The sequence below is a fragment of the Stegostoma tigrinum genome, unplaced genomic scaffold (genome assembly GCF_030684315.1).
Source record: "Stegostoma tigrinum isolate sSteTig4 unplaced genomic scaffold, sSteTig4.hap1 scaffold_157, whole genome shotgun sequence".
NCBI classification, from domain to species: Eukaryota; Metazoa; Chordata; class Chondrichthyes; order Orectolobiformes; family Stegostomatidae; genus Stegostoma; species Stegostoma tigrinum.
In genome coordinates this window covers 107,161-179,249 of record NW_026728098.1, presented here as the reverse complement: position 1 = coordinate 179,249, position 72,089 = coordinate 107,161, and the positions used below count along the sequence as shown (strand labels likewise).

At 46.0% G+C, this 72,089-nt stretch overlaps 1 long non-coding RNA gene across 2 annotated transcripts; it reads right to left on the bottom strand.

The window, feature by feature from the left end:
• Positions 1-28,398: 28,398 nt before the first annotated feature.
• Positions 28,399-59,759, bottom strand: LOC132207786 (uncharacterized). 2 transcript variants are annotated; one of them, XR_009443818.1, is made up of 5 exons: positions 58,867-59,759; positions 47,799-47,998; positions 47,154-47,300; positions 40,930-41,071; positions 28,399-28,479 (listed from the first exon to the last, which is right to left on the bottom strand). It is a non-coding gene; the product is annotated as an uncharacterized LOC132207786 (long non-coding RNA). The 2 variants fall into 2 exon arrangements; XR_009443817.1 differs by lacking the exon at positions 28,399-28,479 and adding an exon at positions 39,725-40,370.
• Between the last annotated feature and the right edge of the window lie 12,330 nt (positions 59,760-72,089).

Sequence of the window (72,089 nt, the reverse complement as noted above, 5' to 3'; positions counted from 1 at the left end):
TACTTCCCCTTTACCAAACTTGACTCCATTTAGATAGTAATCTGCCTTCCTGCTCTTTCCACCAAAGTGGATAACCACACATTTATCCACATTAAACTGCATCTGCCAGGCATCCGTCCACTCACCTAGCCTGTCCAAGTCACCCTATATTCTCATAACATCCTCCTCACATTTCACACTGCCGCCCAGCTTTGTGTCATTGGCAAATTTGCTAATATTACTTTTCGAGCCTTCATCTATATCATTAATGTATATTGTAAACAGCTGCAGTCCCAGCACTGAACCTTGTGGTACCCTATTGGTCACCGCCTGCCATTCCAAAAGGGACCCGTTTATCACTACTCTTTGCTTCCTGTCAGCCAGCCATTTTTCAGTCCAAGCCAGTATTTTGCCCCCAATACCATGTGCCCTAATTTTGCTCACTGATCTCATATGTGGGACTTTATCAAAGGCTTTCTGAAAGTCCTGGTCCACTCCATCCACTGGTTCTCCCTTGTCCAACTTCATAGTTACATCCTCAAAAAATTCCAGAAGATACGTCCAGCACAATTTCCACTTTGTAAATCTTTGCTGACTCTGACCTATCCTGTTACGGCTATCCAAATGAGTTGGAATTTCATCTTTTATAATTCACTCCAGCATCGTTCCCACCATTGACGTCCGGCTAACCAGTCTGTAATTTCCTCTTTTCTCTCTCCCTCCTTTCTTGAAAAGTAGGACAACATTAGCCACCCTCCAATCCGCAGGAACTGATCCTGAATCTAGAGAACATTGGAAAATGATTACCAATGTGTTCACGATTTCTAGAGCCACCTCCTTAAGTACCCTGGGATGCAGACCATCAGGTCCCGAGGACTTATCAGCCTTCAGACCTAACAGTCTATCCAACACCATTACCTGCCGAATATAAATACCCTTCAGTTCATCCATTACCCTACGTCCTTCAGCCATTATTACATCTGGGAGATTGCTTGTGTCTTCCCGAGTGAAGACAGATCCAAAGTACCTATTCAACTCTTCTGCCATTTCCTTGTTCCCCATAATAAATTCACTCGTTTGTCTTCAAGGGCCCAATTCTAGTCTTAACCATTTTTTTTCCCCCATACCTTTTACTATCCTCCTTGATAATGGGAACTGCAGATGCTGGAGAATCCAAGATAACAAAGTGTGGAGCTGGATGAACACAGCAGGCCAAGCAGCATCTCAGGAGCACAAAAGCTGACGTTTCGGGCCAAGACCCTACACCCAGGCCCGAAACGTCAGCTTTTGTGCTCCTGAGATGCTGCTTGGCCTGCTGTGTTCATCCAGCTCCACACTTTGTTATCCTTACTATCCTCCTTAATATTTTTGGTCAGTTTTCGTTCGTACCTCATTTTTTTCTCTGCGTATTGCCTTTTTAGTGATCTTCTGTTGCTCTTTAAAAGCTTCCCAGTCCTCCGGCTTCCCGCTCATCTTTGCTCTGTTATACTTCTTCTCTTTTATCTTTATACAGTCCTTAACTTCCCTCGTCAGCCACGGCCGCCCCTGCCTCCCCTTAGGATCTTTCTTACTCTTTGGAATGGACTGATCCTGCACCTTTTGCATTATATCCAGAAATACCTGCCATTGTTGTTCCACTGCCATCCCTGCTACGGTATTGAACCATTGAACTTTGGCCAGCTCCACCCTCATAGCTCCATAGTTCATACAATACTGACACTTCCGATTCTCCCTTCTCCGTCTCAAATTGCTGATTAAAAATTATTATATTATCGTCACTACTTCCTAATGGCTTCTTTACTTCAAGGTCTCTGATCAAATCCGGTTCTTTGCACAACACCAGATCCAGAATTGCCTCCTCCCTGGTGGGCTCCATACTGACCCTGCATCTCCTGATTCTATGTCTCCACTCACAAGGGGCTGAAGATTTTATATTTCTTTATATTCATAATTTCATATTTTACTATTTGTTATTTCTTTATTATGTCATATTTCTTTGCTTCTGACTATTTTAAATACGACATGTTTTCTTATGCTACATCAGTGACGACATTTTAAAAGCACTTCAGCTGCGTATAAAGTACATTTTATGCCCGAGTCCATAAAATGTGCTACATAAATGCAGTTCTTTCTTTTATTAACTTCTGTCGTTGTGTGTTTCTTTGCCAATGGAGGATTGGCTACAATTTCGCAGAGTAACATAAGTGAAATACATTTCCTATGACAAAATTCCAAACCAAAGTTACGAAATTAGAATAATAAAATATTGGCTGTTTGCAACTGAACACTGTAGATGAGCAAAGGTCACTTAGTCAGTAAAGTACCAATTAAGTATGTTCCCGACATGGAGAATACAAATGAAAACTATGGTAATGTTCATAGGAAATTGGACAATGTTCTCTGTTATGATCATAGCAATGCCATATCATCAACACATGTTTTAATAGATAATAAGGCACTCTGGGATATTTATTCATTTGCTTGATATTCTCAAGATCATCTTCACAAATCCTGTGAACAGGGCCCACTGAACAGCTTACTTAAGCTTTTTTTACACCTATAATTTCCATGTTTTATCCCTCTACCATCGATGTTCGTTTGCAGCAAGATGAGTTTACAGGGGGCTTACAGCTTTAATTTGTACAGCTATGTGTCCAATGTTTATAAATATCTGTCTGTAGCTAGAATCTATGCAGTTGTCATAAATAGGCATTCTTGTTAAGAACAGAAATCTGGACTGTGGTCTCCATCAGTTTGGATCTAAAAGACAGGTAAATTAGGGAAATTTACATCCTTTTCAAAATCTTCCACATTGGGATTACTCTGCAAACAGCAGGCTAGAATTGCAGCATGGTACCCTTCTGAACGTAACACCTGAAATCACTAAAGTAATAAAAAATGAAAATGGACTCAATGTGTTAAGGTTACACAAATCCACGAGCTACAACATGGGGAAAAATACAATGGATGCTATTTTTAATGAACAGTGTGTCAACATCAACTATTCTGTCCCAGAGTGAAATCTGAGAAATGAAAAGTGAAAACTGCCGGGTTAGAAAGTTCCAGCTACGTGCTTACCTGATGGAAATGCATTGATTGTGATATTAATATATATATGATTGTTAAATGAGAATACTGATGAATTTTGCTTATTGTTTCTGTGATGATCTAAACAATCCATTTGTCAACACAATAAAGTAGATATTCTTATTGTAAAACACCCCTGAAAATCCAAAGAAAATTTCAAGAGGGGCCAAATAAGTAGCGTTGGGAAACAAAGAAATGCCAGAGGAACTGAACAAATATTTTGCATCAGTCTTCAGGTTGGAAGGCACCAGTAGTAGAACTTTAAGGGAGTCTGAAGCAGAAGTGAGTGTGGTGGCCATCACAAAGCAGAAGGTACAGGGGAAGCTAAAGGGTCTGTGTGAAATTTGTACATTCTCCCCGTGTCTGCACACGTCTCGGACAGGTGTTCTGATTTCCTTCCACAGTCCAAATATGTGCAGGCAAGGTGGATCAGCCATGGCAAATGCGAGCTTGCGGGGAAACAGTACAGGGCTGGGTCTTGGTGGGATTTTCTTTGCGGAGATGGTACAGACCCAATGGCCTCTTTCCGCACTGTCGGAATTCTATAATTCCGAGAAGACGGTAAATTACATGGACCAGATGGACTGCCCCCCAGAGTTCTGAAGGAGTTCAGTGAGAAGACCACGCAGGTATTGATGATCTTTCAGGAACTACTGGAGTCAGGGTGGGTCCCAAAGGAGTACAAAATGGCAAATATAACACCCCTGTTTAAAATGGAGGGAGGCAAAAGGTGAGAAATTATAGACTTGTTAGCCTAGCACTGGTCATTAGGTCAGATTTTAGAATCCATTATTAAGGATGAGACCGGAAAGTACTTGGAAGGACATGGTAATACTTGGAAATACATGCTAAATTGGGCTGAGAAAACACAACTTTGTCAAGGGAAGGTCTCTGTTAGATTCTTTGAGAAGGTAACCAGTGAGTGAAAAACAAAAGAGAGCCATTGAACTTTATCTGTTTGGATTTCCAGAAAGCCTTTGACAAGGTGCCACACAGGAGGCTTCAAAATAAAAAAAAAAATGAGCTTATGGTGTTAGGGAGTGGGCACTGGCATGGATACAGGATCGGCTAACTGGCAGAATGCAGAGAGTGGCAATAAAAGGGTCTTTTTCAGGATGGCAGCCAGCAACTACAGGAGTTCCGCAGTCATCAGAGTTCAGACCACAGCCACTCACGTTATACATTAGCAATCTTGACAATGGAACTGATGGTATTGTTCTCCACAGGGGGTTGTTGCGAAGTTTGCAGATGACATTTCGATAGGTGGAGTAGCAAGTAGTGTTGAGGAAGTGGGGAGGTCACAGAGAGTCTGTAGAGAAGTGGCAGTACAGGCATAGGCTATTTTCTAAATGGGGAAAGGCTTCAGAAATCTGAAGCACAAAGATCACCCAGTTCAGGATTCTTTTAACATGCAGGTTCAGTTGGCAGTTGGGAAGGCAAATGCAATGTCAGCATTCATTTCAAGACGGCAAAAATACAAGAGCAGAGATGTATTGCTGAGGCTGTGTAAGGCTCTGGTCCCATTGCATTTGTAATATTAAGAGCAGTTTTTGGCCATCTATCTAAGGAAGATGTGCTGGCCTTTGTCAGGGTCGAGAGGAGGTTCTCAAACATAATCCTGGCGATGAAGGCACTGTCATGTGAGGAGTGGCTGAGAACTCTGGGTCTGTACTCGATGGAGTTTAGAAGGACGAAGGGGATCACACTGAAGGTAATTTAGGCCTGGATAGAGTGGACATGGAGATGAGGTTTCCACGAGTAGGAGAGGCCAGGACCTGAGGGCACAGCCTCAGAGTCAAAGGGACCACCCTTCAGGATGGAGATGAGGAGGAATTTATTCAGTCAGAAAGTTGTGAATCTGTGGAACTCGTTGATGCAGAAACCTGTGGTGGCCAAGTCAGAGTTGATTTCAGGCATAGATAGATATGTTCTTGCTTAGTATGGACAAAGGAGAATGGGATTGAGAATGATAGATCCCACTCAATGGGCTGAATGGTCTAATTCTGTTCTTCAATCTTCAGATCTAAAACACTGGAATGAATCAGTTCAGTGTCATTTTTATTGCACTGCAAGGACAGTATCTCTCCAAAACACCTAACAAATTTTCTCACTCTGTTGTGGCAAACCTATTCAATAACTAGCAACAATGCTCCTGTTGTGCCTCTCTCAGCCGACGCTAGTTAGTTCTCCCACTCATCGTAACTGGACCATCCCGGTATTACTGTCACTGGTGCCACGTTTAATGGATATTGTGAACCAGTAAAATGCTCAGAATCCAGAACTGCCTTAGACAAATGCTATGAACTGTATGAGACAGGGCAGGAAAGGGGAAATTAGCAACTTATTTTACAGCTAGGGACCTGGAGGTCCTGGTGGATGGATTGGTGCAGTGGAGGACTGTCCTCTTTCCCAAGGACAAGCACAGGAGACCACGACACAAGACTCGGCCAGACTGATCTGAGGCTGTCCAGTGTCAATGCAGTCTCAACCACCGAAAGAACCATCCAGCAGTGCTGCAAGATCAATGACCTCTGCTCCAACAGAGGAAGAGCCTCATTGTTCTGTGCTACCTCTGCAGTTCCTACTATCTCTGAAGAGATTTTCTTTCTCTTCTCCCACAGCAGTCTTGGAAACAACTGGGGATTTGTTCACTTTTAAACCAGCCAATAATTTCAATTTCACACTGCATCTTCCTGCTTTATACAATTCAATGCTCCTCCTTGAAGGGAGGACAGATGGGAGGCACTTGTCTACTGTATCAATGCCCTTCAGTTCCAAACACAGATTGCCCCATCACCCCTCGTACACCACGGTTTCTAATTGGCCCTACTCTTTCCCTGGTTATTCTCCTGCTTGATATGCCTGTAGAATATCTTGATATTCTTTCCAATCTTGGCCACCACCGTTTCTTCACGCTTCATTTTTATACGTCACTAGTCATCCATTCATTTGCTCCCTTTGCACTTGTCATAAACATGTCCTGAACATTCCTCAAGATCCAGGGTTCTCCAGGCTTGTTGATCATAAATTTCACCCAAAACGGAATATAACTGGCCTTTACTCTCCCAGTTCCTTTTCTGGACGTATCCAACTATACAGCTGTAGATTCGCCCGCAAGTCACTTCCCAAAATATTTTACCCAGATCCTGCCTGGTTTCAATAAAATATGCCTTACCCTAAGCCAAAAACATTTTTTTTAAACAGATCTCCTCTCCCATGTTGAAAAGTCTGTTGTCATGGTCACAGGGACTTATGCACTTCGCCACTGTCACCCTGAACACTGGCTTTGTGTCCCAGAAATAGGTCCAGCATTGCACTGTCCCTTACAAGCTCGTCTACATGTTGATGTTAAATCATCTCTCAAATGTATTTAAAGAATTATTTCCCAAGTCAAACTTTTATGTTATCTCAATTAATGTTGTGAAGTTCAAATCCCCTAATATAATCTTTATTTTATTAGTTTCTCACCCCTCAGTGAATTACCTGCTCTTCCATTGCCCACTGCTTGCAGGCCTCTCGCTTAAATTCCTCACCACATTAGCAAACCCTCGTGCAAGGATTTTGGTTCCTTTCTGGTTCAGCTGCAGACTAGCCCACTTGTAGAGGATATACCATCCCCACAAATTGTCCTTCAGATCCAAGTGTCTAAATCCCCCCCCAAACACAAACACTTGAGCCAAGCATTCATCTGTTTTCTTCCCCTTTTTCTTGCCTTCTCAGCATGTGGCACCAGGAATAATCCAGAGATTACAACTTTACAGGTCCTGCTATTTAACCCACTGCCTAGCTCTCGGAACGCTTGATGCAAGACCTCATCACTCATCTTACCAATGTGTACATTGAGCTGTGTCTTACGGTCCTCCTCCTTCAGGATACGCTAAATGACATGGTTGACCTGGTTAACACGCCATAATGGAGTCACATCAATGACTGTGAAAAATCTGGTCCACCCAGATTGTCGCAATGGGCAAAAAAGCACACCAATGTGTCTACTTCCCAGGAGGCTAAGGCAATTCAAATATAAAGGGCAACTTTCATTGATGTACCAGAGAAAGCATCCTGTCTGGATGCATATCACAGCATGGTATGGCAGCTGCTCTTCCTAAGAAAACAACAAACTCCAGAGTCATGAAAATAACATAGTCCACCATGCAAATCAGCCTTCCATTCATTGAATCCACCTATACTTACCGCTGCCTCAGGAAAGCAACTGACATAATCAAAGGCCTTTCTCACCCCCCAATTACACTCTCTTCTACCCTTTTCTGAAGGGAAGATGTCAAAAAGTTAGTATTCACGTGTGAACAGATCCCAGAACAGCTTCTTCACCGCTGTTCCTGCACATCTGAGTAGAACACTTAAAATTTTAAATCTAATTTTGATCTCGCTCTCTGTAGCTGTCACTATGTTCCATTTCACTAATGCACCTTGTATGGTATGATCTGTCTATACTGCGTGCATAATAAAACTTTTCTCTGTACCTAGGCACATGTGATAATGATGACTCAAATCAAATTGACTGTGTGCAAGAGAGAGGTGAGCATATGATTGTGTTCAAGAGTGCAAAGACAGTGCATGAAAGTGTGAGCGTGCGCACGACAGAATGTGTGCGCCAGTGACTGTGCTCGAGAGTGTGTAAACGAGAGTCAGCACAAAAGGGAGTGTTGCAGCATGCATGAGGGAGTGAGTGTGTCTGTGAGAGCGAGTGAGCTTGAGAGGAAGTGAACTTGTAAGCCGAAGTTTGTGAGGGAGAGTTTTGTGGGAGTGTGCGTGTGTCTGTGTGTTGATAGTATGAACATTGGCAAAAGATCCTACGACAGGGCATGCAAGTGTGCCACGGAATGTGTGCAAGACCATGCATGATTATGTGACAGTATGGACTATGAATGAGTGAGAATGTGACTGTGTGCCTGTGCGTGCGTGTGTGCCTCTGTGTGTGTGTGTCTGTGTCTGTGTGTGGATAGTACGTTTGTGCATGAGGGATAGGATATGCATGTGCAACATAGTGTGACCGTGAACTTCTGTTTGTGCCTGAGTCAAGTGTTGGGGGAGAATAGGGAGAGGAGAGATACAGACAGAGAGCGAGAGAGACAGTGTGTGAGAGAGAGATGAGATGAGGAATAAGAAATGACGAGCAGTCAATACCTGGAGCTAAAAAAGAACAGTATGTGAGCGTTAAGAGAAGCCGCTGGATGTGATATGGAGGCTATTGTTTTACTGATTGTACTAAGTGAAAAGCAAGTGTCACCTCCTGGTGTTAGGGGACAAGAGATGCGCATTAGAGAAGGAGATATAGTCAGCCTTGTTATAGACAGCAGACACGTTGCAAAAACATAGAAACTGAAATTAAAGCTTTACTGTCCATGTGTGAAGAGGTGAGACAAATATGACCAGCCAATATTGTACCTTTGCGCTCAGTAAGATCATAGAATCATGAATCAGAGAATCCTTACAGCGTGGAAACACGTCCGTCAGCCCAACATGTCCACACTGCCCCTCACAGCATCCCACCCAGACCCATCCACCTATAACTCATCTAACATACACATCACTGAACACCTTGGGAAATTTAGCATGACCAATCCACCTATGTTGCACATCTTTTGACTGTGGGAGGAAACTGGAGCACCCGGAGAAAACCCATGCAGACACATGGAGAACGTGCAAACTCCACACACACCAAAGGGTGGAAGTGAACCCAAGTTGCTGGTGCCGTGAGGCAGCAGTGTTAACCAGAGCCACTGTGGTCTTTATTATGCCAATTAAACTGCAAGCATTTTTTTTTCAACAAAGGAAACTTACCATCGTCACAGGATGTGAGGGCTTTCAATTTTCTATCAGCTTTGAGAACTTTATCCATGTCTGTCTTCACAAGGGCAAGGTGATGGCAATGGTGAGAGACTGGTTAATATTCAGCAGCTCGCCGTGCAAAAAATTAGCGGCACTTTCATTGCTTTTTCCCTCGGGGCATAACAGAAAGACAAGTAGAAGGAAAATATTCTGCCTGGAAGTCAGTGGTGAGTGGGGTTCCACAGGGCTCTGTCCTTGGGCCTCTACTGTTTGTAATTTTTATTCATGACTTGGATGAGGGGATTGAAGGATGGGTCAGCAAGTTTGCAGACGACACAAAGGTCGGAGGTGTCGTTGACAGTGTAGAGGGCTGTTGTAGGCTGCAGCGGGACATTGACAGGATGCAGAGATGGGCTGAGAGGTGGCAGATGGAGTTCAACCTGGATAAATGCAAGGTGATGCATTTTGGAAGATCGAATTTGAAAGATGAGTACAGGATTAGGGATAGGATTCTTGGCAGTGTGGAGGAACAGAGGGATCTTGATGTGCAGATACAGAGATCCCTTAAAATGGCCACCCAAGTGGACAGGGTTGTTAAGAAAGCATATGGTGTTTTGGCTTTCATTAACAGGGGGATTGAGTTTAAGAGTCGTGAGATCTTGTTGCAGCTCTATAAAACTTTGGTTAGACCGCACTTCGAATGCTGCGTCCAGTTATGGTCGCCCTATTATAGGAAAGATGTGGATGCTTTGGAGAGGGTTCAGAAGAGGTTTACCAGGATGCTGCCTGGACTGGAGGGCTAATCTTATGAAGAGAGGTTGACTGAGCTCGGTCTCTTTTCATTGGAGAAAAGGAGGAGGAGAGGGGACCTAATTGAGGTATACAAGATAATGAGAGGCATAGATAGCGTTGATAGCCAGAGACTATTTTCCAGGGCAGAAAAGGTTAACACGAGGGGCCATAGTTTTAAGCTGGTTGGAGGAAAGTAGAGAGGGGATGTCAGAGGTGGGTTCTTTACACAGAGTTGTGAGGACATGGAATGCGTTGCCAGCAGCAGTTGTGGAAGCAAGGTCATTGGGGTCATTTAAGAGACTGCTGGACATGCATATGGTCACAGAAATTTGAGGGTGCATACATGAGGATCAATGGTCGGCACAACATCGTGGGCTGAAGGGCCTGTTCTGTGCTGTACTGTTCTATTTTCTGTGTTCTATGTTCTATGATAGGTGGAGAGGCAAGTAGTGTTGAGGAAGTGGGGAGGTCACAGAGAGTCTGTGGAGAAGTGGAAGTACAGGCATAGACTATGTTCTAAATTGGGAAAGTCTTCAGAAATCTGAAGCACAAAGATGACCCAATTCAGGATTCTTTTAACATGCAGTTTCAGTTGGCAGTTGGGAAGGCAAATGCAATGTCAGCATTCATTTCAAGACGGCAAAAATACAAGAGCAGAGATGTATTGCTGAGGCTGTGTAAGGCTCTGGTCATATTGCATTTGGAATATTAAGAGCAGTTTTTGGCCATCTATCTAAGGAAGGATGTGCTGGCCTTTGTCAGGGTCTAGATGAGGTTCTCAAACATTATCCTGGGGATGAAGTGAGGAGTGGCTGAGAACTCTGGGCCTGTACTTGATGGAGTTCAGAAGGATGAAGGGGGTCACACTGAAGGTAATTCAGGCCTGGATAGAGTGGACATGGAGATGATGTTTCCACAAGTAGGAGAGACCAGGACCTGAGGGCACAGCCTCAGAGTCAAAGGGACCACCCTTCAGGATGGAGTTGAGGAAGAATTTCTTCAGTCAGAAAGTTGTGAATCTGTGGAACTCATTGATGCAGAAAGCTGTGGAAGCCAAGTCAGAGTTGATTTCAGGCATAGATAGACATGTTCTTGCTTAGTAAGGACACAGGAGGTTGAGAATGATAGATCCCACTCAATGGGCTGAATGGTCTAATTCTGTTCTGAAATCTGAAGGTCCAAAACACTGGAGTGAATCAGTTCAGTGTTATTTTTATTGCACTGCAAGGACAGTATCTCTCCAAAACACCTAACAAATTTTCTCACTCTGTTGTTGCAAACCTTTTCAATAACCAGCAACAATGCTCCTGTTGTGCCTCTCTCAGCTGAGGCTCGTTAGTTTTCCACTCATCATAACTGCAAGTGTTTGCCACCACTGAAACATCCCGGTATTACTGGCACTAGTGCCATGTTTAAAGGCTATTGTGAACCAGTTAAATGCCCAGAATCCAGAACTGCCTTATACAGTTCATAGCATTTGTCCCAGACAGGGCAGGAAAGGGGAAATTAGCACCTTACTTTACAGTTGGAGACCTGGAAATCCTGGTGGATGGATTGGTGCAGTGGAGGACTGTCCTCTTTCCCAAAGACAAGCACAGGAGGCCACGACACAAGACTCGGCCAGACTCATCTGAGTCTGTCCAGTGTCAATGCAGTCTCAACCACCAAAAGAGCCATACAGCAGTGCTGCAAGATCAGTGACCTCTGCTCCAACAGAAGAGGAGCCTCATTGGAGGTAATGGGAACTGCAGATGCTGGAGAATTCCAAGATAATAAAATGTGAGGCTGGATGAACACAGCAGGCCAAGCAGCATCTCAGGAGCACAAAAGCTGACATTTTGGGCCTAGACCCTTCATCGGAGAGGGGTATGGGGAGAGGGAACTGGAATAAAAAGGGAGGGAGGGGGAGGCGGACCGAAGATGGAGAGTAAAGAAGGTAGGTGGAGAGAGTATAGGTGGGGAGGTAGGGAGGGGATAGGTCAGTCCAGGGAAGACGGACAGGTCAAGGAGGTGGGATGAGATTAGTAGGTAGATGGGGGTGCGGCTTGGGGTGGGAGGAAGGGATGGGTGAGAGGAAGAACTGGTCAGGGAGGCAGAGACAGGTTGGACTGGTTTTGGGATGCAGTGGGTGGGGGGCAAGAGCTGGGCTGGTTGTGTGGTGCAGTGGGGGGAGGGGACGAACTGGGCTGGTTTAGGGATGCAGTAGGGGAAGGGGAGATTTTGAAACTGGTGAAGTCCACATTGATACCATTAGGCTGCAGGGTTGCCAGGCAGAATATGAGTTGCTGTTCCTGCAACCTTCGGGTGGCATCATTGTGGCAGTGCAGGAGGCCCATGATGGACATGTCATCTAGAGAATGGGAGGGGGAGTGGAAATGGTTTGCGACTGGGAGGTGCAGTTGTTTGTTCCGAACTGAGCGGAGGTGTTCTGCAAAGCGGTCTCCAAGCCTCCGCTTGGTTTCCCCAATGTAGAGGAAGCCGCACCGGGTACAGTGGATGCAGTATATCACATTGGCAGATGTGCAGGTGAACCTCTGCTTGATGTGGAATGTCATCTTGGGGCCTGGGATAGGGGTGAGGGAGGAGGTGTGGGGGCAAGTGTAGCATTTCCTGCGGTTGCAGGGGAAGGGGCCGGGTGTGGTGGGGTTGGAGGGCAGTGTGGAGCGAACAAGGGAGTCACGGAGAGAGTGGTCTCTCCGGAAAGCAGACAGGGGTGGGGATGGAAAAATGTCTTGGGTGGTGCGGTCGGATTGTAAATGGCGAAAGTGTCGGAGGATGATGCGTTGTATCCGGAGGTTGGGAGGGTGGTGTGTGAGAACGAGGGGGATCCTCTTAGGGCGGTTGTGGCGGGGGCGGGGTGTGAGGGATGTGCTGCGGGAAATACGGGAGACGCGGTCAAGGGCGTTCTCGATCACTGTGGGGGGAAAGTTGCTGTCCTAGAAGAACTTGGACATCTGGGATGTGCGGGAGTGGAATGTCTTATCGTGGGAGCAGATGCGGCGGAGGCGGAGGAATTGAGAATAGGGAATGGAATTTTTGCAGGAGGGTGGGTGGGAGGAGGTGTATTCTAGGTAGCTGTGGGAGTCGGTGGGCTTGAAACGGACATCAGTTACAAGCTGGTTGCCTGAGATGGAGACAGAGGTCCAGGAAGGTGAGGGATGTGCTGGAGATGGCCCAGGTGAACTGAAGGTTGCGGTGGAAGGTGTTGGTGAAGTGGATGAACTGTTCGAGCTCCTCTGGGGAGCAAGAGGCGGCGCCGATACAGTCATCAATGTACCGGAGGAAGAGGTGCGGTTTGGGGCCTGTGTATGTACGGAAGAGGGACTGTTCCACGTAACCTACAAAGAGGCAGGCATAGCTGGGGCCCATGCGGGTGCCCATGGCCACCCCCTTAGTCTGTAGGAAGTGGGAGGAGTCAAAAGAGAAGTTGTTGAGGGTGAGGACGAGTTCAGCTAGGCGGATGAGAGCGTCGGTGGAGGGGGACTGGTCGGGCCTGCGGGACAGGAAGAAGCAGAGGGCTTTGATGCCATCTGCATGCGGAATGCAGGTGTACAGGGACTGGACGTCCATGGTGAATATGAGGTGTTGGGGGCCAGGGAATTGGAAGTCCTGGAGGAGGTGGAGGGCGTGGGTGGTGTCACGGACGTAGGTGGGGAGTTCCTGGACCAAAGGGGAGAAAATGGAGTCCAGATAGGTGGAGATGAGTTCGGTGGGGCAGGAACATGCTGAGACGATGGGTCGACCAGGGCAGGCAGGTTTGTGGATTTTGGGAAGGAGATAGAAACGGGCCGTGCGGGGTTGGGGAACAATGAGGTTGGAGGATGTGGGTGGGAGGTCCCCTGAGGTGATGAGGTCGTGAATGGTGTTGGAGATGATGGTTTGGTCATGTGGGTGTGGGGTCATGATCGAGGGGGCGGTAGGAGGTGGTGTCGGAGAGTTGGCGTCTGGCCTCGGCGATGTAGAGGTCAGTGCGCCATACTACCACTGCGCCACCCTTGTCTGCGGGTTTGATGGTGAGGTTGGGGTTGGAGCGGAGGGAGCGGAGGGCTGCCCGTTCTGCGGGGGAGAGGTTGGAGTGGGTGAGAGGGGTGGAGAGGTTGAGGCAGTTAACGTCTCGATGGCAGTTGGAGATGAAGAGGTCGAGGGAGGGTAGGAGGCCTGGGGGTGGTGTCCAGGAGGAGGACTTGTGTTGGAAGCGGGTGAAGGGGTCAGTGGAAGGAGGGTTAGGTTCCCGGTTGAAGAAGTAGGCATGGAGGCGAAGACGGCGGAAAAACTGCTCTACGTCCAACCGTGACTGGTATCATTGGTCTGTGCTACCTCACGTTCACACTCTCTCTAATTCTGCACCACCCTTCAGCACAGCTCATGTAATACCATTCTCACCAAAGCATTCAATGTCTGTCTTCACTTGCTCTCGCCTACTTGAGGGCCCAAGGCTATTAATCCTCTATGTTCTCTGTGCCTCTTGCTCTCACCCAGGAGACCTCACCTCCCTTCCCAAACATACATGAGCACTAACAAATGCACCAGCTCATTTCATCTCACTCAATCACTCCCTTTGTTTCATTCCAGGAAAAACAGCCCACCGTAGGGCAGAAAGAGCCAACACAGGTAGTGAGGTGTCTAACGTTTGACTTCTCACAACCTATGAGGGCAGTGTCCTGACCATGATCATCCTGAGCAGCCAACTGATTGCATCCAAGCCCCTCGAGTGATATCAGACAATGCCCTGGAGTTACCTCGATCTGCTGCCTGGAACTGCCTCCCTTGACTACAGACCATTCCCCTCAGAACATGAAGAACGACCATGTGGTTGGAGACAATGCAACGCGTTCTGTGCTTCTGCAGCTGGCACATGCTGCAGGTGTGAGATCAACATATCACGGTGCTGAACGGCAACACACCCACTCCTTTGATTGATGACTGTTGACAAACATGACAAGCTGTCTGGCTTTGTCTCGATGCCAAAAGGTTAATCAACATACTAGTGTTATGAGTCTGAGAGATGTGGCGGAGGGGGCAACCCATAAAAAGACAAAGCAAATGAAGACAAGGCAGAGGAGCTGTTAGCATTCATGCAGGGACAAAATGAGAGTGGAGAGCTCAAGCAAGGTGTCCTGATGTGTAACGTGACCCAATACACGAATGGGTGCCTGTCCCTGCATATAAAAGTGCCCTGGCAGTAGCACTGCAATGAGGGGGGCTGCTGCAATCCAAAATGCAGCAATGAAGTACAGAAGAGTACTGAAAGCAGATCTGAGATGTGCCATGATGTGCTGAGGCTGGAACATGCCACATGTCAAAACTGTGGACATGGGGTGCTACTGATGGGTGTGGCTGCAGATGCTGGTGACTACTGCCCAAGCTGGAGGTCCAGAGGAGCATTGAGCAATGTGCAAGCATCACACACCCACTCAGAATTTCATTTCGCTAATTCTGAGCGTCTAGTTTCTGTCTGGCAGGTACAAAAATGGAATAAGTATTAATGAGGGCGGTACTCAGAAATAATGCATGCCGTTCAGTGCTCCCTCGCGAGAATTTCAGCTCAATGTCTACAATTTCACTGGAAAATGCAACATTTTGGTTTTGACACCCTGAAGCACCTTGAGCCGCTATCAATATGAAGGGTACGTACCTAATGAAGAATGTCAAAATTTACAGTCGCAATAACGATTTAATATTGGAACACACCTCATGCAAACAAAGCTCAATTTTATATAAATGGAAAATTGGAGGTGATTTGGGGTGGATAGAAGGACACCGGAGGTTTAACCCTGGACGTTCATCTCCAAATCCTAGAATTATATCCAGCTTGGACTGAAAGAAAATAAAAATCTCTCCGCTTGCAAGGATTCCCCAATATACTGTCACAGTCTTAATACATTTCCAAGTGAAGTGCATCACATTATTCCGAAATGGAGTTGACTAAACAATCTGACTGAGATAAGCTGAACGACAATTAGTCTGGAAAATACCACAATGGCAAAGTTAATGCTCTTCAAGATACTGGCTAGATTAAAAAGTCTCAGTTACGAGATAGACTGGTATGCTGGATTTGTGTTTCTTGTAGCAGAGGAAGCTGAGGTGGGGGTTGGGATCTGATTGAGGCAGAAAAAATTATGACAGGCCCTGGCAGAATACATTGTGAGAATCCTTTCCCCATGGCACATGTGTCTAAGACCAGATGGCACAAGTTTAAGGTGAGGATTAAATGCTTTGGAGGAAGTCTGAGGAAAAGCTTTTTCATCAGCAAAGTGGACATATGGAGCACGCTGCCTGAGAGGGTAGTTGAGGCAGGTATTCTCAACATTTAAAAAGCATCTGGGATGAGCATTTAAAATGCTAGGTCAAAGTAGGCTATGGACCAAGTGTAGATAAATGAGATTAGTGTAGTTTGGTGTTTGTTGGGAGGCATAGACATGGTGTTTCTATGCTGTATGACTCTACGAGATTGAGGGTCACATAAAAACTTATTCTGCATCTGGCTGTTTACTCCTTGACATTAACTGGATGATGTTCATATTGTGTACTTTATACACGTCTTTCTCCAGCACTAACATTTGTCACCGTGAAGAGCATTACAATCAGAGTGTCAAGATGTCTCCATGATCCTGTACAGATCTGACCAAATGGAATCAAAAGTATATGGTCGGCACAACATCGTGGGCTGAAGGGCCTGTTCTGTGCTGTACTGTTCTACGTTCTATGTTCTATATCAGTTTCAATTTTATGATTTAAAACAAAAGTCGCTAAAACTTTCAACTACTTTATCACTTGCACTGAAATGAAATTAGAACATACTGAAACCTTATGTCAACAATACTAGGAGTGATTTTAATCAGTTGACAATCTTCACATTTACTTAACTGATCAAAATCCAAAATGTAGGATGCAGTTTAATGCACCTTAGGACAATCTAAACATACTACATTCAAGTGTAAATCATACATACGTATCAAAGACGTTCAGCAGCCAGTTCAGACACATGTTGACACAGAGTGACACATGGACCTAGTCTTTGTGATTTTGTTCCAAACCATCATAAATGGACGTTAAACAGTTGATTACTTCAGTTACATTTAGAAGTTGCTCGTTTTGTGTCAATTTGTGTCGATCAAAGACGTGTTGTGCTGTGTGCAACTCCAACAGATCCACTACAAAGGAGGAAGAAAACTAACTTCGATTACAGTTTCAACTTATTGAGCTATCAAATAAAATTAATTCCTTTATTGGGCCAACAAATAAATACAATGATGAAGAAAAGTGCTCTGGAATGATGGAAACAGGCCATTTCCTTCTCAAATGCAATATGTCAAATCTAACTAGGGAACCGTCAGTGATAATGTATGGTTTAGAAGGGGTGGACGCTAGGAAGTTGTTTCCGTTAGGCGGGGAGACTAGGACCCGTGGGCACAGCCTTAAAATTAGAGGGGGTAAATTTAAAACTGAAATGAGATGACACGTCTTCATCCAGAGAGTGGTGGGCTTGTGAATACATTGCCGCAGAGTGCAGTGGAGGCCGGGACGTTGGATGCCTTCCAGGCAGAGATCAACAAATTCTTGATCTCCAAAGGAGTCAAGGGCTACAGGGAGAGTTGAGGGAAGTGGTGTTGAAATGCCCATCAGCCATGATTTAAATGGCGGAGTGGACTTGATTGGCCGAATGGCCTTACTTCTACTCCTATCTTATGATGCTGGTCATACTCTGTCGTTTGATTCAGTAATTTCTGCAGAACAATGGTGGAGGAACAGCAGCTTTATAAGTTATGAAGCCCTCCTTTATATTTATGAAGCAGGACTCAGAACAGTTTAAACTAAAACATCAGTCTCTTTCAACCGACGTGCATTCTCATTGCACCCAAATCCAAAGTACAATCGAATTGGCTCTTTAATCGTTTCAAATAGTGGATCTTACAACCCCTATTTAACTTCTGGTAATCAGCATTCTTTTAAATCACACTCGGTCGCAGCTATTAAGTGTGTTAATCACATATTCTTGTTAATTTTAAAAAGGTCTCTGTCTGCCTGACTGTCTCTGCCTGTCTGCCTCTGTCTGCATCTGCCTCTGCCTGCATCTGTCTCTGCCTGCATCTGTCTCTGCCTGCATCTGTCTCTGCCTGCATCTGTCTCTGCCTGTCTGTCTCTGTCTGCATCTGTCTCTAGCTGCATCTGTCTCTAGCTGCATCTGTCTCTAGCTGCATCTGTCTCTGCCTGATTCTGCCTCTGCCTCCATCTGCCTCTGCCTCCATCTGCCTCTGCCTCCATCTGCCTCTGCCTCCATCTGCCTCTGCCTCCATCTGCCTCTGCCTCCATCTGCCTCTGCCTCCATCTGCCTCTGCCTCCATCTGTCTCTGCCTGCATCTGTCTCTGCCTGCATCTGTCTCTGTCTTCCTGTCTCTGTCTATCTGCCTGTCTCTGTCTATCTGCCTGTCTCTGTCTATCTGCCTGTCTCTGTCTATCTGCCTGTCTCTGTGTGTCTGTCTGCCTGCCTCCGTCTGCTTCTGTCTGCCTGCCTGTCTCTGTCTGACTGTCTCTGCCGGTTTGTCTGTCTCTGCCTGCCTGACTGTCTCTGTCTGTTTGTCTGCCTGCTTGTGTCTGACTGTCTCTGCTGGCCTCTGTCTGTCTCCACCTGCTTGCCTCCGTCTGTTTCTGTCTGCCTGCCTGTCTCTGCCTACCTTTGCCGGTCTGCCTGTCTCTGCCTGCCTGTCTGCCTGTCTGCCTGTCTCTGCCTGTCTGTCTGTCTGCCTGCCTGTGCCTGACTGTCTCTGCCCGTCTGACTGACTGTCCGCCTGCTTGTGCCTGACTGTCTCTGCCAGCCTCTGTCTGTCTCTGCCTGCCAGTCTCCCTGTCTCTGCCTGCCTGTGGGAGGGTGCGAGAGAGCGGGAGGGTGCGAGAGAGGGGGAGGGTGCGAGAGAGGGGGAGGGTGCGAGAGAGGGGGAGGGTGCGAGAGAGGGGGAGGGTGCGAGAGAGGGGGAGGGTGCGAGAGAGGGGGAGGGTGCGAGAGAGGGGGAGGGTGCGAGAGAGGGGGAGGGTGCGAGAGAGCGGGAGGGTGCGAGAGAGCGGGAGGGTGCGAGAGAGCGGGAGGGTGCGAGAGAGCGGGAGGGTGCGAGAGAGCGGGAGGGTGCGAGAGAGCGGGAGGGTGCGAGAGAGCGGGAGGGTGCGAGAGAGCGGGAGGGTGCGAGAGAGCGGGAGGGTGCGAGAGAGCGGGAGGGTGCGAGAGAGCGGGAGGGTGCGAGAGAGCGGGAGGGTGCGAGAGAGCGGGAGGGTGCGAGAGAGGGGGAGGGTGCGAGAGAGGGGGAGGGTGCGAGAGAGGGGGAGGGTGCGAGAGAGGAGGAGGAGGGTGGCGGGGGAAAGAAGGAGGACGGGGCTGGGGGGGAATGGAGGAGGGGGTGGGGGGGAAAGGGGGTGGGGGGAAAGGGGGCGGGGGGAAAGAGGGCGGGGGGAAAGAGGGCGGGGGGAAAGAGGGCGGGGGGAAAGAGGGCGGGGGGAAAGAGGGCGGGGGGAAAGGGGGCGGGGGGAAAGGGGGCGGGGGGAAAGGGGGCGGGGGGAAAGGGGGCGGGGGGAAAGGGGGCGGGGGGAAAGGGGGCGGGGGGAAAGGGGGCGGGGGGAAAGGGGCGGGGGCGAAAGGGGCGGGGGCGAAAGGGGCGGGGGGAAGGGGCGGGGGGGAACGGGCGGGGGGAACGGGCGGGGGGGAACGGGCGGGGGGGAACGGGCGGGGGGGAACGGGCGGGGGGGAACGGGGGGGGGAACGGGGGGGGGAACGGGGGGGGAACGGGGGGGGGAACGGGGGGGGGAAGGGGCGGGGGGAAGGGGCGGGGGGAAGGGGCGGGGGGGGAGGGGCGGGGGGGAGGGGCGGGGGGGAGGGGCGGGGGGGAGGGGCGAGGGGGGGAGGGGCGAGGGGGGAGGGGCGAGGGGGGAGGGGCGAGGGGGGAGGGGGGAGGGGCGAGGGGGGAGGGGGGAGGGGCGAGGGGGGAGGGGCGGGGGGAGGGGCGGGGGGGAAAGGGGCGGGGGGGAAAGGGGCGGGGGGGAAAGGGGCGGGGGGAAAGGGGCGGGGGGAAAGGGGCGGGGGGGAAGGGGCGGGGGGGAAAGGGGCGGGGGGGAAAGGGGCGGGGGAGCAAAGGAGCAGGGGGTCGGGGAGGAAAGGAGCAGGGGGTGGGGGTGGAAAGGAGCAGGGGGTGGGGGAGGAAAGGAGCAGGGGGTGGGGGAGGAAAGGAGCAGGGGGTGGGGGAGGAAAGGAGCAGGGGGTGGGGGGTAAAGAAGGAGGAGGGTGGGAGAAGAGGAGGAGGAGGGTGGGGGAGGAGGAGGAGGGTGGAGGGAAAAGGAGGAGGCGGGAGGTGGGAGGAGGAGGAGGAGGGTGGAGGGGGTGTACTTTTAAACTCCAATTTTCCTTCGGTATTATTGGAGAGGTGAGCCTTTTTGCAAGCACGGAAAGTCTCCACCAGTTTATGCTAAAACTTGAGGAACTCTAAGTTTCACAAATATGTTCCTATTAAACACTCATTCCTATTGAAGCAGTATTAAGCTAAATTTGTTCAACTAGACAGCAGAAATGGTCAATATTTTAAAAGCAAGTAAGTACTTTGAAGAGGAGTCACTCTTCGAACTAAATTCCATCTTGGTGTGTGAGAGTCCATAGGTTCCTCACGCTCACCGAACCATTCAAACTGTCATGCAATTACTGAAACACACAGACAAAAAACATGAATGTTCACAGTCACCAAGATTTTGACAGTGATTTGGAATTTGTATTCAATACCTGCTGGGGGAAATCTGTTCCAATCTGGATCGTACTCACTTATCGCCATCCCACCTACCTTCCCCAGCACCTCCTCCCTCTCCACGCTATTTGTTTCTGAGCTCCCTTCCACCCTCCATTTTGGAGGAAGGGTCCTAACCCAAACCCTCAACTTTCTTGAGCTTCTGATGCTGCCTGCCCTGTTGTGTTCCTCCAGCTCTACAATGTGTTATCTCAGACACGAACATTGGCAGTTCTGACTATCTGAATAGCTCATTCTCACCTTGTAACAAGTGATTTATATTCATTTTCTTTTCAGATTACACATGTACATGTATATACATAAATATACATGTGACACTTTTATGCCTGAACCACTAACCTAGAGGATATTTTAAAATATTCTCTTCAAATCTGCATGCAAGAGTAATCATCAAGGTCATAATTTTCATTTTAGGAATCACTTCAACATTCAAAGTACTCAGTCAGTGTCCCATTTCCTTGACCAGTCAATTTGTTGCGAATATTTCTTGCAAGAGGAAACTCTAACAGCAATTATATTTTATCATCAAGTTCTTCATTGCATCACCAATATTTCCTTGTCTGTTTGAAACGTAAGATAATGAAATAATCATGGACAGATTGGCCAACAATGTAATTTCACGTGTGTTATGGCAACTGAAAATCACCACCATTGAAGAGTGTTCTTTCAAATGTTGTTATCATACAAGAGCACTTTTGGAGATGCAGTGATGAATTTAATATATGCTTAATTAATTCCAAAGTATAACTTTACAATTAAAAAGAAGCGAAGAATCTCTTTACATCGTCATGCTTGTCAGATTGCTACCAGTCAATGGAAATCGTTCAGAACAATTATTTATTTCCAGATCAAAAGGAAGGGTGCACATTTCATTTTTACATCTCATCCAAGAGAGAAAAAAAAACACCTTTACCAATGCATTGTCAAACAACAAGACTCACTAAAAATGTCATTTGGCACATTGAATTTCCTCCACCATTCGGTGAAATCATGGTTGGTCTCATTGCATTTATTATTATACAACATTTCCACCAAAGCCTCCTTATACCTCATACATTCCAATCCAAGTAACATCCTGGTAAATCTCTGTTTCTGTGTCATGCCTTGTCTTTCTAATATTTTTGAGTCATCTACTAATTTAGCCACAGCACATTCACCTCTTTCCTCCAAGTCATTAATAAACAAGCTCAAGAGCTGTGGTTCCTTCAGCGCTACCTCATTTCTTACTGACAAGCCAACCCTGACATCTCTGTCCATTCGCCTGTTCTTTCTAGAGGGCATGTATCATTGGATATTTAGTTGCCAAAACGTATCCCCTAACAACCACCTCTCTGTGACACCCAGAACAATGTATCTGTCAATTTCAATCGGCACCACAAACTCATTCACTTTGTTTCATACACTCCCTGCAATTAAATACAAGACCTTCAGTCTGGCATTTCCAGGGTGGACACTCTTCTTGTTTGCTGCACCTGAAAGGAGACTCCTGACCATTTCCATACTTTTTGTCCTATTACTTGCTCTGGAAACTTTGCTGAGCACTTACCAGCTTCTAACTTTTTCCATAATTTTCCATGCAACCGAACTCACCCACTCCACACTTTTTACTTTAATGCCCTACCCCGAGACCTAGCTATGTCTTTTGCCAGGACACTTGTCCCAAAATGATTCTGGTCGAGTCTGTACCACCGGAACAACTTCCTCCTTGCCCAAAGCGATGCCAATGTCCCATGAATTCAAACACATTTCTGCCATGCCACCATTTGAACAATGCATTTACATCTTTAGTTTTGTTCACACCGTGCCAAATTGCTCAGATAAGAATCCAGAGATTATAACCTTTCGGGTTCTGCTTTCTCACCTCAGTGCTCATAATCCCTCAGCAGAACCTCTTTCCTCTTTCTTCCATATCAATGGTACATGTGTGTACCACGATAGCTGGATTTCTACTCCTCCCACTTCAAGTTCCTTTGTTGCTGAGATGGAATACCCTGAACCTGGGCACCAGGCAGGCAACACTACTTTCGAGACTCTCGATCCTAGTCACAACGAACAGTGTTCATTCCCCTAACTATACTGCCTCTGATTATAACTACATAGAACATAGAAAAGCACAGCATAGTGCAGGCCCTTCAGCCCACGATGTTGTGCCGTGGAATATTCCTAATCCAAAAATAAAATAACCGAACCTACATTCCCCTCAATTCACTGCTGTCCACGTGCATGTCCAGGAGTTGCTTAAATGTCACTACCGACTCCGCTTCCACGACTACCACTGGTAAACTATTCCATGCGCTCACAACTCTCTGGGTGAAGAACCTCCCTCTGACGTCTCCTCTATACCTTCCTCCGACCACCTTCAAACTATGACCCCTCGAGGCAGGCAAACCTGGCCTGGGGAAAAGTCTCTGCCTATCGACTCTATCCATGCCTCTCATTATCTTGTGATCAGGTCACCTCTCTTCCTCCTTCTCTCCAGAGAGCAAAGTCCAAGCTCAGTCAACCTCTCCTCGTAAGACAAGCCCTCCAGTCCAGGCAGCTCCTGGAAAGCCTCCTTTGCATCCTCTCCAAAGCCTCCACATCTTTCCTATAACAGGACGACCAGAACTGGACACAATAATCCAAGTGTGGTCTCACCAGGGTTTTGTACAGCTGCAGCATAACCTCGCGGCTCTTAAACTCGATCCCCCTGTTAATGAAAGCCAAAACACCATATGCCTTCTTAACAACCTGATCCACTTGTGTGGCAACTTTGAGGGAGCTATGCACTTGAACACCAAGATCCCACTGTTTCTCCACAGCGCCGAGAATCCTGCCTTTAATCCTATATTCAGCATTTAAGTTCAACCTTCCAAAATGCATCACTTCGCATTTATCCAGGTTGAACTCCATCTGCCATTTGTCAGCCCACCTCTGCATACTGTCAATGTCTCGCTGAAGCCTGCAATCGCCCTCAATACTATCAACGGCACCTCCAACCTTTGTGTCATCAGCAAACATACTAACCCACCCCTCAACCTCCTCGTCCAAGTCATTCATACAAACTACAATCAGCAGAGGCCCAAGAACAGAGCCTTGCGGGACACCACTCAGCACTGACCTCCAGGCAGAATACTTACCATCTACAACCACTCTCTGCCTCCTGTCAGCCAACCAATTCTGAATCCAGACAGCCAAATCACCCTGTATCCCATACCTCCTGGCTTTATTAATGAGCCTGCCATGGGGAACCTGATCAAATACCTCGCTGAAGTCCATGTACACCACATCCACTGCTCGACCCTCGTCAACCTGTCTCGTGACTTCCTCAAAGAATGCAATAAGATTTGTAAGGCATGACCTGCCCCTCACAAAGCCATGCTGACTCCCTTTAATCGTGCTAGGCTTTTCCAAATAGTCATCAATCCTATCCCTCAGAAATCTCTCCAAAATCTTGTTGACCACAGACCTAAGACTGACGACTGACTGGTCTGTAATTTTCAGGGATTTCCCTATTCCCTTTCTTGCAAAAAGGAACAACATTTGCCTCCTTCCAATCTTCCGATACGACTCCCATGGAGAATGAGCAAGCAAAGATCTTCGCCAGCGGCTTAGCAACCTCCTTTCTCGCTTCCCGGAGCAACCTAGGATAAATCTGATCTGGTCCTGGGGACTTATCAATCTTAATGTCGGCCAAAATTCCAGCACATCAACTTCCTCAATCTTGATCTGTTCAAGCCTGTTTTCCTGCTCCTCAAAGTTCTCATTCACAACTTTCCTTCGTGAAAACCAAGGCAAAAAACTCATTTAGGGCTTCCACTATCTGCTCAGACTCCACGCACAAGTTCCCTACGCTATCCCTGATCGGCCCTACCTTCTCCCTGATCATTCTCTTATTCCTCACCTATGAGTAAAATGCCTTCGGGTTCTCCCTAATCCTTCCTGCCAAGCCTTTTTCCTGCCCCCTTCTGGCCCTCCTCAGCCACTTTGGAGCTCCTTCCGAGCAAGCCTGTAATCCTCTAAAGCTGTGCTGGACCCTTGCTTCCTCCACCTTACGAACGCTGCCTTTTGCTTTTTGACAAGAAGCACCTCTGTACCCGTCATCCAAGGTTCTTTAATCTTACCCCTTCTTACCTGTCTCAGAGGAACAAATTTATACATCACTCGCAACAACTGCTCCTTAAACCGCCTCCACATGTCTGCTGTGCCCTTTCTGTGTAACAATTGGTCCCAATCTCTACTTCCCAACTCCTGTCTGATAGCGTCATAGTTTCCTTTTCCCCCGTTAAATATCTTCCCCTGGTAACTGCTCCTTTCCCTTTCCATGGCTATGGTAAATGTCAGGCTGTTGTGGTCACTGTCGCCAAAGTGTTCTCCCACCACGAGATCTGACACCTGTCCTGGCTCATTGCCGAGCACCAAATCCAAAATGGCCTCTCCCATCGTCGGCCTGTCCACATACTGAGTCAGGAAACCCTCCTGAACACACCTGACAAAAACGGCTCCATCCAAACCATCTGCACGAAGGAGGTTCCAATCTACATTGGGAAAGTTGAAGTCACTCATAACAACAACCCTGCTACGTTTGCACTTTTCAACAATAGGCCGGCCAGTGAGGTCTTCGATCTCCCTACTGTGATTTGGGGGTCTGTAGAACACCCCCAGTGAGGTGGCTGCTCCCTTGCTGTTCCTAACTTCCACCCATACTGACTCAGTCGATAACCCTTCCTCGGCAACCTCAGTCCATACCACCTCAATAGACGAGTCCTCCTCAAAAGTTCTTTCAGCCACCGTTATACTGTCATAGAACATAGATCATTACAGCACAGCACAGGTCCTTTGGCCCTCGATGTTGTGACGACCTGTCATACCGATCTGAAACCCATCTAACCTACACTATTCCATGTACGTCCATATGCTTATCCAATGATGACTTAAATGTACCTGAAGTTGGCAAATCTATTACCGTTGCATGCAAAGCATTCCATTCCCTTACTACTATTATAGTATATACTATTAGGCGCCCTATTATAGGAAAGATGTGGATGCTTTGGAGAGGGTTCAGAGGAGGTTTACCAGGATGCTGCCTGGACTGGAGGGCTTATCTTATGAAGAGAGGTTGACTGAGCTCGGTCTCTTTTCATTGGAGAAAAGGAGGAGGAGAGGGGACCTAATTGAGGTATACAAGATAATGAGAGGCATAGATAGAGTTGATAGCCAGAGACTATTTCCCAGAGCAGAAATGGCTAGCACGAGGGGTCATAGTTTTAAGCTGGTTGGTGGAAAGTATAGAGGGGATGTCAGAGGCAGGTTCTTTACGCAGAGAGTTGTGAGAGCATGGAATGCGTTGCCAGCAGCAGTTGTGGAAGCAAGGTCATTGGGGTCATTTAAGAGACTGCTGGACATGTATATGGTCACAGAAATTTGAGGGTGCATACATGAGGATCAATGGTCGGCACAACATTGTGGGCTGAAGGGCCTGTTCTGTGCTGTACTGTTCTATGTTCTATGTTCTACTCTCTGAGTAAAGAAACTACCTCTGACATCTGTCCTATATCTTTCACCCCTCAATTTAAAGCTGTGCCCCCTCGTGCTCGCCGTCACCATCCTAGGAAAAACACTCTCATATCCACCCTATCTAACCCTCTGATTATTTTATATGTTTCAATTGTCACCTCTCAACCTTCTTCTCTCTAACGAAAACATCCTCAGGTCCCTCAGCCTTTCCTCCATACCAGGCAACATCCTAGTAAATCTCATCTGCACCCTTTCCAAAGCTTCCACATCCTTCTTATAATGCAGCGACCAGAACTGTACACAATACTCCAAGTGCGGCCGCACCAGAGTTTTGTACAGCTTCACCATAAGCTCTTGGTTCCGGAACTCGATCCCTCTGTCAATAAAAGGTAAAACACTGTATTCCTTCTTAACAGCCCTGTCAACCTGGGTGGCAACTTTCAAGGATCTGTGTACATGGACACCAAGATCTCTCTGCTCATCTACAATACAAAGAATCTTACCATTAGCCCAGAACTTTGCCTTTCGGTTACTCCTACCAAAGTGCATCACCTCACACTTGTCTGCATCAAACACCATTTGCCACCTCTCAGCCCAGCTCTGCAGCTTATCTATGTCTCTCTGCAACCTACAGCATCCTTCGTCACTATCCACAACTCCACCGACCTTAGTGTCGTCTGCAAATTTACTAACCCATCCTTCTGTGCCCTCATCCAGGTCATTTAAAAAAATGACAAACAGCGGTGGACCCAACACCGCCCCTTGCGGTACACCACGAGTAACTGGTCTCCAGGATGAACATTTCCCACCAACTGCAGCCCTCTGTCTTCTTTCAGCAAGCCAATTTCCGATCCAAACTGCTATATCTCCCAAAATCCCATTCCTCTGCATTTTGTAAAATAGCCTACTGTGGGGAACCTTATCAAACGCCTTGCTGAAATCCATATACACGACATCAACCGGTTTACTCTGATCTGTTTTTCACCAACAAAGCCACACCTCCCCCTCTTTTACCACCTCCCCTTACCTTAATGAAAGATCTAAACCCTGGAACCTGCAACATCCATTCCTGACCCTGCTCCATCCATGTCTCTGAAATGGCCACAACATCGAAGTCGCTGACTTGGGAGCAGGTCAGGACTGCAGAGTCATGCTGCTGTGAGCGGGTCAGGGCTGGAGGGGCAGGTCGCTGTGAGCGGGTCAGGACTGCAGGGGCATGTCGCTGGGAGCGGGTCAGGACTGCAAGGGCATGTCGCTGGGAGCGGGTCAGGACTGCAGGGGCATGTCGTTGGGAGCGGGTCAGGACTGCAGGGGCATGTTGCTGGGAGCGGGTCAGGACAGAGGGGGCAAGTCGCTGCAAGCGGGTCAGGACAGAGGGGGCAAATCGCTGTGAGCGGGTCATGGCTGCAGGGCAAGTCGCTGTTAGTGGGTCAGGGCTGCAGGTGAAATTTGTTCAGGTGAATTCAAATATGAAATTATACGAAAGACTGCAAGGAATTTAAAGCATCAAGAGGAAAGGGATTTGGAATAGAGCATTAGTTCGTGGGGATGGAGCAGCGCTTGGAATATTGCCTTCAGTTTTGGTCGCTTCATTATAGGGAGGATGTGGAAGCTTTAGAGGGGGTGTAGCGGAGATTTAGCAGGATGCTGCATGGAATGGACGGCACGTCTTATGATGAAACATTGAGGGGGCGAGGACTTTTTCCATTGGAGCAAAGAAGAATGATAGGTGGCTTGGTAGAGGTATGCAAGATGATGAGAGGCATAGCTGGAGTGGATAGTCAGAGATTTTTTCCTAGAGCAGAAATGACTATTACGAGGGGGAGAAATTTTAAGGTGACTGGAGGAAGGAATAAGGGAGATGTCAGACCTAAGTTCTTTACACAGAGAGTGGTGGGTGTGTGGAATGCACTGCTGGCAGTGGGAGTGGAGTCAGATACATTTAGAGACTCTTAAGCGACTCTTGGATAGGCACATGAAGGATAGTAAAATGAAGGGTATGCAGGGTAGTTTGATCTGAGTGGGATAATAGGTCGGCACAACATTGCGGGCTGAAGGGCCTGTACTGTTCTTTGTTCTACGTTCAGCCAAAGGTTCTTTTCTTTTGAGGAGAGGGCAATTGATTGTAGTTTTTAAAGACAGAACTGGAGGACAGAGAAAGATATCAAGGAAGGTTGCACGTTAGTGACAGTATCAACAAGTCCACAGCAGATGCACTCTGAGTAACTACACTGCTTTCAAGGCGAGAGGATCAATGATATCAGTTAAGCCCCCCTTGTTTTTGTATTGTGTACTTCTGATGTATGCGCAAATGGACAACCTCACTCTCCTGCTAAGCTGCAGAATGAATAATGCTGCAATATTTGTCAACCCCCAAATGGGCATTGATACATTCGTAAATCTCACATCAATAAACTTACATCTCAAGGTTCTCACCTTCTAGGACTGTTTGTAGTGGTAAATAACCCAAGCGAGGATGTTTGGCAAAGTACTTCTTTGATCTGAAGTTATTTTTCAGCACCTTGGTGAAATCACACACATCGTCACCTGATGTGGTCTAAAAATGTAATATAAATCAAATTTAGTAAAGAATTAATAATGAAACAATCTACTCAACTCACTCTATAATCCACGCTATCCCTGCTAAATGTCTTTGAGGATGTAAAATTAAAGAGTCCAGGCGGAATATGAGTTGCTGTTCCTGCAACCTACGGGTGGCATCATTGTGGCACTGCAGGAGGCCCATGATGGACATGTCATCTAAAGAATGGGAGGGGGAGTGGAAATGGTTTGCGACTGGGAGGTGCATTGTGGCACTGCAGGAGGGAACCTGGGAACCCTGCAGCCTAATGGTATCAATGTGGACTTCACCAGTTTCAAAATCTCCCCTTCCCCCACCGCATCCCTAAACCAGCCCAGTTCGTCCCCTCCCCCCACAGCACCACACAACCAGCCCAGCTCTTCCCCTCCACCCACTGCATCCCAAAACCAGTCCAACCTATCTCTGCCTCCCTAACCTGTTCTTCCTCTCACCCATCCCTTCCTCCCACCCCAAGCCGCACCCCCATCTACCTACTAACCTCATCCCACCTCCTTTGCCTGTCCGTCTTCCCTGGACTGACCTATCCCCTCACTACCTCTCCACCTATCTTCTTTTCTCTCCATCTTCGGTCCGCCTCCCCCTCTCTCCCTATTTATTCCAGAACCCTCACCCCATCCCCCTCTCTGATGAAGGGTCAAGGCCCGAAACGTCAGCTTTTGTGCTCCTGAGATGCTGCTTGGCCTGCTGTGCTCATCCAGCCTCACATTTTATTATCTTGGATTCTCCAGCATCTGCAGTTCCCATTATCCTTGAAGATGGCAGGACAGGTTAACACGATGATTAAGAATGCAGACTCAGAACTTGCCTTTATCAGTCATGGCACAGATGGTTTCAGCTGGAAGGTTACGTTGGAATTGTATAGAACTTTGGTTAAGCCAAAGTTGGAATACTGTATGCAGTTCTCATCACCACACTGTTGGAAGGATGTGATTGAATTGGAGACGGTGCAGAGATTATTCACTCCGATATTGCCTGGGGCGGAGCACTTCAGCTATGAAGACTGGCTGGATAAGCTCAGTTTGTTGTCTTTAGAGCAGAGAAGGCTGAGGAGGGACGTGACTGAGGTGCAGAAGATTAGGAGGGGCAAGGTTAGCAAGCAGCTGTATCCTTAGTTGAAGGGTCAATAACAAGGAGACACAATTATGAGGTCAAGGGCAGGAGATGTAGAGGGGATTTGAGGAAAAATATTTTTACCCAGAGGGTGGTGGTAATCTGGAATGCACTACCCAGAAGGGTCGTTGAGACAAGAGAGCTCACAACTTGTAAAAAAGTACTGGGATGAGCACATGAAATTAAAGGTTATTCTCCAAGTGCTGCAAAGTGGGATTAGTGCAGTTAAGTTTGCATAGACTTGATTGGCTGAAGGGCCTTCTGTATGCCATATTCCCAAATTCAAATCATGTATCTATCTCCAAAAATCAGTGTCCTAATACTTGGGAAACTGCTAATAGCGATCTTCTAATCTATTTATCATAACTTGCTGCTTCTGTCCTTCAGCCATCTTTTTTAACCAAATTTGATAGTGACCTATATATTCCATGAATCTCAATTTTATAAATCAATCAGTCTTTTATGTGGACCTTCCCCTCATCCTTATCTAGGAAAGATTGCACTGCTTCATGAAGGCAGGCTAAAGTAATTCAGCATTACAGCCATACTCTGGTAGTATAATGACAGCATCAGTGACAGTACAATAAGTGCCTTATATCAATTGTTTCAAAACTGGGTTCTACAGTAGACAGGTAATTGGAGATCTACAAACCAAATCATCTGTCATAACTTTAGATTAAATATATTGGAAAAAAGCATACTAACTAACGCGAGCTTCAATGGTGATAAATTAAATGTAACTAATTGGAACAGTAATATTCCTCATCCAACCTTGCGAAGCAATGCCTTTCTGCACTGATAGGCTGGAAAGCTGCAGTCAAGAACAGATATTCACTATTTATCATCAAGTCGAAACAATTCTGGAATGCTTTTATCTGTCATGAATGTTTAATTACTGCAGTTTGAAACTCTCAACTATATGTAAATCATGAATATGTGATGTGAAAAATATACAAAAGGATCCAGCCCTTTTCTTGATTTATCAGGCTAACAATAGAAGAGCATTTGGATCAAGTGGATATACATTATGAGTGCCCGTATCAAACACCAGTCCAGCGACTGACAGATATCACAGTTAGAAGCAAATACACACATCGGGGCAGCACAGTGGCTCAGCGGGTTAGCACTGCAGCCTCACAGCACCAAGTACCCGGGTTCGATTCCAGCCTCAAGTAACTGTCTGTGTGGAGTTTGCACATTCTCCCCGTGTCTGCGTGGGTTTCCTCCGGGTGCTCCGGTTTCCTTCCACAGTCCAAAGATGCGCTGACTCGGTGGATTGGGCATGCTAAATTTCCCATGGTGTTCAGGGTGGTGTGTCGGTGATAGGGGGATGGGTCTGGGTGGGATGCTGCAAGGGCCGGTGTGGACTTCTTAGGCTGAAGCGCCTGTTTCCACACTGTAGGGAATCTAATCTCATCTCCATAATAAGCGTCAGGAAGGAGCTTTTTAAAAAGATGATTGGAACACTTCTTTACATGTAGCCCTTTGTATTATGAATATGCAATTAATAATAGATAGGTTAGTGATTGCTATTAATAGGTAGGCATTCAATCAAAAAGGTTTGAGAACGATTGCCTACCTTAAAAGGTTAAACACTGGAAGGAGCTCACATTTAGAAGGTAGAAGGAACTCTGCAAAACCCATCAGATACTTGGAGAATCACCAAGCAATACAAAATATACACTGCTCCTCAAACGGATTCAAAGAGGAAATTGGTTAATATGTTAGAGCATGTACGGTCAGAGCAACAAGGAGCAGGAATAGCAAGGACAGTATTTGCTGCCCATCCATAGTTCCTCCAAATTGTTTGATATTTCAGAGTGCAGTTAAGTGTCAACCACATTATTGTGGATCTGGAGTCATATGGAGGTGAGATCAAATAAGAATGGCAGAGCTGCTTTCTTAAAGAACATCAGTGAATGAGTCAAGTTTTTATAACGGTGAATAGTTTAACAGTGACAGTGTAACCATCACTGAGACCAGCTTTGTTTATGATTATATCAATTTCAGCATGTGTTGGATAACTGGCCCCCTCAAGCCTGCTTCACCATTCAAGAAGGCCGTGGCTGACTTGACTGCAATGTCAGCTCCACATTCCCACCTACCCCCAAAATTATATTGAACTGAATTCAAATTCCATCAGCTGTTACAGTGGAATTTAAGCCTATACTCTACAGCATTGTCCCAGGCCTCCGGATTACTAATCCTGTGACATTAATAGTGGTTCACTGACTACCCCAGCATGTCAATCCCCGTTCTGAGCAAACTTCTTGGCTGAGGCGCCACATTTTCTGGAGTACAGAATTACAAAGTTCACCTCTCTGTGAGTGAAGAGGTTCCTCATCTATCGCTGTTGTTACATTTTATTCTGAGATTGATCTCAGGTTCTACAGCCTGATCTCTTAATTCAAATTACAATAACTTGGCTTTTCAAATGCCCTGTCACATTATCCTTGCCAAGAGATTGAATGTTAATGTTATATATACAGCAGAACAAATGTCCATGTTGATTTTTCTTCATTAAAGTGCCGTCAACAATCTTATAGTCACCAATCTTATACAAGTGCATTTTGTCATGGGAGAGGTTGAATGAGCAAAATCGGACCTTCATTTCTTCCCCACCCCAGCCTCAAAAAGTTTTGTCTTCATTTCAAATTTTTCACATCCAATGGATAATTCTGTACCTTTCTGGTCCCTTCAAGAAGCGCATCCTACCCAAATTGTCCCGAGTGTCTCATCTTAAAAATGAGAATATTTTTTGATATCCTCACTCTCGAACCAATCCATTATATACTTAACATAGGATTCAGGTCAAGTTTGTTTTTCCCCCCACTGCTGTTTAACTTCCTGGCCAATGTCCCACGATTTCTCAAGAAACTATTAGTCTCTCTCTGTATCAGAACATTCTTCAAAAAACTAATACTTTCTCCAAATCTTGATATAACAACTGGCCAGTTTCGGTGCGAGATGAGTTCCACAGCGCAAACTCATACTTGAACCTTTTAGCCATATAAATCATTTGACAAGCAGATTCTAGGGAGTCAATCTGCAGGATCAAGTGACATCTGAAATGCTGTACATTTACTGCAAACAGTCAAGTTCAGTTTTTCTGGCTTCCACAAATCTTTGACAGCATGGCCGTGGGTGTGAATCACCGAGGTCTGGCCAAAATCAGTAAAATCCCTCTCCTTTTCTCATCTGAACACTGCCCCAGAGCAATATCATGTGAATGCACTGCACTTTCCACAGACATGGTGGCAATGCCCAGGTCTATCTCACCACCCCCTCATTCATTTCTTCCACTGTCTCTACAGAACCGGACAGTTTCCATCTATTAAATCTGGTACAGAACGAAGCCATTATCTTTGGTCCTTGAAAGGACGTCTGCTTGCTAGCTACTGGTTTTCGTTGTACCCTTTGTTATTTTGACCCAGAGTTTAAATTCCGGCCACATAGGCCTGATGTCACAAAGTCTACTTATTTTCACATCCACAACATTTGGCCCCAGGTAAGTCCGTTAGTTTTGAAACCCGACCGCATTGATTAACTCTGAACATGACCATTCTGATGAATATCAAGTTGGCCTCCCAAGTTCTCCTTTTCTTTAACATGGCATCATTTAAAAGTCCATTGACTCTGTCTTAACACGCACCAAGTTCCATTCACCCATCTTTCTCTGCACACTCTGATCTACAATGGCTCACAGTTAAGCAGTGCCTTGGTTTTCACATTGCTGTCCTGGCTTTCAAATCCCTCCCTGACCTGGCAACACGCATGCACATCCCCTGACAATGTCCAGCTCATAGCCCCTCGAGGCACATTTACGCCTTTAATTCCAGCCTCTCAACACAATTTGTGCTGTTCCATCATCGACAGCTTTACATTCAACTTCTTGGAGCCTAAGCTTTATAGAATTACCTTGCTGAACCTCTGCATCGTTCTTTCCTCCTTCAAAACAGTCCTTAAAATCTACCTCTGATGTGGTTTTAATCATCTACCTTCGGATCTCTTTCAGTACTCAGTATCAAATTTTACTCTATAAAGCTCCTATGACATGCTTTGGGATGTTTTATAAAGTCATGTCAGAGAAGCTGTTGTGGCAATTGCTCAGAATATGGTTATATTCTGGGCTGAAATTCTCCATGACACTCATCATTAAAGTATTTTTCTGTTATAAAATGGGTAAATAGTACAGTGACTTCAGGCCAAGGGATGATGTGGTTAAACGCCAAAGTTGCACTCCGTGCTATTAGCATCATGAAGACAGTGTCTCCCTTTCATTTGAAGAAATCTTCTGTATTTTCTCAAATACTTTCTTCATTGTACTTTTGTTGTTGATGGTTTCCAATGAACATAAACCATTACTTGCCTTTTCAATTTCAACTTTCCTCACGTTCTCTTAATTTCTTTTGCTATACCTGATTTGAAACAAACCATTCCTCTTTTAATTCACTGTCCTCCTCAGTCCTTCATGTGGTTGTTTCCCAATCGTTAAGAAGACATCCTGTTGCTTTCCTCATTCACTCTAGTCTAAGATGCCTGGCTGCCCTTATCAGATTGCATTTTCAGCAACTTTATAGACAAACGTCCTTTGAGTGGAAGGTTGTAAGGTCATGCCGAACTGATGTCTCAACAACTGCAAAACCAAGCTAATTGTAATCAATGACATCTGACAACAGGCAAGCAAGGAAGCTCACAACAAAACACAGCACGAGATTACAAATTCTGCAATGTGTGAATGTACTCACAACAGAGCGCTTTCTGGAGTCGGCGGATCTTCATTGCTGGCCGATAGGCAGAAAAACGCACGGTGTTTAAATCACCTGCATTCAAAAAAATCTTTAGATACATTTTTCCTAACTGTTAGTACAAACCATTTCAATTGGAACACATTCTCAACTACTCTGCAATGAATACAGGGGGATAAATATCTGCTGAAGAATACAAGGCACAGTAAAAGGAAATGATAACTACTAGGTTCAATTTATTTCCACATATTTTCAAGGATGGGAACATCACTGACAGGACCAGCATTTGTTACCCATTCCTCATGTAGGTGGTCAAAAGCTACATGAAATTCATGTCATAACTGGCAAACAGCATCTGGTGAATACAGTGGAACTCACGGAAGTCTCACTGTCAGCTTTATAGTAGGAGAGAAAAGATTCAGATAATCATGCTTGGTGTAAAGTCTGCAATCTCGCCGCCTGGTTTTTCAGGGCCACAAAGGGTTTTGAGATCTGAAATGGTATATATGACTCATGAGCACACATCAAATGCAAGTTGCCATGGATGCTATTCTGACAATTCTATGTTGCATGCAGCAAATACCTGATGAAAGGATGTCGAGGAGGCAAGATATTGCCAATACTGTGATATCAGAGCTCAATGCTTCAAGTCCCTCAATGACACATTGCTGAACGTATGATCACCAGGAACATGAATAACCCCTCTGCCAGAGTTATTTAAAGACACTGTCAGCTACTTGCAGATTAATTACTGATGGATTCATAGAGCATACAAACATACAACAGTACAGCACAGGACTGGCCCTTCAGCACACAGTGTTGTGCTGAGCTTTTACCCTCAACCTAACGTCGAGCTAACCTCCACCCTTACCTTATACTATCATCCATATGCCTGTCTAATAGCTGCTTAAATGCTCCTAATGAAGCTGACTCCACTCCCCTCTCTGGCAATGCATTCCACGCTTCTGCCACTCTCTGAGTAAAGAACCTACTTCTCACGTTTACCCGATATCTACCTCCACTTACTTTTAAACTATGCCTCCTCATAAGAGCTACCTTCACCCTCGGAAAAAGTCTCTGGCTATCCACTCTCTATCGATGTTCATACCAGTCATTGCCAAAATGTATGTGTGTTGATATTTTTTAGACTTCTTTAAAGTTGCCAAGGTCCACATCTAAGTTCTGAAGGACTCTGTGAAAACTTCAAGGCTGCTACGCAAATCATTCACAGACATGGATGCAGTAATAGACATCTGCAAAAAACCATGTAGGTCAATGCTTCACATCCTGGCCAATGTCATAATGCTTTCAAGTTGCAAGTCTGCTTTGCCAGCCACTTTTGGCCATCAAAAAATTAAGGGGTAGCTACTGAGCTAAAGAGCCAAGCCACTAACAACTGGGCTTCTGACTCTTACACACAACATAGAACATAGAAAAGTATAGCACAGTACAGGCCCTTCGGCCCACCATGTTGTGCCGTGGAATAATCCCAATCCAAAAATAACCTAACCTAATTTACATTCACCTCAATTCACTGCTGTTCATGTGCATGTCCAGCAGTTGCTTAAATGTCACTAATGGCTCTGCTTCCACCATTACCACTGGCAAAGTATTCCATGCACTCACAACTCTCTGGGTGAAGAACCTCCCTCTGACATCTCCTCTATACCTTCTTCCTAACACCTTAAAACTATGCCTCGCGGCAGTCAATCCTGCCCTGGGGAAAAGTCTCTGGCTATCGACTCTATCCATTCCTCTCATTACCTTGTACACCTTGAGCAGGTCACCTCTCTTCCTCCTTCTCTCCAGAGAGCAAAGTCCAAGCTCAGTCAACCTTCTCAACCTGGTAAACCTCCTTTGCACCCTCTCCAAAGCCTCCACATCTTTCCTATAATAGGGCAACCGGAACTGGACACAATATTCCAGTGTGGTCTCACCAGGGTTTTGTAGAGCTGCAGCATAACCTCGCGGCACTTAAACTCGATCCCCCTGTTAATGAAAGCCAAAACACCATCTGATTTCTTAACACCCTTATCCACTTGTGTGGCAACTTTGAGGGAGCTATGCACTTGAACACCAAGATTCCGCTGTTCCTATACACTGCCGAGCATCTGCCTTTAATCCTAGATTCAGCATCTAAATTCGACCTTCCAAAATGCATCACCTCGCATTTATCCAGGTTGAACTCCATCTGCCATTTCTCAGCCCACCTCTGCATACTGTCAATGTCTCGCTGAAGCCTGCAATAGCCCTCAATACTATCAACGGCACCTCCAACCTTTGTGTCAGCAGCAAACATACTAACCCACCCCTCAACCTCCTCGTCCAAGTCATTCATAAAAACTACAAAGAGCAGAGGCCCAAGAACAGAGCCCAGCGGGTCACCACTGAGCACTGACCTCCAGGCAGAATGTTTACCATCTACAACCACTCTCTGCCTCCTGTCAGCCAACCAATTCTGAATCCAGACAGCCAAGTCACCCTGATTTCCATACCTCCTGACTTTATGAAAATGCCTGCCGTGGGGAACCTGATCAAATGCTTTGCTGATGTCCATGTACACCACATCCACTGCTCGCCCCTCGTCAACCTGTCTCATGGCCTCCTCAAAGAACTCAATCAGATTTGTAAGGCATGACCCGCCCATCACAAAGCCATGCTGACTCCCTTTTATCACGCTCTGTGCATGTGCAACAGCACATCCACATGAAATTTGACAGGGCAGGTCCTCGTCTTCCTGAAACAAATTTTCTGCTGTCTGGATAACGCTGGGGAGGCTTCCAGCGCTTGGCAGGGGCAGCAATTGACAGAGTTGCATGATTGGGACTACAGTAGGTGAAAATAAAGGCATCACCTACTCACTAACACTCAGTTGGGTTTCTACCAGGGCCACCCAGCTCCTGGCCTCATTGATGCCCTGGTTCAAAAATGGACAAAAAAGAGGTGAGGGAGTGAGGGCGACAGTGATTGTTCTTGACATCAAGGCCACATTTGACCAAATGTGGCATCCAGGGAACTGAGCAAAACTGGTTTTAACGGGAATGGGGGGAAAGCTCCCTGCTCGTAGGAGTCAGATTGAGCGCAAAGAAGATGGATATGTTTGTCTGGAGTTAGAATCTTGGTGGCACACTGCATGGAAATAAGCCTTTCTGCCCAACACATTATGCATCCAGAGATTATGACATTGAAGGCTCTGCTTCATGGTGCCAAATTCCTCATTACAACTATTCACAAACTCCTTTTTTGTCCTGCCTACAATGTCTGGATTCTCCACCTCCCACCGCAAGGTCTTTTCCCGTCTGAGCAAATAAGACCCTAAGATATATGAGCAGAATTAGGCCAGTCTGCACACTGAGTCTGCTCTGTCATTCAAGCACGGCTGACATACTTCTGAACCCCATTCTCCTGCCTTCTCCCCGTAACCCTTGATGCACTTACTAGTCCACAAACCTATTTATCTCTGTCTTAAATACACTCAATGACTTAGCCTTCGCAGTCTTCTGTGGCAATGGCTTCCACAGTTACAGACTCTCACTCTTTGCTGCACAGAATAGTGTCAATCCCACTGATTATACTACGTTGCGTTTATCAAGCCCCTTTGAAAGTGTGTTTTTTACCACAGTGCGATAGTCAATTTGCACATCCACCCTAAAGCTCATGCATTCTAGTTCCGCTATCAGCCTCATTCAGTCACAGAAGAACATGGAAACTAGAAGCAGGAATAAGCCAATCAGCCCTTCAAGCCAAGTCCACCATTCAATAAGATCATGGCCGATCTTACATCTCGATATCATATTCCCACTTTCCTGTATACTTATTGAATCTTTTAACATCTAAAAATCTATCACAAAATCAAAGAATCCCTACAATGCAAAATGTTTTCAGCTGATTAAGTCGACACTGACCCTTCGAAGTGCATCGTGTCCAAGACTGGCCCCTCCATCCTTGCTCCATAACTATGCATTTACCATGCCTTATCCACTTGGCCTGCATATTTTTGGACTGTGGGAAGAAACCGGAGCACCTGGTGGAAGCCCACACTGACACAGGGAGAATGTACAAACTCCACATGGATAGTTACCCAAGGGTGGAATCAAAACAGGTCACTGGCACTGTGAGGCAGCAGTGGTGAGCCACCGAGCCACCTTGTCTTGTTCTTGAATACATTCAGTGATGGCCCCCATGGTCTTCTGTGGTTGAAAATTTCACAGATTCACTCTGCTTGAATGACGAGATGTTGTCCTCATCCTAGTCCTAACTGATCTACCCCAAATTCTGAGACTGTGACCCCTGGTCCCAGCACCACAAACAGGGAAAATAGCTTCCCTGCATTGAGTTCATCTGGCTCAGTTCCAACTTTCTATATTTCAATCAGATCCCCCCCTCATCTTTTTAAACTCTCATGAACACAGGCCCAGTTGAATCCATAACTCACCACAGGACAGTCCTACTTTCCCCAGTATTAGCGTAATGAACCTCCACCATCGACCTCTCCTGCGCCTGAAGACTGACCAAATCAGACAAACACAAACTTAAGGGCTGTGACTGCCTCTTGGTGCAAAGAATCCAGGTAACTTGCTCCCCTCCTGATGTGTCCCAGCATCCCTAGATCAGCCTCCAGCTCATAAACACAAGCTACTCAAACATTAAGTGCTTACAGCAAACATGCTTGCACCAGACCATACTGGAACACAGGAGCTCTTACATGTTGTAGCCGAGTTCTAATTAATGACTTTGCTATTTTTATTTAATTATATATATTTACTTATGTTTTCATAAAGCTTATTAACTTTACCATCAGTTGCATCATGTTAAACCTTGGGAATAGAATAAGCCACAGTCACCACTTCTTCTCTAGCACTGGGAGAATCAATTACTGAAGGCTGAGAAGTTAGAAAAGGCAATCGTAATTTTTTTTCTTGATTCAATCTCGTCGAGGGCGTCACTGGCAAGGCAGCATTTATTGCCCAGCCCTGATTACCCAGAGGGCAGTTAAAAGTCAACCACATTGCTGTGGGTCTGGAGTCACATGCAGACCAGGCCAGGTAAGGATGACAGTTTCCTTCCCTAAAAGGCATTCGTGAACCTGATGAGCTTTTCCAACAAGCAACAACAGATTCATGGTCATCATCAGATTGTGAATTCCGGATATTTATTGAATTCAAATTCCACCATCTGCCACAGCGGGATTTGAATCCAGGTCCCCAGAACATGATTTGTCTCTCTGGATGAACAGTCCAGTGACAATACCATGAGGCCATCGCCTCCCCTAAGAAGGATAATTTATACATCCCTAACACAAAAGGCTGAGTTAACTCAGTTGAGACTTGGGTTAATCAAGCCCAAACGCTCTTCAAAGGTGAATTTGTTAAAACTCCACTTAAAATTGGGAACTTCTGAACTTAAACTGCACAATTCAGTTATTGCTAATAAATTACAAATAAAATTAGGTTTGTCCAAAGGGTTAAGACTTTCTTACCCACAAACCACCTGTATTCAGTTCAGTGGATCTACATTCTGGCCAACACTTAGCATTCAATCAATATCACAAAGTAAGTGGTCATTTTTACAGTTCTGTTTGTGAAAGCCTTCTGCGCATATATTTGTTGCTGTGTTTCCGACATTACAAACATACTTCAAAAACTTACTTCATTGGTTATACAGTGCTTTTAGTTGTTTAGTGCCTGTCGAAGCTGAAATATGAACCAAAGTTCTTTGTTCTTGTTTTTCATTTAATGTCACAGATGTTGTCTGTCACTCCTAATTATACATTATTTCAAGTATTTTTAGCCTACATGAATGCACCTAAATAGATTTAAACACATAGGTATATTTGCCTAGAATCCAGAATTTACTTTGGTACCTTTTGGAGTCGCAATGATCTGACAGTGGCACAGAACCAGAGTCCTATTATCAATCTACTTACCTAATGAGTGAAAATGTTCAGTCATTTTTGGATGGTCCCAACAGGTACTCTGAGTCTGGTGGCTAGATAGAGGATGCACAGAACATAGAAGCTTCCACTATAACACTCTGAAAACATTTCTTATCAGAAGTATTATCTATTAATATATGAGATTCAATGGCAAGCCATTCAGAACTGAAATCAGGAAGCACTTTTATCTTAATACAAACAACAGTCAAGATCTCAAATACTCTCTCATAAAAGAATGTGGGTGCTGGATCAATAAGAATGAGTGTGACTGAAATTATTTTTGATAGCTAAGGCTATGAAAGGATATAGAAGAAAGGGAGGTAAACAGACTGACGACAAAAAATGCCGGAGACCACAGTAGGTCAGGCAGCAGCCATGGAGAGAAAGCAAGCTAATGTTTTCAGTCGACATGCCTTTTCAGCAGGTAAACAGAGTTGAAGCTCAGACTAGCTGTGGTTTAACTGAATGGTTTATGCACAGAACAGCAAAACCGATCTGCTTCTGCACCCATTTAGAATGGTTCCTTCTGTTTTATGTACTGTTTTTCGAACCAAACTTCACAATTTTCTGTATTACATTTAATCTACAACATCAACTGGTGCCTCTCCTCACCTTGACCTCCAACTTGCAGCCTCTCTCCACTCCCAAACCTCTGGGTTGTGCCCTCTCCTGCTTCTCAATCTCCAAGTAAGAGCCTCTTTTCCTTCCCTCCGTGACCTCAGGGTTGCAGTCTCTGCCTCCTCACCTCCTGCTGCTATTCAACAATAAATAAAACACAGAACACAGAACATTGGGAGAGCATTTTGGTGATAGTGACCATAACTGCCTCACATTTTACATAGCTATGGAGAAGGAGAGGATTAGGCAGAATGGGAGGATATTTAATTGGGGAAGAGGAAACTATGATGCGATTAGACATGAGCTAGGAAGCATGGACTGGGAGCAGTTGTTCCATGGTAAGGGAACTATAGACATGTGGAGATGGTTTAAGGAACAGTTGTTGGGAGTGATGAGTAAATATGTCCCTCTGAGACAGGCAAGAAGGGGTAAGATTAAGGAACCTTGGATGACGAGAGCGGTGGAGCTTCTAGTGAAAAGGAAGAAGGTAGCTTACATAAGGTGGAGGAAGCTAGGGTCAAGTTCAGCTAGAGAGGATTACATGCAGGCAAGGAAGGAGCACAAAAATGGTCTGAGGAGAGCCAGGAGGGGGCACGAGAAAGGCTTGGCAGAAGGAATCCGGGAAAACACAAAGGCATTTTACACTTACGTGAGGAATAAGAGAATGGTCAAAGAAAGAGTAGGGCCGATCAGGGATAGCATAGGGAACTTGTGTGTGGAGCCTGAGGAGGTAGGGGAAGCCCTAAATGAGTTTTTTGCTTCTGTCTTTACGAAAGAAACCAACTTTGTAGTGAATGAAACCTTTGAAGAGCAGGTGTGCATGCTGGAATGGATAGAGATAGAGGAAGCTGATGTGCTGAAAATTTTGTCAAACATTAAGATTGACAAGTCGCCAGGCCCGGATCAGATTTGTCCTCGGCTGCTTTGGGAAGCGAGAAATGCAATTGCTTTGCCACTTGCGAAGATCTTTGCATCCTCGCTCTCCACTGGAGTCGTACCTGAGGACTGGAGAGAGGCAAATGTAATTCCTCTCTTCAAGTAAGGAAATAGGGAAATCCCCGGCAATTATAGACCGGTAAGTCTCACGTCTGTCGTCTGCAAGGTGTTAGAAAGGATTCTGAGGGATAAGATTTATGACCATCTGGAAGAGCATGGCTTGATCAAATACAGTCAACACGGCTTTGTGAGGGGTAGGTCATGCCTTACAAACCTTATCGAGTTTTTTGAGGATGTGACTAGAAAGGTTGATGAGGGTCGAGCTGTGGATGTGGTGTATATGGACTTCAGTAAGGCATTTGATAAGGTTCCCCATGGAAGGCTCATTCAGAAGGTCAGGAGGAATGGGATACAGGGGAACTTAGCTGCTTGGATACAGAATTGGCTGGCCAACAGAAGACAGCGAGTGGTAGTAGAAGGAAAATATTCTGCCTGGAAGTCAGTGGTGAGTGGGGTTCCACAGGGCTCTGTCCTTGGGCCTCTACTGTTTGTAATTTTTATTAATGACTTGGACGAGGGAATTGAAGGATGGGTCAGCAAGTTTGCAGACGACACAAAGGTCGGAGGTGTCGTTGACAGTGTAGAGGGCTGTTGTAGGCTGCAGCGGGACATTGACAGGATGCAGAGATGGGCTGAGAGGTGGCAGATGGAGTTCAACCTGGATAAATGCGACGTGATGCATTTTGGAAGGTCGAATTTGAAAGCTGAGTACAGGATTAAGGATAGGATTCTTGGCAGCGTGGAGGAACAGAGGGATCTTGGTGTGCAGATACATAGATCCCTTAAAATGGCCACCCAAGTGGACAGGGTTGTTAAGAAAGCATATGGTGTTTTGGCTTTCATTAACAGGGGGATTGAGTTTAAGAGTCGTGAGATCTTGTTGCAGCTCTATAAAACTTTGGTTAGACCGCACTTGGAATACTGCGTCCAGTACTGGGCGCCCTATTATAGGAAAGATGTGGATGCTTTGGAGAGGGTTCAGAGGAGGTTTACCAGGATGCTGCCTGGACTGGAGGGCTTATCTTATGAAGAGAGGTTGACTGAGCTCGGTCTCTTTTCATTGGAGAAAAGGAGGAGGAGAGGTGACCTAATTGAGGTATACAAGATAATGAGAGGCATGGATAGAGTTGATAGCCAGAGACTATTTCCCAGGGCAGAAATGGCTAGCACGAGGGGTCATAGTTTTAAGCTGGTTGGTGGAAAGTATAGAGGGGATGTCAGAGGCAGGTTCTTTACGCAGAGAGTTGTGAGAGCATGGAATGCGTTGCCAGCAGCAGTTGTGGAAGCAAGGTCATTGGGGTCATTTAAGAGACTGCTGGACATGCATATGGTCACAGAAATTTGAGGGTGCATACATGAGGATCAATGGTCGGCACAACATTGTGGGCTGAAGGGCCTGTTCTGTGCTGTACTGTTCTATGTTCTATGTTCTATTACAGCACAGTACAGGCCCTTGGGCCCTCGATGTTGTGTCGACCTGTCATACCGATCTCAAGCCCATCTAACCAACACTATTCCATGTACGTCCATATGCTTATCCAACGACGACTTGAATGTACCTAAAGTTGGCAAATCTACTACCATTGCAGGCAAAGCGTTCCATTCCCTTACTACTCTCCGAGTCGAGAAACTACCTCTGACATCTGTCCTGTATCTTTCACCCCTCAATTTAAAGCTATGCCCCGTCGCGCTCGCCGTCACCATCCAGAAAAAAGGCTCTCCCGATCCACCCTATCTAACCCTCTGATTATTTTATATGTTTCAATTAAGTCACCTCTCAGCCTTCTTCTCTCTAATGAAAACAGCCTCAAGTCCCTCAGCCTTTCCTCGTAAGACCTCGTAATGTGGTAGGGGGATGGGAGCCAAATGCACAGGTTAGTGGGCAGTAACAAGATAATAACTACAGCCTGTAAGGAACTAGATAATGAAGTCAGTGTGACCAAGAGGAAGAGTAGACACAGAGCAGATGATGAACGCTGACGGACAGGTGGTCTGAGGTGCATTTGTTTCAATGCAAGAAGTGTGTAGTGAGCTATCAACGCAAGGTAGCTCAACTGTGGGGTCCTTACAAAAGTTATCTCAAAACTGAACGAGTTGAACTGCTGGGACAGGACAGATTTAGCAAATATCATGTGTGGCACAGCACAATTTTTGACAAAACAAATCTGAATTCTCAGACAAAGATGCATGAAAACTGATGTTATCATAAATCAGGAACTATATTCAGAATTCTCATAAACCTCAATGATAAACTATGAAGAACTACTGTAATATTTACATTTTATTATCTACACTCTGATTTAACTATTTCACAAACAATGAAAACGCATATTTTTTCACATTTTTCATTTCAGTGGTTCAGCCAGTTATTTTCTAACCACCATCTTTATCAGGCCGGAAAGCCATAACTAGTGGAGTGCCACAGGGATCAGTCCAAGGACGAGAATTATTTACTCTCTATATTCATAACTTAGAGGAGGGGACAAGGCATAAATTCATCCAAATTTGCTGATGCTACAAAAATAGAGTAAGGGAATGTTGTCATGAGGACAGAAAGAATCTGCAAGGGGATAGACAGGTCGAGCAAGTCGGAAAAAAGTTGGTAGAGAGAGTTTAATGTAGGAAAGTACACTTTGGTAGGAAGAATCAAAAGATAGACTCTTACTTAAATAGAGGGAGACTCTAAAAAAAAATGCAGGGTAGGGGACTTGGATGCTCTCGTCCATGAAACACATACTAGCGTGCAGGTGAATGATTGTTTTGTTGCTGTCACATGTACTGAGATACTGTGAAAAGTGTTGATTTGCATGCTGTGTAGGCAAATCACACCGTACAAAGTGCAGAATAGTGTTACAGCCACAGAGAAGAGGCTGAGAGAGAGAGATCAGAATTAACACTTGAGAGGTCCGTTCAAAAGTCACAACAGGAAAGAGGCTGTTCTTAAATCTATTTGTACGCTTTTTCAATCTGATATCCTCTGCCCGACAGAAGAGAGTATAATCAGAGTGAGGGGGTATTTTGATTATGTTGGTTGCTTTCTCAAGGCAGTGGGAAGTGTAGATGGAGTCAATGGAGGGAAGGCTAGTTTGCGTGACGGATTGGGCTGTGCTCATGATTCTCTTCAGCTTCTTGCAGTCTTGGGAACAGCAACTGCCATACCACACAGTGATGCATCCAGATAGGATGCATCTCCAAAAACAGGTAGGGTCCTCATGGACATGCTGAATTTTCTTAGCCTCCTTGACCATCATGTCGACATGGGTTGACCAGGACAGATTGTTGGTGAGCAACATTCCCAGGAACTTCACACTATCAACCATCTCCACCTCAGCACCATTGCTGCAGACAGAAGCTTCCTGAAATCAATGACCAGCTCCTCCATTTTGCTTATGCTGATGGACAGATTGTTATCTTTCCATCATGCCAGCAAGCACTCAATTGCTTTTCCTGTAATCTGACTTATTGTTGTTTGAGGTCCGACCTACAATGGAAGCGTCATCAGCAAACTTGTAAATGGAGTTGGGGCCACACAGTCATGATTGCATAAGGAGTATAGAGTAGGGGCAGCTTTGCTGGGCACCGGTGTTGAGGTTTACGGTGGAGCAAGTGTTGTCACCTATCCTTACTGATTGTGGTCTCTGGGTCAGGAAGTCGAGAATCCTGTTACAGAGAGGGATGCTGAGGCCGAGGTCTCAGAGTTCAGAGAGGAGTTTGTTTGGAATTACAGTGTGGAAGGTGGTGGTCTGATCAATAAGTAACAGCCTGATGTAGGTATCCTTGTTATCCAGACATTCCAGGGATGACTGTCAGGCCAGGGAGACGGTATCAGCTGGAGACCTGTTGCAGTGGTAGGTGAATTGCAAAGGATCAAAGCACTTTGGTAGGTTGGAGTTGATGTGAGCCATGACGATGGTGATGCAAGTAATTTAGAAGGCAAATGGAATTTTGGCCTTTATTGTAAGGAGGTTTCAGTTTAAAAATGGGCAAGTTTTTTTGCAACTGATCAGGCTATTGAGGAGGTCACACTTGGAGAAATACAAGAAAGGATACACAGCCATAGGAAGCAGTTCAAAAGAGACTCACTGGGCCGATTCATCGGATCATGATTTATCAAGAATGGTTGCACAGAAGGTCTTTATTCATTCAAGTTTAGAAGAATGAGGGGTGATCTTACTGAAACACAAAATTTTTTGACAGGCTAGATGTGAAGACAATGTTTCCATTATTGTGGAAATCTCAAACTCAGCAACATAGTTACAGAAGAAGGGAACATTTATTGAAACCTGAGATGCAAAGGAATTTCTTCTTTCAGCAGGTAGCGATTGTTTAGAATACAAGAGAATTGTGAAAGGTAGATCACTGGAAGTATTTAAAGAAGGTGGTAGATAAGATTTTTGAAATAGAGAAGTTGAGCGCTCTGAGAAGCCGGTATGGAAGAGGAGTTGAGTCCCGGGCAGGTCAGCCATGTCTTATCGGATGGTGAGGTAGGGTCAAGAGGTAGAACATCCAGATCCTGGTGCTTTTTATGTTTTTGTCTGCTTGCTAGAACCGATAAGGAGTTTTATTGCGCTATATGGCCAAGCGTGCTGCTGACACAGAACAAGACTGAAATAATTTGCTCAATAAAACATTTCATGCGGCTTTATGGGATAAAGAAAACTTTCATCTACTACTTTGCTGACATCAATCAAAATCTGCTCAATTGAAAGAAATACATGCAGTTCATACAACTTTATGTCATTCTTCCCTTCAATGCATCAAGTATATCTTTGTTGCAATTCATTAAAGTATGTCTTTCTCAGGGACTTAAAATATGAAACAATACATAATACTGAAGTGTACAGCAGTGAGCACAATGGTCCAATTCCAAATTCTTTTGGATGGATCGGGAAAAATATCTGCCACCTGCAGCTTCATCCTGAATATATTCAAATTGTTCCAGTCCTGAACCATTTCAGACTGTAGTTCGGATGCTCACATGTCTCACTATTTGGATTTTGTTTTGCGATTACATTCTAAAGTGCAGACTACAGACAAGAACATTGTATTTTTGAAAACGTAATATTATAAAATTGGATAACTTCATAAACTATGATAATAAAATATTAATTGCTTGCTTCAATTGAAACGGTTCTTTATCTTGCTCATATATTTGAAGCCAAATTATCTGGACATGCTTTCTTCAACAGATTGGCTAGTTTAGAAAATGTTTTCACTGTTACCTGTATAAATTTCAACCTCATATTTAGGTCATCAAGCTGGTGAGAAATCTTTGGAGAGAAAGAGACATCAAGCGGAGATAATTGACTGGCCAGATCATTTAATATTTTGACTTCTTGTTTGACTGGGGCAATTTCTTCTTTAAAAACCTAATGGAGAGGAAGCGTATAAAATCTGAGAAACATCCTGAAATTAATGATTAAATGTTAATAAGAAATTAAGTTAAAACTAAAATCCTAATATTAAATATAATATACAAAAGCATCTGCTGGAAATGACATTTAATTCATAAAGATCTCGAGTTAAAAGTAACAGTGACGATGAAACGATCATAAATTATTGTAACAGAAAACTGAATTCACTAATCTATTCTTTAGGGAAGGGAATCTGCATCCCTTCACAATTCTGGTATCTGACTTCAAATTCACAGGAACATGGCTGACTCTCTACTGACTTCCAAAATGGCCTACCAAGCCATTCCTGGATGGGAAATGAATGTTAGCCTTGCCAGCAGTGCCCTCATCCTGTGAAAGAATGCTTTTAAAAAAGTGGATTTAATAAATGTAAAAGTAAGGAACAAAACAGGACAAATCAACTCAACAAGGCTTTGAAGGATAATACTACTTAGTCCTGTTCTTCTTTCTTACGTTACGTTCTCTCGCATGAAGGGTCGAGGCCCGAAATGTCAGCTTTTGTGCTCCTGAGATGCTGCTTGGCCTGCTGTGTTCATCCAGCTCCACACATTGTTATCTCGCATTCTCTAGCATCTGCAGTTACCATTATCTCTCGCAAGCAAAGGTTGATGTCTTTCAAAGCCCAATCTCAGATTTTGCAGGCAGTCCTTACCCTGAAAAAATACCAAATATGTATAAAGAAGAAAACTGGAGGTGAAACCATTCAAACAATTTTCATTGGCACAACAAATGTTCAAACTGTAAAAGCAGGTTAAGCACCTGTATGAGGAAACTGTACTCAAACTTTAAACAGACACTTACAGCCAACAAATGCGAGAAACATCCATTTCTTTCTGCATTACCAATTTTGCTGTTGGGAAAATAGGCCTAGACTTAGCAATGTAAATTCAAACAAGATAGCACCCTCTCAGATCTCAACACTCACAGTCGTAGAGTTCTGTTTTCACAGGTTGGAGTATAATAGCATCAAGTACAATACACCAAATCTTCTTTGGTACCTTTTCCTTCCATAAAACTGCTTTTAATAGATGCGCACAGAATTCATTTTATACACATTTAAATGTTTCTAAGTTCAAGAGGCCAGTTCCAGCACTTGGACTTGCATCTTCTTCATCACAACAGAACAAAATAAAGACCCACTCTTTCTAAGTCACGTTTTCAATTGTTAGTGACAAGGTGAAGTGCGAGAACTGCTCACTCGATGTTAAAATCTCTTAACTATGTACCTATATATTTCAATCCTGTGAAATATGTGGAATGAATTCGAGAAAAGGATTAATTTTGTTGCTCTGGGAGAGAGCTGGTACAGATAAAATAGGTTGAATGGCCTTCTCCCATGCTAAAAATGTCCATAACTGTTCTTGGCGCTGCTAAATTAAAGTGGGCATCCTTTCATTATGACTGTGAGGCGCAGCATGTTATGATAGATGGCATAATGGAGAAATCCTTTGTTATTAATAAACTTTTCAGCACGAGGCATCCTTCTGAAGTCAAATGTTCGACATATACCTGTTGCACTGACTTGGTTTCAAACACTTATAATGTGGAGGTGCTGGTGTTGGACGAGGATGGACAAAGTCAGAAGCCACATAGCATCAGGTTATAATCTGACAGGTTTATTTGAAATCATACAAGCTTTTGAAGTGCAGTCCCTTCATCATGTGTGGTCAGAGAGGAAAACACACAGGCACACAATTTATAAGCAGACAGATCAAAAGATCATACAACTGGTGTGAGTGGAGTGTCAGATAATAAGTCTTCATCCAGGATGTTTGTTTATTTGCAGATATTTTGTTGAAGAAACACACAGCTTGGAGTTACAGTCAGTGTGGTGTGTTATAAATAGTATCAGAGATAATGGGAACTGCAGATGCTGGAGAATTCCAAGATAATAAAATGTGAGGCTGGATGAACACAGCAGGACAAGCAGCATCTCAGGAGCACAAAAGCTGACGTTTCGGGCCTAGACCCTTCATCAGAGAGGGGGATGGGGAGAGGGAACTGGAATAAATAGGGAGAGAGGGGGAGGCGGACCGAAGATGGAGAGTAAAGAAGATCGGTGGAGAGAGTATAGGTGGGGAGGTAGGGAGGGGATAGGTCAGTCCAGGGAAGACGGACAGGTCAAGGAGGTGGGATGAGGTTAGTAGGTAGATGGGGGTGCGGCTTGGGGTGGGAGGAAGGGATGGGTGAGAGGAAGAACCGGTTGGGGAGGCAGAGACAGGTTGGACTGGTTTTGGGATGCAGTGGGTGGGGTGGGGGGGTGGAGAGCTGGGCTGGTTGTGTGGTGCAGTGGGGGGAGGGGACGAACTGGGCTGGTTTAGGGATGCAGTAGGGGAAGGGGAGATTTTGAAACTGGTGAAGTTCACATTGATACCATTGGGCTGCAGGGTTCCCAAGCGGAATATGAGTTGCTGTTCCTGCCCCCTTCGGGTGGCATCATTGTGGCACTGCAGGAGGCCCATGATGGACATGCCGTCTAAGGAATGGGAGGGGGAGTTAAAGGAGTTAAAATGGTTGGTGACTGGAAGGTGCTGTTGTTGATTGTGAACCGAGCGGAGGTGTTCTGCAAAGCAAACATGAGATTTTTGTCTTCTACCTTGCACTCACTGGAGCACTGCAGCAAGCCTGAGACAGAGATTTTGACCAGGGATCATGATGGGGTGCTCAAGTGATCGGCAATTGGAAACCTGGGGCCATTTTTATGTACAGAATATAGGTGTTCAGCCAAGTGGTTGGTCAGTCTGTGTTTCGTCTCCCCGATGCAGAGCGAGACAATATTGTGAGCAGTGAATACAGTAGACAAGATTGAGTGAAGTGTGGGTAAATCGCTGCTTCCCCTGGAAGCCTTGGATAGTGAAGCCGGAGGAAGTAAATGGACAGATGTTATGCCTTCTGTGGTGGCATGGAAAGTGCTGTCGGGTTATGGGGAGGTGTTGCGAATGGATAAGGAGTGGACCGAGGTGTCCTGATGGAATGGTCCCTGCAGAAGGCTGACAAGGGAGGGGAGGGGAATATATGCCTGGTGGTGGGATCTTGTTGGAAATCGTGGCTGATGTTCTTCTAGATGTGGATATTGATGGGTTGGTCATTGAGGACCAGGGTACCTCATCAGGGGTGAGGCCAAAGTGTACGAGATGGGTTGGACATGGCCGAGAGCTCTGTCAACCACGAACGCAAGGAATGCTCAGTTGAGGAAGAATGCAGACATTTCGGAATCCCTTCAGCAGAAAACGATATCATGAGAACAAGTGAATCTGTCTGGACAGTCCTGTTTGAAGATTTTAGGAAGTAAGACTCTGTTGTTTGTCATAAAGGATATGGTTAAGTGATCATATTCAAACTGAAGAGACCAAGAATGTGAGCCTGCAGAATGGGTGGTGAACCATGCCTCTAGGAATTCCTCTGCGTGTCTACACTTGGCTTGGGCTACTATGGTTACCTTGTCCCAGTTCCGTATGAGTGGCGTGATCCTCCACCCATAATGCAACCAACAAACAGATACAGTTGGACCGCACATACAAACCCATACAGATCAAAACCCGAAATGACAGTACTCATGGTAACTGACCGGACAGTATAAATTCCAGACAGAGTAAAGTAACATTGTTTCGTTGGAGGCTCTGCTGGTGATGTCACCAATCATGGTGACGAAACGTCTCAATGAAAACAAGCCAGCTCGGCGAGCAAGTCAACAACCTCAATTTGAGCTACCTTGTTCAAGTGTTTCATTTTTGATCTTGAATGTTAAATCTCGCTCCAACACAGGGACGGAGGATTACTGTTAACAGCTGCATTATAACTAATTCAAATCGAATCATTGTTTTGACCAGTCCAGAGATGTGCAGGTTCGGTGGATTGGGAATGCTGAATTACCCACAGTGCCCACACACGTGTAGGTTAGGTATATTAGCCATGGGAAATGCAGGCTGACAGGGATAGAGTAGGGAATGGGGATGGGTCTGGGTGGGATGCTCTTTGTAGGGTTGCTGTGGACTTCTCGAACTGAATGGCCTGTTTCCACACTGGGGATTCTATAAAACTAGGTTTTACTGAATTAGTGAGAAAGTGAGTTTATCAATTGCTAAATGCAAGAAGTCATAAGGCACCACAAATACACACAAGTTAGAAACAAGAAATTAGCTCAAAAAACGTAAAAGTTAAGAGGGATACGGATAGTTCAGCCTTTGGATTGTTTGTGAGGAATAGAAAGTGGGATGTTGTGGCCACTACATTGGCCGATCCCCGGAATGCTTATGTGAATTCAGTAGTTAATTTTGAGATCCTTGTTGAAATTCTTTTGATCTTGTTTCCTTTTTGACATTGCCCTGGTTTGCAGAGCTCAGAGCAAGAGATTGTCTTTTCTTCTTAGCTGCAGCAGAGGCCTATGAAATGGCTGTCCTAGAACTGTGACCTCCACAACTCCGTAGACCACACGAGCATAGTCGCCCAGGAATACACACACACTGACATTAAAGAACTATTGGGATAACAATACTCAGCATGGGACTGGAAAAGACAGCATGTAGAAACAGAAAACAGCTGTAAATAGTGTCAAGAGGTGAAATAAAGTTATAAATCAAAATTAATGACTCTTTGCTTGCGTGCTCATTGTATTCAGAACAAAATCAACAAATTCATAGCACACATACAGGTTGACGGGCATGATTTGAGAGCTATTACAAAGACATGGTTATAAGGCGATCAACACTGGAGGTAAATGTGCAGGGCTACGTGACATTCCAAAAAGACAGGCAAGAGGGAAACTGACTGTAAGCGATGAAATTACTGTGAGAACAAGAAACGATCTTCAATCGGAAGACATAGAATCCAATTTTATTTATTTGCTAATGGGAGGAGGACATCACTAGCTCGGCAGTGTTTATTGTCCATCCCGAATTGCCCAGGGGACAGTTCAGAGTCAATCATCTAGCTGTGGGTCTGCAGTCACATGTAGGCCAGACCATGTAAGGATGGCAGTTTCCTTTCCGAAAGGACATCAGTGAAGCAGGTGGGTTTTTCTGACATTTGACAATGGATTCATGGTCATCATTAGATTCTTCATTCATGATTTTCTTTTGTATTCAATTCAAATTCCACCACCTGCTGTGCTGGGATTTGAACACAGGTCCCCAGAATGTTATCTAAGTCTCTGAATTAACAGTCCAGCAATAATACCACTCGGCTATTTCCTCCCCAACCTTGGAACAAGAAAACCTGTAGTTGACTCCCACATGGGGGAAAACACTGAACCAGGAGCTTCTTCAACGGGGTGATCGCCTCTCCTTACATTTTAAGATAGCTATGAATAATCAGGACCTTGGGGGAAGCTACGAAATTGGGGGAAGGAAAATTACATCAGTATTAGGTAGGAGCTGAGCAGTATTAATTGGGAGGAGCTTTGATTGAACAAGTCGGCATTTGATACGCGGGAGATATTTAAAGACCTACTGATCAGCGTTCAGAACTGGCCTATTCCAGGGAAGGAGGAATGACAAGGATGGCAATCTAAGGACATATGGACAGAAGAAATAAAGGAGTAGGTCATCTGTCTCTTCCAGCTCGCTCCGCCATTCAATAAGGTCATCGCTGATCTTTTTGCGGACTCAGTTCCACTTACCCTCCCATTCACCATAACACTCAATTCCTTTCCTGTTCAAAGATCTATCTGTCTTGGCCTTTAAAACATTCAACCAGGGAACCTTGACTGTTTCACTGAGCAGAGAATTCCACAGATTCACAACCCTTTGGATGAAGAAGCTCATCCTCAACTCAGTCTGAAATCTGTTCACCCTTATTTTGAGGCTGTGCCGCCTAGTTGTAATTTCACCCATCAGTGGAAACAACTTCCGTGTTTCTTTCCTATCTATTTCTTTCATCATTTTAAAAGGTGCTATTAGAACACCCCTCATTCTTCGAAGTCTCAGAGAGTGCAATCCAAGTCTCCTCAATCTCTCCCCATACAGCAACATTTTCAATTGTGGAATCAATCTTGTGAAGCTCCTTTGCACCCCCTCCACTGCCAGCACATCCTTTCTCAAGTGAGGAGACTAAAACTGTACAAACTATTCGACATCAAGCCTCACCAGCACCCTATACAACTGGAGCATCCCCTCCCGATTTTTAAACTCAATTCCTTTGCTGTTCAAAGATCTGTCCGTCTTGGCCTTTAAAACATGCAGCCGGGGAATAGCAGCATGCTACAATTTTTCACCATTTAACTAATACTCCATTTTGCCCTAATTGCTACCAAAATGGATAGTCTCACTTTTACCATCGTTGCACTCCATCTGCCATTGTCCATTCACTTACACTTTCTGCGTCCTTCTGCAGATGTTCATTATCCTCTTCACACAACACTAAAATGAGTGGTAGAGTAATCTGTGAACTGTAACTGAACATAGAAGAACACAACGCAGAACAGGCCCTTCGGCCCTCCATGTTGCGCCGACCTGTGAACTAATCGAAGCCCATTCCCCTGCACTATCCTATTGTCAACCATATGCTGATCCAAGGGCTGTTTAAATGCCCCTCATGTGGCTGAGTTAACTTCATTAGCAGGCAGGGCATTCCACGCCCTTACCACTCTCTGAGTAAAGAACCTGCCTCTGACATCTGTCTTAAATCCATCACCCCTCAAAGTGTAGCTGCACCCCCTTGTACAAGCTGAAGTCATCATCCTCGGGAAAAAAAACTCTCACTGTGCACCCTATCTAATCCACTGACCATCTTGCATGTCTCTATTAAATCCCCTCTGAGCCTCCTTCTCTCCAATGAGAACAGACCCAAGTTCCTCAGCCTTTCTTCATAAGACCTTCGCTCCAGACCAGGCAACATTCTGGTAAATCTCCTCTGCACCTGTTCCAATGATTCCACATCCTTCCTGTAATGGAGCGACCACGCAATATTCAAACTGAGGCCGCACTAGCGTTTTGTAGAGTTGCAGCATGACATCACGTCTCCGCAACTCAATCCCTCTACCAATGAAACCTAAAACACCATCAGACTTCTGAACAGCACTATCAACCTGGGTGGCAATTTTCAGGAATCTATGTACACGGACACCACGATCCCTCTGCTCATCTACACTGCCAAGAATCTTTCCGTTGACCCGGTGTTCTGCCTTCCTATTATTCCTCCCAAAGTGAATCACCTCATATTTATCCATATTAATCTCCATTTGCCAAATTTCGGGACAATTCTGCAGTTTATCCAAGTCTCCCTGCAACCTGCAACATTCTTCCACACTGTCCACCACTCCACCGACTTTAGTGTCATCTGCAAACTCACGAACCCATCAACCAATTCCTGCGTCCAAGTCACTTATACAAATGACAAACAGCAGTGGTCACAAAACAGATCCTTGAGGCACACCACGCGTAACTGGACTCCAGGCTGAATATTCTCCATCAACCACCACTTGTTGCCTTCTTACCGAAAGCCAGTTTCTAATCCAACTGGCTAAATCTCCCTCAATCCCGTGCCTCTGTATTTTCTCCGAGAGCCTACCATGGGGAAACTTATCAAAGGCTTTACTCAAGTCCATGTACACCACGCCAACTGTCCGACCCTCATCGACATGCTTGGTCACCTTCTCAAAAAACTCAATGACGTTTGTGAGACACGACCTGTCCTTGACGAATCCATGCTGACTATCTCCAATCAAGTTGTTGATTGTTGGATGATTATAAATCCTATCTCTTATAATCCTTTCCAAAATTTTTCCTGCAACACACCTAAGGCTCACAGGTCTATAATTGCCTGGGTCATTCCTACTGCCCCTCTTGAACAAGGGCACAACATTTGCAATCCTCCACTCCTCTGGTACTAAACCTGTAGACAATGAGGACTCCAAGATCAAGGCCAAAGGCTCCACCACCTCCTCCCTAGCATCCTAGACAATCCTCGGAAAAATCCTATCAGGCCCAGGGGCTTTACCGACCTTCACACGTTGTCGAATTGATGACACTTCCTCCTTACTAACCTTAACCCTTTCAATTCTAGTAGCCTCTAACTCAATCACCTCCTCTACAATATTCTCCTGTCCCTCAGTGAAAACAGATGAGAAACATTCATTTAGCACCTCTCCAATCTCCACAGCGTCCACACACAACTTCCCACTTCTGTCTTTGACTGGCCCTATGCCTACCCAAGTCATCCTCTTATTCCTCACATACCTATCGAAAGCTTTCGGGTTCTCCTTTATTTACCTGCCAGTGTCTGCTCGTGTACCCTCCTTGCTCTTCTTAACTCTCTCTTTAAATCCTTCCGAGCTAATCTGTAGCTCTCCATCACCTCATGTGAACCATCTGGTCTCATCGTCACATCAGCCTCCCTCTTCTGCTTAACAAGAGATACAAGTTTTTTAGTAAACCACGGTTCCCTTAGCTGATCGCTTCCTCCCTGCCTGACAGGGACGTACCTATCAAGGACACGCAATATCTGTTCCTTAAACCAGCTCCACAATTCAATTGTCCCCATTGTCCTGCATTTTGCACACCCATTCTATGCCTCCTTAGTCTTGCCTAATCGCACTACAAGGGAGGAATGGAGAAGCCGATAGTGAAGGGGACTATCAGAGGTTACAGGAGAACATAGATAGACTGGAGAGTTGGGCAGATAAATGGCAGATGGAGTTCAATCCGGGAAAATGCGAGGTGATGCATTTTGGAAGATCAAATTCAAGGACGAACTATACAGTAAATGGAAAAGTCTTGGGGAAAATTGATGAACAGAGAGATCTGGTGTTCAGGTCCATTGTTCCCTGAAGGTGACAACGCAGGTCAATAGGGTGGTCTCGAAGGCATATGGCATGCTTTCCTTCATTGGATGGGGTATCGAGTACAAGACTTGCCAAGGTCATGTCGCAGTTGTATCGGACTTTGGTTTGGCCACATTTGGACTACTGTGCACAGTTCCAGTCGCCACATTACCAAAAGGATGTGGATGCTTTGGAGCGGGTGCAGAGGAAGTTCACCAGGATGCTGCCTTGTATGGAGGGTGCTAGCCATGAAGAGAGGTTGAGTAGATTAGGATTATTTTCATGAGAAAGATGGAGATTGGGGGGGGACCTGATTGAGGTCAACAAAATCATGAGGGTATAGACAGGGTGAACAGCAAAAAGCTTTTTACCCCCAGAGTGGAGGACTCAATTACGAGGGGTCATGAGTTCAAAGTGAGAGGAGCAAAGTTTAAGGGACATACGCATGGAAAGTTCTTTACACAGAGGTTGGTGGGCACCTGGAACGTGTTGCCAGCGGAGGTGGGAGACGCAGACACGTTAGCGTCTTTTAAGATATATTTGGACAGGTACGTGGATGGGCAGGGAGCAAATGGACACAGACCGTGAGAAAATAGGTGACAGGTGAGACAGAGGATCTTGATCGGCACAGGCTTGGAGGGCTGAAGGACCTGTTCCTGTGCTGTAATTTTCTTAGTTGTTTTGACTGACTAGAGGGAGCGAGGGAGGGAGGAATGGATGGCTGGTGGGAGGGAGCGAGGGTGGGAGGGAGCGAGGGAGGGAGGGAGCGAGGACTGACTGGAAGAAGGAATGGATGACTGGAGGGAGCAAGAGGAAGGGGGGGCAAAGGGGCAGGAGGAGGAGGGGGGGCAAAGGGGCAGGAGGAGGAGGGGGGGCAAAGGGGCAGGAGGAGGAGGGGGGGCAAAGGGGCAGGAGGAGGAGGGGGGCAAAGGGGCAGGAGGAGGAGGGGGGGCAAAGGGGCAGGAGGAGGGGGGGGCAAAGGGGCAGGAGGAGGAGGGGGGCAAAGGGGCAGGAGGAGGAGGGGGGGCAAAGGGGCAGGAGGAGGAGGGGGGCAAAGGGGCAGGAGGAGGGGGGCAAAGGGGCAGGAGGAGGGGGGGGCAAAGGGGCAGGAGGAGGGGGGGCAAAGGGGCAGGAGGAGGAGGGGGGCAAAGGGGCAGGAGGAGGGGGGGGCAAAGGGGCAGGAGGAGGGGGGGCAAAGGGGCAGGAGGAGGGGGGGCAAAGGGGCAGGAGGAGGAGGGGGGCGGGGGGGCAAAGGGACAGGAGGAGGAGGGGGGCGGGGGCGCAAAGGGGCAGGAGGAGGGGGGGCAAAGGGGCAGGAGGAGGGGGGGCAAAGGGGCAGGAGGAGGGGGGGCAAAGGGGCAGGAGGAGGGGGGGCAAAGGGGCAGGAGGAGGGGGGGCAAAGGGGCAGGAGGAGGGGGGGAACGGAGGAAGGGAGATGAACACAGCAGACAGGCTGACATCAGCTTCCCTGGCCTCTGATGCTGCATGTCCTGCTGTTTCATGCTCATGAACACGTCGTTACCTCCCATTCTCTTTTGTTTGTGTTTTATCACTCTTCCTCCCTCACTCTGATTCTCTCCCACTCTCTCACCTCTGCTGGCCCTAATTTCACTCCCTTGTCATGCTCCTTTATTTCCATCTTTCTGTCCCTTTTCTCTCTCCCGCCACAAACTCTCTCTCTCTCTCACTCTGGCTTTATTCACAGGGGGAGAGAGTACAAGAGCAAAGGAAACCAAAGCACGCAGCGCCTTCGGCTGAGAGAGAAATGAAGCACTGCCGGAGATTTTCCAAACCCTGACACGGGGGTTGCCTCTCTCTCTCTCTCGACGGTCTCTGTGACTGCCCCATCAAACCCCACACCCATTCCCTGACCATGGTGTCTCTCCACAAACCCACCTCCGGGTAGAAATGCAAACACAAGTTGCTGAAAATGCTCAGCATCTGTCAAGAAAAAGTCCCGAGGTAACGTTTTGGGTGCGATGACCCTTTCCCTCAGAGCTCCGGCCAGAAATGCTCCAGCCTCTGAGACAGGGTCCCCTTGTCGTCGGAGAGCTGCGGGTCGATCTCGGCTGGTCGCTTGGCGGAGGGCATAAGAGCTCCCCTCAGCCCCTGGAAGGGGTCTGTTCAGCCCCTAACCTTATACTGACCCTGGTTCTGTCCTTCCCTCATCCCCGGGAGCCCCTCCTGCCTTCCCACCTTGTCGTCGGAGTGCTATTCGGCTACGGAGGGTTGTGCGATAAAGATCCTACTTCCCACAGCGGCGGGGCGAGGGGACATCCCCTCGCTCCGAAAACACCTCCTCCCATCTCATCTTGTGGCAGTGGCTGTTCGGCTGCAGAAAGCAGCTCTGCCCGTGACCCCAAACCTCCCTACAACACCCCTCTCCTAAACCAACCCCCACCACGACCCTTTTGCAGTAGCTGTAAGCCATTCAGTCACTGGGCTGTACGATAGTGACTCTCCCCATGTCCTCTCACTTCCAAGACGGCTATCCTCGAAACCCCACCCCATTCCATCCCCCGCCTTCCCTTTACCTTGTAGTACGAGAGCAGTAGGCTGTTCGGCTACGGAAACCCGCGCAGGGCTGTATAATAGACACCCTCCCAATGTCCCCCCCAGCCTTCCCTCACCCGGGGAGGGCTATTCTCACCCCCAAAACATACATTCCCAAACCCTCGCTTTGTGATAGGAGCGGCGCAGGATGTGAAACAGGGACCGTGCTCATGTCCCCAGTCCTCCCTTCACCCCAAACCCCGCTCTCACCTTGCAGTAGGAGATAGTTTTCGGCTACTCAGCCCCGGAAGGCGTCGCGGACCCGCGGCCGGGTGCTCGGGGAGCGCAGGCTCGGTGCCAGGCAGCTGTTCAGGCAGGTAGCTGTGCCCAGGAGCCGGGCGAAGAGGCCTTCTCCCACCTCGGATCCCCGCTCCCGGCAAAGGCGGCGCAGGGCTGAGCCACTGAGCAGCGAGCGCTCCGGCAGCCCGGATGCCTGCTCCCAGCCCGGTGGTCATGCTGGAGGCCGCTGGAGAACAGGAGGTTGTAGGGGTCCGGGAGCGTGGTGCGATGATCCCCGCTGCCGAACCGCTGGGTCCTCAGCCCACGCCTGGGAAAAGGGATCCAGACAGCGGACTCATCGCCGACGCAGAGTCGGGGGTGGGAAAAGGCTTGAGTAGGACCAAGAGAGGAAGGGGATTGACTGAAAGGGAGAAAGAGACAGACTGTGTGTGTGTGAGAGAGAGAGGGCGGGGGGGGGATTAGAAATGCAGTCTGATTGCGGATGGCTTGGGTTCAAACAGAGATCTTTAAACTTTGTTCGAAAGAAACTCACAACGCTCCCTGCTGAGCGGGTGGAGAGGCTCGGATAGAGAGTAAGAGAGATGGAGGAAAAGGCGGGGGGAGGGGCGGTGCAGAGGGGGTGGGGGGTCGACGGTCACAGGGAGCGACGGAGAGAGAGAAAGGCAGAAGCACACACAGAGGGAGGCAGAGACAGAGAGGGGCACACACACACACAAAGACCAAAGAGACAGTGAAAGAGGAGAGAGACAGAGAAGTGCACAGCGAGATAGCAGAGACAAGACGATAGAGAGAGAGAGAGACAGACAGACAGAGAGTGAGGCGCACACACACAGAGAGATGGAGAGACAGAGATTGTGTGTGTGGCGGGGGGCGGGGGGTGTGTGTGGCGGGGGGCGGGGGGTGTGTGTGGCGGGGGGCGGGGGGTGTGTGTGGCGGGGGGCGGGGGGTGTGTGTGGCGGGGGGCGGGGGGTGTGTGTGGCGGGGGGCGGGGGGTGTGTGTGGCGGGGGGCGGGGGGTGTGTGTGGCGGGGGGTGTGTGTGGCGGGGGGTGTGTGTGGCGGGGGGTGTGTGTGGCGGGGGGCGGGGGGCGGGGGGTGTGTGGGGCGGGGGGCGGGGGGTGGGTGTGGGGCGGGGGGCGGGGGGTGGGTGTGGGGCGGGGGGCGGGGGGTGGGTGTGGGGCGGGGGGCTGGGGGTGGGTCTGGAGCAAATGAGAGAGGGGGAGGGGGAGGGGGAGACAAAGAGACAGAGTCGCAGAGTTGTCCAGCAGGGAAACAGACCCTTCAGGCCGACCAGATATCGTAACTGACTAGTTCCATTTGCCAGCATGTTGCCCATATCCCTCCAGACCCTTCCTATTCATGTGTCCATGCACGTGACTTTTAAACACTGTGAGTATAATAGCCTCTGGCAGTTCATTCCATACACAAACTGCACTGGGGAGGACACATTGGCTCCAAATCCATCTCCCATCCTCTGAGAGAAAGAACAGGAAATGACATCACCAACCCAAGGAAACCGAAACACTTGAATAGAAAGCGGGACCGAACTCCAGCGCTTCACCAGAGGCTCACTGATGATTTTACCTGGAATGGTGACGAATTATCTGAAAACTAACCTTCCAGCTCATTGAGCAATCTTACATCCGGAACCTGAACCCTGAGCTACAAATCTTCTCAAAACTCGATAATGCTTTGCCACTTGATTAACAGATGCATCCTATTTTTTTTAAAAAAATAAAGTTTTCTTGTTGGATGTATGACTGACTGATCAATGTTTGTTGTTCTTCCTGAACTGAGCCTTGGGAACTCTGCAGCCCAATGCTATCAATGTGGATTTCACAAGCTTCAAAATCTCCACTCCCACCACTGCATCCCAAAACCAGCCCATCTCGTCCCCACCTCCCTAATCTGTTCTTCCTCCTACCCATCCGCTCCTCCCAGCTCAAGCCAAGCCCCCATTCCCTACCTACGAAGCTCCTCCCGCCCCCTTGACCTGTTCGTCCTCCCCAGAGTGACCTATCCCCTCCCTCCCTCCCCACCTACACTCACCTCTAATGGCTTCATGTCCAGCCCCTTAAGACCACAAGATACAAGTCGAAGTTGGGCCATTCGGCCCATCAAGCCCACTCCGCCATTTAAATCATGGATGATGGGCATTTCAACACCACTTCCCTGCACTTTCCCCGCAGCCCTTGATTCCTTTTGAGATCAAGAATTTGTCGATCTCTGCCTTGAAGGCATCCAACAACCCGGCCTCCATGCACTCTGCGGCAATGAATTCCACAAGCCCACCACTCTCTGGCTGAAGAAATGTTGTCTCATTTCAGTTTTAAATTTACCCCCTCTAATTTTAAGGCTGTGCCCACGGGTCCTCGTCTCCCTTCCTAACGGAAACAACTTCCGAGCGTCCACCCCTTCTAAACCATTCATTATCTTGTAAGTTTCTATTAGATCTCCCCTCGACCTTCTAAACTCTAATGAGTACGATCCCAGGATCCTCAGCCGTTCATCATACGCTAAACCTACCATTCCAGGGATCATCCGTGTGAATCTACGCTGGACACGCTCCAGGGCTAGAATGTCCTTCCTGAAGCATGGGGCCCAAAATTGGACACAGTATTCTAAATGGGGCCTAACAAGAGCCTTATAAAGCCTCAGAGGCACATTGCTGCTTTTATATTCCAACCCTCTTGAGATAAACGACATTACATGCGCTTTCTTAATTACTGACTCTACGGACTATTAACGTTGTCCTACTATTAACAAACGGAGAGAGGAACAGACCAAGAAATTTATGGCCAGTCAGAATAATCTCAGCACTGGAGAAGCTATAAAGAGGCATTCTTAGGGGTAGAATGTACTTGCATGAATTAATCAGGGATAGTCAGTATGGATCTGACAGGATGTTTGCTTTGAGTGGGGTTGTGCAGGGCTTGCCACAAGGGCCCTTGAAATTTGTCAAGTATATTCATTATTTGGACTTAAACACAGGATGCATGACCGTGTCGCAAGCAAATGACTAATTTAATGATGAGGATATCGACAGAATGGTCATGTAAATAACAGCCATGGGATCAAAGGCAAAGTGGTACACTGGATCTAAAATTGGTTGACAGGCAGGATGAATAAACTTCAGGAGGAGATCAACTGACTGGTCAGCTGGGCACAGCAATTGGAACTCAACCAGGACAAATGTGAGCTAACGAACTCTGGAGGGCTAACAAGGCCTAATGGGTGGTGACCAAAACGCCACACATGACTCCAGCTGTGGCCGAAACAAACTTTTAAACAGCTCCAAAGTGACCTCTCCATTCTTAGAATCTACGCCACGACTGATAAAGGGAGATGTCCCATATGTCTTTGTAACAACCCTTACTAGCCTGTCCTGACTCCTTCAGGAATTTAGGAACAAGCACCCCAGCATCCCTTTTCTCCTCTAAGCTTCCCAGTGTCCTGCTATGCATTAGATTTAGATTAAGGTTTTATTATCACATGTATTCAATACACGGTACAAGAGTACAATGTCACCTCAGACGGTGTCATCTCAGGGACAAAGTACCTCGGTACGAAATTTTAGTTGCAGAAGTAGAAAAGGTATCCATCCTTCTTTACTCAGAGTCGTAGGGGAGTGGAATGCAATGCCGGAGAGGGTAGTGAAGTCAGCCTCATTAGGGGCATTTAATTGGCTATTAGACAAGCAAATGGATGACAATTTCAGGTAGGAGTGGAGGTTAGACAGACCTTAGGATGAGGGTAAAAGTTCGATACAACATCGTGGGCCGAAGGGCCTGTACTGCGCTGTACCGTTCCACGTTCTATGTTAGAAAAATAAATGAATAAGTTAAAAAGTTCAGCACTACAGTCTTCTTAGTATAACAGTAGAAAAATAAAAACAAAAGTTTAAAAAGTCAAACATTACAGTCCTTTCTTAAGCCACGAATTTGCAGACACTCTGAACGAGGCTTCCCCCGTGACGGTTTGTATTCCCCTGCGTTGGGCTAGGGCCCGCCCATCCTTGCCAGTGGACTTCACTGCTGACTGCCATTGCTGACGTCCATCGGGCACGACAGGCTTTGCCACGTTAAGTACTCTCATCTTATTCCTTCTTCAGGCTACATCAATTAGCCACTGACCTGCCCATCTGACCGATGCCAATATTGGAGCAGACTAGGGGACATGGTGAAGGTGTTTAAGATTTTGAAGGACATGGAAAGGTTAACTGGAAGTTGCTTTTTCCATTCGTAGACATGTCAATAAACAGGGGGCACAGATTGAAGTTCACAGGTAGAAAGCTAAGAGGGGAGTTGAGGAGAACCTATTTTCCCAGTGTGGTGGGAGTCCTGAGCTCACTGACTGAAACTGTGACTGATTCAGAAAGTGTCTGAATATTTAAGCAGTATTTAGATATTCACTTCTGTTGCCGTAGGCCCCAGGGCTATGGGCCAAACAATCAAAACGGAAATCAATGCCATGTGAGTTCAATGTGGACAGAACTTTGTTGAGCAGTGCAGGAACTACGGACCGCACGGCCTCCTCCTGTGCACCAAACATCCATGAGTCTATAATTACACAGCTTTTCTTTGAGGCATTTCTTCACTTGACTGATTCTTTGGAAATGCAAGGTTGACAAAATAAATCCTTTTATTAGAAGCTTCCACCTCACTGAGAAAGCTTCAGGCCAATTTGATAATCTGCTCTCAAAAATCTGCTCATATTTTGATAGTTATGACAAATTCTACTATCAGGGCTGACACAATCCACAACATTCTAAATCAATCAACAATATTCCAGAAAGATGATCATTTGCCGTTCCTACCAATTTTAACTGATGCTTTAGAAAATAGAGAAATAAATCTAGATCTGGCAAAAACTAATCAGTTCTTCCTTGGACCATACTCATATGTATCAGTTTTCAATGAAATATGCCCATTAGTTTGTGAGATACATTGCTGACCAACAGAACAACAAATGGGCAAAAACATTACCTCACATTAAGTGTTATCACTGCTGCAACTGAGCACTTGAGTCATACCACACTTCTGAATACTTTTCCCAGTATTCTAATGATGAAAACATGATTGGGAACAAAAACAGCTGCTGAGGTTAGTGTCTTTGAGAAACAATAGCATCATACATATGTAGCGCATCATTTATCTTGCAGGAATGCACTGTGCACATTCTGCACAGACCAAGTTATGATTTAACACTCATCGTGGCAGTGACTAAATACAGAAATATACTAATACAGCAAACCTTTTGTTAAACAGCACCTGTGGTCCCAGGAATGTGCTGAATAATCAAAAATTCCAGTTGATCAATAGGTCCACACACAAAAAAAACACACACTCAATAATAGGAACATAATGCACAGGATATACACATCACTGTTCTCCTTCATTTACAGCATAAATAACTTCAGTAATGATGCAACTTTGCGTGAACTAAAACTTACTGGCAGAGAGCCTTCTCACTTGCACCCTCACCAGACATCACAGAGATTATGAGAATACAGTAAACATCTGGTATATAATTTTTGTCAGTTTATTGAGTGTGCTAGTTTGTTAAACAAAGTTTACCTCCAGTTAAACCTACAGTTTACATGTGTATCAGCAATGATAGATTTAGTACTGACACTTGTATTTTTCCTCCAGTTGACGCTTGGATGGACACATGAAGCCAATTTTCAAAGAAAGCACTCTGATTCTTCGACTCCAACCCCTGGAAAAGGAAATTGCAGAATGTCACTGACTCACTTTACTGATTTGAATACAGCATAAGATACATAGAACATCGAACAGTACAGGCCCTTCAGCCCACGATGTTGTGCCGAACTTTTACCCGAAACCTCAGGTCTATCAAACCTCCACCCCTATCTTATATTACCATCCATATGCCTGTCTAATAGTCACTTAAATGCCCCTAATGAGGACGATTCCGCGACCCACTCGAGCTAAAACAAAGATCTCTTTGAATTGTCATTTGTCAGACATGTATTGAATCAAAAAACAAATTTCTCACTTCCATAGATTTCTATAGCACCTTAATATGATTTGTGAAAATGAATACTTCACCCTTTCATTTTATAAATACAACTTTAAACAAAATGCTACTATATAGAACTTCTATGTTGGTATTTGCGCATATGCCATTTCAGTTTGTGTGATCTGTTTCTATACAACGAGTGATAAATACTTTGATTAAAATGGTTGAGAGCAGTGTATGTGAGATTTAATACCATGCTTTATCGGCAGACAGTCCATGAGCGGGTAGTTATTCACGAGACTCAACTGACATCAAGTCTCAGGGGAGCTTGTGACCTCTGGGTTAGGTACCGTTTGACCATTGCCGACTGGTCAGTGGTTGAGAGGAAAGAGAACGACTGGCTGCTATCCATTTTCAACAAGTGATCACGATAATCTACCTGCGTTTCAATGTCCCATCAACATTCAAGAATTGTTGCTCGAAGAGGCTACTGTGTAACAAACAGGAGCAGAATCAAGATCAACCATGTTCTTTTCCCGATCTGAACAAGCTGCCAACACCAGAAATATGGGACCGTCTGAATCAATCTTATACAATTAACTTTTACAGTAGACAACAGGTGCAGAAGTAGGCCATTTAGCCCTTCGAGCCAGCACCACCATTCATTATAATCATGGCTGATCATCCACAATCAGTATCCTGTTCTTGCCTTATCCCCATAACCCTTGATTCCATTATCTTTAAGAGCTCTATCCATCTCTTTCTTGAAACGATCCAGAGACTTGTGCCTCCATTGCCTTCTGGGGCTGAGCATTCCATACATCCACCGCTCTCTGGGTGAAGAAGTTTTTTTCTCAACTCTGTTCTAAATGGCCTACCCCTTTTTTTAAACTGTGTCCTCTGGTTCTGGACTCACCCGTCAGCGGAAACATGGTTCCTGCCTCCAGAGTGTCCAATCCTTTAATAATCTTATACGTCTCAATCAGACCCCCTCTCATCCTTCTAAGCCAGGGCCCTGTACAGCTGCAGAAGGACCTCTTTGCTCCTATACTCAATTCCTCTTGTTATGAATGCCAGCATGTCATGAGCTTTCTTCACTGCCTGCTGTACCTGTGTGCTTGTTTTCATTGACTTCTGTACAAGAACACCGAGATCTCGTTGTACTTCCCCTTTACCTAACTTGACTCCATTTTGATAGTTATCTGCCTTCCTGTTCTTTCCACCAAGGTGGATAACCACACATTTGTCCACATTAAACTGCATCTGCCATGCATCCGTCCTCTCACCTAGCCTGTCCAAGTCACCCTGTATTCTCATAACATCCTCCTCACATTTCACACTGCCGCCCAGCTTTGTGTCATTGACAAATTTGCTAATATTACTTTTAGTGCCTTCATCTATATCATTAATGTATATTGTAAACAGCTGCAGTCCCAGCACCGAACCTTGTGGTACCCCACTGGTCACCGCCTGCCATTCCAAAAGGAACCCGTTTATCACTACTCTCTGCTTCCTGTCAGACAGCCAATTTTCAATCCAACTCAGTATTTTGCCCCCAATAACATGTGCCCTAATTTTGCTCACTAATCTCCTCTGTGGAAATTTATCAAAGGCTTTCTGAAAGTCCTGGCTCACTCCATCCACTGGTTCTCGCTTGTCCATCTTCATAGTTACATCCTCAAAAAATTCCAGAAGATTAGTCAAGCACAATTTCCCCTTCGTAAATCCATGCTGGCTCTGACCTATCCTGTTACGGCTATCCAAATGAGTTGTAATTTCATCTTTTATAATTCACTCCAGCATCGTTCCCACCACTGACGTCAGGCTAACCGGTCGATAATTTCCTGTTTTGTCTCTCCCTCCTTTCTTGAAAAGTGGGACAACATTAGCCACCCTCCAACCTGCAGGAACTGATCCTGAATCTGTAGAACATGGGAAAATGATTACCAATCCGTTCACGATTTCTAGAGCCACATCCTTAACTCCCCTGGGATGCAGACCATCAGGTAACGGGGACTTAGCAGCCTTCAGACCCAACACCATTTCCTGATGAATATAAATACCCTTCAGTTCATCCAATACCCTACGTCCTTCAGCCACCATTACATCTGGGAGATTGCTTGTGTCTTCCCTAGTGAAGACAGATCCAAAGTACCTATTCAACTCTTCTGCTATTTCCTTGATCCCCATAATAAATTCACTCTTTTCTGTCTTCAAGGGCCCAATTCTAGTCTTAACCATTTTTTTTTCACATACCTTTTACTATCCTCCTTGATAATGGGAACTGCAGATGCTGGAGAATCCAAGATAACAAAGTGTGGAGCTGGATGAACACAGCAGGCCAAGCAGCATCTCAGGAGCACAAAAGCTGATGTTTCGGGCCTAGACCCTTCATCCGGGCCTGAAACATCAGCTTTTGTGCTCCTGAGGTGCTGCTTGGCCTGCTGTGTTCATCCAGCTCCACACTTTGTTATCCTTACTATCCTCCTTAATATTTTTGGTCAGTTTTCCTTTGTACCTCATTTTTTTCTCTGCGTATTGCCTTTTTAGTCATCTTCTGTTGCTCTTGAAAACCTTCCCAGTCCTCCGGCTTCCCACTCATCTTTGCTATGTTATACTTCTTCTCTTTTAACTTTATAGAGTCCTTAACTTCCCTTATCAGCCACGGCCGTCCCTGCCTCCCCTTAGGATCTTTCTTGCTCTTTGGAATGAACTGATCCTACACCTTGTGCATTATATCCAGAAATACCTGCCATTGTTGTTCCACTGCCATCCCTGCTACGGTATTGACCCATTGAACTTTGGACAGCTCCTCCCTCATCGCTCCATAGTTCCCTTTGTTCAACTACAATACTGACACTTCCGATTCTCCCTTCTCCGTCTCAAATTGCTGATTAAAACTTATCATATTATCGTCACTACCTCTAATGGCTTCTTTACTTCTAGGTCCCTGATCAAATCCGGTTCGTTGCACAACACCAGATCCAGAATTGCCTCCTCCCTGGTAGGTTCCATACTGACTCTGCATCTCCTGATTCTATGTCTCCACTCGCAAGGGGCTGAAGACTTTATATTTCTTTACATTCATAATTTCATATTCATTTTACTATTTACTATTTCTTTATTATTTCATTTTCTTTACTTCTGACTATTTTAAATATGACATGTTTTCTTATGCTACATCAGTGACGACATTTCAAAAGTAGTTTAGCTGCCTATAAAGTACTTTTTATGCCTGAGACCATAAAATATGCTACATAAATGCAGTTCTTTCTTTTATTAACTGCTGTAGTTGTGTGCTTCTTTGCCAATGGAGGATTGGCTACAATTACGCAGAGGAGAATAAGTGAAATACGTTTCCCATGACAAAATTCCAAACCAAAGTTACGAAATTAGAATAATGAAATATTGCCTGTTTGCAACTGAACTGTAGATGAGCAAAGGTCACTTAGTCAGTAAAGTACAAATTAACTATGTTCCCGACATGGAGAATACAAATGAAAACTACAGTAATGCTCACAGGAACTTGGACAATGTTCTACTTTATGCTCATAGCAATGCCATATCATCAACACAGGTTTTAATAGATAATAAGTCACTCTGGGATATTTATTCATTTGTTTTATATCCTCAAGATCATCTTCGCAAATCCTGTGAACAGGGACCACTGAACAGCTGACTTAGAATTTCTTTCCACCTATAATATCCATGTTTTAACCTTCTCCCCTCGAAGTTTGTCTGCAGGAAGATGAGTTTACAGGGGCCTTACAGTTTTAATTTGTACAGATATGTGTCCAATCTTTGTAATTATCTGTCTGTAGTGAGAATCTATGCATTTGTAATAAATAGGCATTCTTGTTAAGAACAGAAACCTGGGCCGTGGTCTTCATCAGTTTGGATCTAAAAGGCAGGTAAATTAGGGAAAGTTACATACTTTTCAAAATCTGACACATTGGGATTACTCTGCAAACAGCAGGCTCGAATTGCAGCATGGTACCCTTCTGAATGTAACGCCTGAAATCACGAAAGTAATAAATTCCTTGAAAACGAACACGGATTCGATACATGAAGGTTACACAAATCCACGAGCTACAACATGGGGAAAAATACAGTGGATGCTATTTTTAATGAACAGTGTGACAATATCAACAGTTCTGTCTGAGAGTGAAATCTGAGAAATGAAAAGTGAAAACTGCCGGGTTAGAAAGATCCAGTTACGTGCTTACCTGATGGAAATGCATTGATTGTGATATTAATATATATAGAACATAGAACATAGAACATAGAACAGTACAGCACAGAACAGGCCCTTCAGCCCACAATGTTGTGCCGACCATTGATCCTCATGTATGCACCCTCAAATTTCTGTGACCATATACATGTCCAGCAGTCTCTTAAATGACCCCAATGACCTTGCTTCCACAACTGCTGCTGGCAACGCATTCCATGCTCTCACAACTCTCTGCGTAAAGAACCTGCCTCTGACATCCCCTCTATACTTTCCACCAACCAGCTTAAAACTATGACCCCTCGTGCTAGCCATTTCTGCCCTGGGAAATAGTCTCTGGCTATCAACTCTATCTATGCCTCTCATTATCTTGTATACCTCAATTCGGTCCCCTCTCCTCCTCCTTTTCTCCAATGAAAAGAGACCGAGCTCAGTCAACCTCTCTTCATAAGATAAGCCCTCCAGTCCAGGCAGCATCCTGGTAAACCTCCTCTGAACCCTCTCCAAAGCATCCACATCTGTCCTATAATAGGGCGACCAGAACTGGACGCAGTATTCCAAGTGCGGTCTAACCAAAGTTTTATAGAGCTGCAACAAGATCTCACGACTCTTAAACTCAATCCCCCTGTTAATGAAAGCCAAAACACCATATGCTTTCTTAACAACCCTGTCCACTTGGGTGGCCATTTTAAGGGATCTCTGCATCTGCACACCAAGATCCCTCTGTTCCTCCACGCTGCCAAGAATCCTATCCTTAATCCTGCACTCAGCTTTCAAATTCGACCTTCCAAAATGCATCACCTCGCATTTATCCAGGTTGAACTCCATCTGCCACCTCTCAGCCCATCTCTGCATCCTGTCAATGTCCCGCTGCAGCCTACAACAGCCCTCTACACTGTCAACGACACCTCCGACCTTTGTGTTGTCTGCAAACCTGCTGACCCATCATTCAATCCCCTCATCCAAGTCATTAATAAAAATTACAAACAGTAGAGGCCCAAGGACAGAGCCCTGTGGAACCCCACTCACCACTGACTTCCAGGCAGAATATTTTCCTTCTACTACCACTCGCTGTCTTCTGTTGGCCAGCCAATTCTGTATCCAAGCAGCTAAGTTGCCCTGTATCCCATTCTTCCTGACCTTCTGAATGAGCCTACCATGGGGAACCTGATCAAATGCCTTACTGAAGTCCATATACACCACATCCACAGCTCGACCCTCATCAACCTTTCTAGTCTCATCCTCAAAAAACTCGATAAGGTTTGTAAGGCATGACCTACCCCTCACAAAGCCGTGTTGACTGTATTTGATCAAGCCATGCTCTTCCAGATGGTCATAAATCTTATCCCTCAGAATCCTTTCTAACACCTTGCAGACGACAGACGAGAGACTTACCGGTCTATAATTGCCGGGGATTTCCCTATTTCCTTTCTTGAAGAGAGGAATTACATTTGCCTCTCTCCAGTCCTCAGGTATGACTCCAGTGGAGAGCGAGGATGCAAAGATCTTCGCAAGTGGCGAAGCAATTGCATTTCTCGCTTCCCAAAGCAGCCAAGGACAAATCTGGTCCGGGCCTGGCGACTTGTCAATCTTAATGTTTGACAAAATTTTCAGCACATCAGCTTCCTCTATCTCTATCCATTCCAGCATGCACACCTGCTCTTCAAAGGTTTCATTCACTACAAAGTTCGTTTCTTTCGTAAAGACAGAAGCAAAAAAACTCATTTAGGGCTTCCCCTACCTCCTCAGACTCCACACACACAAGTTCCCTATGCTATCCCTGATCGGCCCTACTCTTTCTTTCATCATTCTCTTATTCCTCACGTAAGTGTAAAATGCCTTTGTGTTTTCCCGGATTCCTTCTGCCAAGCCTTTCTCGTGCCCCCTCCTGGCTCTCCTCAGACCATTTTTGAGCTCCTTCCTTGCCTGCATGTAATCCTCTCGAGCTGAACTTGACCCTAGCTTCCTCCACCTCATGTAAGCTACCTTCTTCCTTTTCACAAGAAGCTCCACCGCTCTCATCATCTAAGGTTCCTTTATCTTACCCCTTCTTGTCTGTCTCAGAGGGACATATTTACTCATCACTCCCAACAACTGTTCCTTAAACAGTCTCCACATGTCTATAGTTCCCTTACCATGGAACAACTGCTCCCAGTCCATGCTTCCTAACTCATGTCTAATCGCATCATAGTTTCCTCTTCCCCAATTAAATATCCTCCCATTTTGCATAATCCTCTCCTTCTCCATAGCTATGTAGAATGTGAGGCAGTTATGGTCACTATCACCAAAATGCTCTCCCACCACAAGATCTGATACCTACCCCGGCTCGTTTCTGAGCACCAAGTCCAGAATGGCCTCTCCCCTCGTCGGCCTCTCAACGTACTGCGTTAGGAAACCCTCCTGAACACACCTTACAAAAACAGCTCCATTCAAATCTTCTGCTCGAAGGAGGTTCCAAACAATATTAGGAAAGTTAAAGTCAGCCATTACAACAACCCTACTGCGTCCACACTTTTCCAAAATCTGTCGACCTATGCTTTCTTCAATCTCCCTGCTGCTATTGGGGGGCCTGTAGTAAACCCCTAACGAGGTGTCTATTCCCTTGCTATTCCTAATTTCCACCCATACTGTCTCAGTAGGCAGATCTTCCTCGACAATGGAAGCTTCTGTAGCTGTGATACCCTCTCTGATTAGTAGTGCTACACCCCCTCCTCTTTCTCCCCCCTCCCTATTCTTTTTAAATGTTCTAAACCCTGGAATATCCAGCAACCATTCCTGCCCATGAGAAACCCATGTCTCTGTTATGTCCACAACATCATAGCACCAGGTACTGATCCATGCTCTCAGTTCATCACTTTTATTCCTGATACTCCTTGCATCAAAGCAAACACACTTTAACCGATCCCTTGGTTCCTTCCCAGGAAAATCCTTCCCACTAGCTGGTCTACCTCTTGCTACTGCCTCACCTGCATCAACGCTCACCTC